This window comes from Myotis nattereri, assembly GCF_964212035.1.
Source record: "Myotis nattereri genome assembly, chromosome: 8".
Taxonomy (NCBI): Eukaryota; Metazoa; Chordata; class Mammalia; order Chiroptera; family Vespertilionidae; genus Myotis; species Myotis nattereri.
The window spans coordinates 7939468-7990218 of NC_138083.1; the positions used below are offsets into that span (position 1 = coordinate 7939468).

General features: G+C 48.0%; 2 protein-coding genes and 1 pseudogene across 3 annotated transcripts; 1 reads left to right on the plus strand and 2 right to left on the minus strand.

The window, feature by feature from the left end:
• Nucleotides 1–8881: 8881 nt before the first annotated feature.
• LOC308523100 (protein FAM209-like) lies at nucleotides 8882–10640 on the minus strand (the record flags this gene model as incomplete). The annotated part of the gene is made up of 2 exons (XM_081096773.1): nucleotides 8882–9292; nucleotides 10392–10640. The coding sequence occupies 2 exons, from the start codon at nucleotides 10638–10640 to the stop codon at nucleotides 9029–9031; spliced, it is 513 nt and encodes a 170-aa protein (XP_080952899.1). The 3' UTR covers nucleotides 8882–9028.
• Nucleotides 10641–12645: 2005 nt separating this feature from the next.
• RTF2 (replication termination factor 2) lies at nucleotides 12646–38929 on the minus strand. Its single transcript, XM_081096774.1, has 9 exons — nucleotides 38781–38929; nucleotides 36911–37005; nucleotides 36140–36233; nucleotides 33546–33685; nucleotides 30132–30210; nucleotides 16298–16411; nucleotides 14324–14378; nucleotides 14149–14244; nucleotides 12646–13078 (listed from the first exon to the last, which is right to left on the minus strand). The coding sequence occupies exons 1-9, from the start codon at nucleotides 38847–38849 to the stop codon at nucleotides 12903–12905; spliced, it is 918 nt and encodes a 305-aa protein (XP_080952900.1). The 5' UTR covers nucleotides 38850–38929; the 3' UTR covers nucleotides 12646–12902.
• LOC308523196 (beta-1,3-galactosyl-O-glycosyl-glycoprotein beta-1,6-N-acetylglucosaminyltransferase 7-like) lies at nucleotides 16913–19245 on the plus strand (annotated as a pseudogene). Its single transcript has 2 exons — nucleotides 16913–16980; nucleotides 18767–19245. The product of its transcript is annotated as a beta-1,3-galactosyl-O-glycosyl-glycoprotein beta-1,6-N-acetylglucosaminyltransferase 7-like (transcript).
• Nucleotides 38930–50751: the final 11822 nt, after the last annotated feature.

Here is a 50751-nt window from a genome sequence, read left to right on the forward strand (position 1 = left end):
TCACAGGCCCCATGCACTGCACCTAACAGGGTAGCAGAGAAGTTTTTCCTCTGCAACAGGAATCAGGCCATAGTTGGTCTTTTGCATCTCGCTTCTTTCACTGAGCATCCTATATAATAAAGCCCTAAGATGCAAATCAACTGAATGGCGGAATGACAGGTCGCTATGACATGCACTGATCACCAGGGGGCAGACCCTCAACGCAGGAGCTGCCCCTGGTGATCAGTGCACTCCCACAGGGGGAGCACGGCTCAGCCAGAAGCCGGGCTCACAGCTGGGGAGCGCAGTGGCAGTGGAGGGAGCCTCTCTGCCTCTGTGGCAGCGTTAAGGATTCCTTGGGGGATGTCAGCCTGCCCACTTAGGCTCCTGGAATGGGCCTAAGCCAGCAGGTGGACATCCCCCGAGGGGTCCCGGACTGCAAGAGGGCACTGGCTAATGTCGTGCACCAGGCCTCTGGTAATAAAGGTTCAATCAGTTTGTAGTATAAGCCAGCCTCCATTCCTTTTTATGGCTTAATAATATTCCAATGTGTGGACACACTGCTTTTATCCATCTATCAGCTGATGGACATTGGGCTTGTTTCCACTTTGTGCTACTATGAACAACAGTACTATGAACATTCATGTGCAAGTTTTGTGTGGACACGTTTCATTTTTCGTGGGTAAACACCTAGGAGTGGAATATGGTGACTGTATGTTCAACATTCTGAGGAAATGCTGGAACCTTTTTCAAAAGCAACTGCATAATTTCACATTCACACTAGCGACGTGTGGGGGTCCCAATGTCCCCACATCCTCACCAACACCTGCTGTTGTCTGTCCTTATGGTTCCAGCCATGCTAGTGAGGGTGAGCAGGTCTTGGGGCTTTGATTTGCATTTCCCTCTTGGCATCTTTCACACACTATTGGCCATCTGTGTATCTACTCTGAAGTGTCTACTTAAGTCCTTTGTCCATCTTTAATTGGGTTACTTGTCTTGTTATTGTTGAGCTGTAAGTTTCTGTATGTTCTTTATATGTTCTTGGTGTGGGCCTCTTTGGGTTCCTCTTGTTTGGGAACTCTGTGTGCTTCTTGGACTTGTAAGTCTATTTCTTTCACCAGGTAGGGGAAGTTTTCGGTCATTGTTTCTTTTTAAATATATTTTTATTGATTTCAGAGAGGAAGGCAAAAGGAGAGAGAGAGAGAACATCAATGATGAGAGAGAACCATTGATTGGCTGCCTCCAGCAGGCCCCACACTGGATGTCAAGCCCACAACCCAGGCATATGCCCTGACCAGGAATTGAACCATGACCTCTGGTTCATAGGTCAATGCTCAATCACTGAGCCACGCCAGTTGGGCCTGTCATTATTTATTCAAATAGGTTTTCTTTTCTTATATTTAAAAAAAAATTTATATTCTTTATTGTTGAAAGTATTACATATGTCCCCCCTTTTCCCCATTGACCTCCTCCAGCCTCCCACCCCCAGGCCTTCAGCACCCTATTGTCTGTGTCCATGAGTTATGTACATATGCATATAAGGTCTTCAGTTGATGTCTCAAACAGGTTTTCAATATCTTGCTCCCTCTCTTCTCCTTCTGGCGCCCCCATAATGAGAATGTTGGTATGCTTAAAATTGCCCCAGAGGCTCCTTACATTATCTTTATATTTTTGGATTCTTTTTTTCATTTTGCTCTTCTGATTGGGTGTTTTTTGCTTGCTCATATTCCAACTCGTTGATTTGATTCTCAGAATCCTCTCCTCTACTGTTGAATCCCAGGCTCAACGTGCTTTCTTCTTTACTTCTCTAGTTCTGTGACTTCCATTGCAACCAGCTTTCAGGCGGTTCTGAGTGAGGGCTGTTGTAGATTTTAGTTGTAATTTTGAGGTGGTTGTGGGAGGTGTTGCGTACTGGTGTTTACCCAGGTCGCCATGTTGGTTCCCACTGTGCCGGGTATTTTTAAGGCTGAGTAATATTCCACTGCATGTGTCGAGCACATTTTGTGTGTCTAGTCACCATCTGTGGGCAGCTGGGTTGCTTCTACTTCCTGGCTGTTGTGAGTCATGCCAGGTATAAGCACATCTCTTTGAGCCCTTGTTCTTAACTCTCTTGGGTCTGTACCCAAATGTGGCATTGTTGGGTCTAGCAGTCATTCTGGCTTTAAGTTTTTGAGGAAGCTCCATACTTCTTCATAGTGGCTGCACCATTTTGCATTCCCACTGAGTCCACCGGGTCCCAGGACTCCGCATCCCTGCCCACACTTGGTATTTTCTGTTTTTGTGATCGTCGTCTCTTGTGGGCGTGAGAGGGTATCACAGCGCGGTGCACGTTTGCATCGACTCCCACCACATGCTCACGGAGTAATGCCTGCTGGGTATGGGCCGAGCGATGAGCAGATAAATGGCCCAATGGAGGAAGAATGAATGAGTCAGTGGGAGATGGTGTTTCTGGAAAAACAAGGTCAGGTGAGGTGGCTGCTGGTCCAAGTGAGATCAAAACGCCAGGAGTGTCTGCCTGGCGTCTGGAACCACACACACACCTGGGAGGGCGCTGATCTGGAAGTTTGCCCCCCCCCACCCCCGCTCCCCCCCCCCCCCCCGCCCCGGGCAGGGCTGCTTCCTGAGTGCCAGGAGTGGGCTCGGGTGGGGAAGCCTCAGTCCCCAGAGCCCTCACCCTGGAGGGGAGCAAGGGAGGGGCTGGCGTGGTGAGCACAGCCTTGAAGGAGTTGAAGGAGGGGGTGCAGGAGGCGTGAGAGGGAGAGGGGCGCGAGGTGATAATGGGGCTGGCTGTGGTGGGGGACACGGCCCTGGCCCTGCCCTCAGGAAGCTGAGTCTCTTATTTGCTGCCTCCCAAATCCCCCTCCCACTCACCCACCTCTGCGCATGGCCAGGCCGCTGTCACCTCCGGGCAGGTCACCTGGGCGCCTGTGACGGCGCGGAGATGCCTGAGGAGTAGCCTGCCTCCGCCCCAGTCCTCCCCCCGCCACGGCCCCTTCTTTCTCATCCGATTTCCTTTTTATAGGTTTTCAAAATGGAGCTACAGCTAATTTAAAAACAATTTTTATTGATTTTTTTAAGAGAGAAAAGAAAGGAGAGAGTGAGAGAGGGAGAGAGGGAGAGAGAGAGAGAGAGAGAGAGAGAGAGAGAGAGGAACATCGATGTGAGAGAGAACATTGACGTTGCCTTCTGCACACACCAGGACCAGGAAACGAACCTACAGCCTGTGCACGCGCCCTGACCAGGAATCAAACCAGTGACCTTTTGGTGAATTAACAACGGAGCCACCAGCCAGGGCACAAGTAATTCTTTATGTCCAGAGCAACACGTGGGACTGCCCTCACCCGGAGGAAGACCGCAGCACTGTGAAAGGGAAGCTCTGAAGCGGGCAGGACCACGGCTCCCATTCAACACAACGTGATTATGTGTCGCAGATTCTATACCTTCAACTGCCACCTTAGTTTCCTCAAGGGCCCCTCAAGCAAAATCTTTTTAAAACTCACTGTTCTTTGTGATGGGCTGTGCCTGCCACCTAGTGGCCATCTCTGGTCACTGCAAGCCACACCTTTTAAGATAGCTGTATCCCGCCATCTCTCCGCACATGGGTTTGAAGATCTGTTTTGGTTTCCTGGTGAGAATGCCAATTGCTGTAGCCCTTTGAAGTGTGGCAACACTAACAAAAGTACATGTGCACGTGCCTTTCCACCTAGGAATCCTACCTCTAGGCCTCTGCCCTGAGAATAACACTGACCACACAAAAATTCTTATGCACAAGGTTATACTCATTACTAGAGGCCAGGTGCACGAATTCGTGCATGGAGAGGGGGCAGAGAGGGACCGCGGGAGGTTGGCCGCCAGCTCTGAGGAGGGAGCCGGCCCTCGGTTTCCCTGGGAAAGGGGCCACATCTGCCTCCACCCACTCTCGGTTCCCCTTCCCAGCCCGGGGCCCAAAGGCCCCAGTGGGGTTGGGAGAGGAGGCCAGTGGTCGCCGGGCTGGGCACAGAAGGAACAGATGCCAGACACCAACGCTGCCCCACCACTGTGTGCTTCCCCGCCTCAACCCCCCCCCCCCCCATCCTTCCCTCGCCACTGTGTCACCACCTTGGTGGGCAGGTGGCCCTGGGGAAGGGAGAGGACTGGAGTGAGACAAACCCTTGTGTCGAAGGCTGACTTTCAATAGATTGCAGCGAGGGAGCTGCTCTGCTGTGTATGAAACTCCAACCCAGAAGCAGATGGCCTACAAATGGTTTAGCAACAGGGGCCGATGGGGGCTGGCCGGCCGGGGGGAGGGACCACAGGCAGTTGGCTATGGTAGCGCACTCATCACCAGGGGGAAGCTTCTGTGTTGAGTGTCTGCCCCCTGGTGGTCAGTGCATGTCATAGTGACTGGTCAACCGGTCGTTCTGTCATTCTGGTCATTCTGGTTGTTCTGGTCATTCTGGTTGTTCTGGTCCTAACGGTCGCTTAGGCTTTTATGTATATAGATGTGCCATTTCAAACTATTGGAAACTTCCTGAATGTCTGCACAGAAGAGAGTCCATTCACCCAGTGGAGTCTCTGTGGCCAGAAGAAAGAAAAAAATTCAGGGAGGATGAAACAGAAGGCTCGAGGGGCAGAGGTGGAGGAGGAAGGGACAGGGGGTCGCGGGACCTGTGGGCCAGGGGGGGCTGCCTGCCACCCAAGGTCAGCGGGAAGGCACAGGCTGAAGCCTAGGACAGTCACTCACATTGTGGTTTCCTGCAAGTTACACACACTCCTCGGTTCACTGTGTCTCCCTCACTGGGCTCTACGTGAATCTCATTGTGAAACGTTGGCCACGAATCCAAAATCTAAAAAAAATTACTGGGAGCGGCAGTTATGTAAGATGTGACCCCTGGGGGAACTGGGGGAAGTGGGGAAACTCGGGGAATCAGGGGAACTGGGGGGAACTGGGGGAACTAGAGCAGTGGTCGGCAAACTCATTAGTCAGCAGAGCCAAATATCAACAGTACAACGATTGAAATGTCTTTTGAGAGCCAAATTTTTTAAACTTAAGCTATATAGGTAGGTACATTGCTATTAACTTAATTAGGGTACTCCTAAGCTGGCCTTTGCTGAAAACGTCCTCAATCTGATTGAGGTACATTCCCTGAGGTCGACCCCTTCCAACTCTCCCATCCACACTCGTCTTGTGTACTTGTTTCAGATAGAGGAGTGTGGATGGGAGAGTTGGAAGGGGTTGACCTCAGCGAACGTACCTCAAAACATTGTACCTCCCCCGCGCTGTGTATCCCGAGGCCCCACTGCGCCGATATCCCCGTCACCCGACCGACCGACACCCCCCACGTCTTCTAACGCCACTTCTTCAAAATAGACTCACCCAGGCTGAAATCCGACTTCTGCGCGTGGGCCACGAAGTTTCAATCGCACTGTACGTGCGCCGCACGTGGTATTCTGTGGAAGAGCCACACTCAAGGGGCCAAAGAGCCGCATGTAGCTTGTGAACCAATTTTCCAAACACTGAACTAGGGGAACTGGGGGAATTGGGGGAACTGGGGGCAACAGGGGGAACTGGGAGGAACTGGGGGAAATTGGGGGAACTGGAGAATTGGGGGAACTGGTGGAACTGGGGGAACTGGGGGAATTGGGGGAAGTGGGGGAGGGTACAAGGAGGTTCTCTCTGTCTTAGCCCCTTACCTGTGGACAATGTGACCAGACCCGTGGATGCCTGACACCATGGACAGTGCCGAACCCTATGCATACTGTCCTTCTCCCACGTATAAGACCTGTGATGAAGTTTAATTTATAAATTAGTCACAGAGGCTACAAAATAGAGCCTCTGCTAAGAAAATAGAGCAATTATCACAATTCCCTGTGATGAGTCCATTGAGATCTCTCTCTCTCTCTCTCTCTCTCTCTCTCTCTCTCTCTCTCTCTCTCTCTCTCTGTATCTACTGTCCTGTGCTCACCCTGCTTCTTGGTGAGATGATAACATGCCCAGGTGGGGAGAGGTGTTTGTGGTTTGAGGCGCTGATTCGTTTGTCCGTCACAGTCTCAGGGCTAGAGGCCCGTTCTGGCGTAGAGCTTAGCAACCTCAGCCTGCGAGGTTTCTCCTCATTAGGCCTGGGGCCTCCTCCAGGCCACTGGTTTGGGTGGGTGCCTGGTTTTTCTAGATGCTGACTGGAGACCACTCTCAGGTCCCAGAGGTGGCCCTCACGTCCTTGCCCTGTGACCCTCCCCCTCAAAAGTGGCATCTGCTTCTTCCCTGCCACCAGGAGGCTGTCTTGGCCCCGAGGGAGCCCCTTGTAATGCAATGTAATCACTGGAGTGGCCATCCCTTCAGTCGCAGCAGCTGCCCACACTCAGGGGAGAGACCGACAAGGCCTGTGGCCCTGGGGCCATCTGAGAAGTTTGCCCCCACCCTCACCCAGGTATGTGTCACCGTCCTCCATGCTGCTTCGGTAGGGTCCCCATGAAGCCCCATCCCCTTCGTCTCTCCAGCTGGGTCTGCCTCGGGTTTCAGTCCTCAGGCCTTGGGGTCTCGCCCTGGGGTGCCCCCCCCCCCCCGCCCCCCGAGAGCAGAGCGTGGCGGAGGTGATGGAGAAGCGGGACTCCATGGCCCTATAGCGCGAGGAAGCATTCTGCCAGCTGCCTGAGTGAGCCCCTCGGGGACACGTCCGCGTGGCCACTGCAGTGCCCGCTGGAACCAGGAGCGTGGGGCGTTCGGAGTTGCGTTTACGCTCTGACAGCAGAAGTGGGGAGCTTTGTGGCGCTCTAGCTCCTGAGCCTCCTCTCACGCATTTTTGTGTGAAAACATCGCGTGACACTGACCGGGCTGAGGGCAGGACTTCCCGGGCGGAGTGTGTCCTGCAGAGCGGAGCATTAGGCTAGAGAGCGTGGGGTCACTCTGTCACTCCTCACCCGAGGGCATTTCCCACTGATGTTTAGAGGGAGCGGAAGGGAGGGGGAGAGACAGAGAGAGAAAGAGACACATCGATTGGTTGCCTCCTGCACGTGCCCCAACCGGGGTTGGGGATCAAGCCAGCAACTGAGGTATGAGCCCCAGTCCAGAATCGAACCCAGGACCCTTCAGTCCGCAGGCCGGTGCTTTTCCTGGTTGCGAACATAATACATGAGGGTAGCATGTGCAAGGGTGTGGCCAGCTTCTCCTGTGAAGGGCTGGTTAGTAAGTATTTTCAGCTTCCGGGTCATGCGATTTCTGTGCAATAATTGAATCCATCACTTCGTGCGAAAGCAGCACGGGCGATATGTGGATGATGGGAGTGGCGTGTGCTTATGACCACTCAAATTTGAATTTCATATCCTGAAATATTACTCATTCTTTAATTTTCCCCCCAACCATTAAAAACTATAAAAAGCACTTTTATCTTCAGGGCCCTAAAAAAGCAACCCGCAGGCTGGCTTTGGCCTGTGAGCCATGCTTTTTTGGTGACCACTGGCTTTTAATTCTTATTATTTTTTATTAAAAAATATTTTTATTGATTTCAGGGAGGAAGGGAGAGGGAGAGACATAGGAACATCAATGATGAGATTTGATCAGCTGCCTCCTGCATGCCCCACACTGGGGATTGAGCCTGCAACCCAGGCATGTGCCCTGACGGGAATCGAACCGTGACCTCCTGGTTTACAGCTTGACGCTTAACCACTGAGCCATGCCAGCCGGGCACCACTGGCTTTTTAGATGGTCTCTATTCTAATCTAAAATCTGTCCCATGTTGAATTCACAGGCTAAAACCAAAGTATTGTGTGCTTACCTGAGTTTCTTCAGAGTGTCCTGTGAAAATAACTCACAGGAGTCTCATTCGCTTGAAAACAGTAAGAACCCAGAAATAATCTCAGCTCCTTCCGTTCTCCCCTATCCTGTAATCGAGGTCAAGTGTTCAGGGACCACTTTCCAAAGACGAGTAACATTGACACGAGGGAGCAGACAGGCAGCTTTCATTAGAGGCCTAACTCCTACGCTCACGTGGGACAGATGCTGAAGACGTTGTTCAAACAGTGGGAATTAACTTTTTAGGGGGTAAAATATGTTTTTATTGATTATTAGAGAGAGAGAGGAAGAGAGACGGGGAGAGAGAGAGAAAAACATTGATGAGAGAGAAACACCTTTAAATGGCTGCCAACCAGGGACCAAACCCACACCCTGGGAACATGCTCTGACCAGGAACGGACCTGGGGACCTTTGGGTGCATGGGAGGACGCCCGACCAAGCCACACCAGCCAGGGCGGGACTTAGCCTTCTGTAGTGGGAAGGAAGGTGGAAGGAGGGGAATTGCCCTGAGTCCTCAGCTGTTCCTCTGGGCCTGCACGGCGCATCTATAAACAGTCCGGGTGGCCTGCAGAAGGGGTCATAAGCCAACTTAACAGCTGTATTAAGCACATGTACTTCCCATTAGCCATAGTAACATGCCAAAACATCCATATTTTAATAGGTACTATAAAGAACATTCATAGCAATTGACAGAGCCCTGGTTAGTATGAATCAATTCTCCATTTTCTTAATTCAATTGGACATATGTAACTGCTAATTGGTAGAAGACAGTCAATGCTTCATGAGCTAAAATGAATAAGACTTTTGGGGGTAAGAAAATCAAATGATTCTAGAAACCATCATCTGCCACACACACACACACACACACACACACACACACACCCCTAATTCAATCATTTTATTACACCCATCATTAGAGTTGTCCTTTATAATGTAATCAATTATAAGATAATCAGTTCCATCATTTGCACAAATAGCTAATATAAAGACAGCAAGTATGGAAATGACATTAACACCCCAAATTTCCTAAACCTTGTTCTCCGGCCCTGGCCCCTTGGCCAAGTGTCTCACCACCACAACCCTGGAGGAAGCAAGAAAGGCCAAAAAACAAAACCTTCATGGCCACGCCCATGGCTACTGGCCTCACATTTATTTTTTCAGGTTTAAGCGCAGAGGGGAAAACATCTCAGATTTGAGATTTTCCTTCAGAACAGTTTTATTAGTTTGCATATGGTGTGTCTACCCTCGACTTTCCTGTCCTCCTTTGACACACAAATCCCGTTATTCGTAGTCGTCTTCGCCCCATATTTCGTAGATGGTAACATTGTTATGTGGGTCTGCAGGCCTCTCAAAGTTCTGCCCCTTGTAGTCACCGGCAGTTGCCAAGGCGACTTTCAGATTCCGCACCTTGGACATGAACTGCACGAGGTCCATCTCGAGCTGGTTTAAGGTGTGCAGTGCGTAGTCTTTGCTGGGGTTAGCACACTGGTTCTTCTTCGGTGCAGCACGAACCAAAGAGCCTCGAGGGCCAGGAGGGGTCTTTTCCTGTCAACAAAGATGTGCGGGGTGAATAACACCGTCAGCTTTGGGGGCTTGGACACAGGTCCAGGAGAGGTGGGCTCACGTAACAGAAGGTCCTAGCGTTGCTCTAGTCCAGAGACTGGCAAACTACTGCCCAAGGGCCAATGGGGCCCACCATCTGTTATCGTAAATAAAGTTTTATTGGAACACAGCCCTGCTCATTCACACACATACTGTCTAGGGCCGTGGTCGGCAAACTGCGGCTCATGAGCCACATGAGGCTCTTTGGCCCCTTGAGTGTGGCTCTTCCTAAGCCTTAGGAGTACCCTAATTAAGTTAATAACAATGTACCTACCTATATAGTTTAAGTTAAAAAAATTCGGCTCTCAAAAGAAATTTCAATCGTTGTACTGTTGATATTTGGCTCTGTTGACTAATGAGTTTGCCGACCACTGCTCTAGGGCTGCTTTCAGACTAAAGTGGCAGAGTTGAGTCACTCACTGCAAAGCTGAAAACATCTAGTGTCTGGGCCTCTACAGAGAGGCTTGCCAGCCCCTCTGGTCGGTTTGGACACAGCCCAGGGAGGTGTGGGGGTCCGTCTGGTAGAGAATACACTGCCATTTTCTGTCTCGTTCCCCATCATGGAGATGATTGGCTGCTGCAGGCAGGGGCTATCACCTTTTCACACCTCTATCCCTTTACAAAGCTCTCTACCTTTATTGGGGATAATGCTATCAACTGCATTCGACTCAGCAACTTGTAAGAAGTCAACCGCTAGGGAAATTAAACCTCGGGCAGCGAATCTGGCTCTGTGAATAATTTCGACCCCAAACACACCAAGTTCTTGAATCTATCCTCATTGAACAAACTCATTGAACAGGCTAAATACCAAGCCAAGGTTTCCTTCAACCAGTAACCAGAAGCTGGTCTCCAATGTACTCCCAGCCGTGGTGGGTCTGGGCTCCATCAGGAAAGGACTGGCCAGCGTCTCCCAGGACCGCGGTGGTTACTTTGCATTAAAATCCCTTCTACTCTACCGTCCTGCCTGGACCACCCCCATGTCTCGGGGTCGGAGATTTCTGAGGGGGCAGCAACCTGGGATAAAGCATGGAGCCGTCCTTACCTTCATCTTCTCACGGTCTCTTCGAAACTTGAGAATTAGATACAGTATAACAATAAAAAAGAACCAGAGCCACTTGCTGACGAGCCAGCCTGGGGCGTGCTCTGGTAGGTTCTGCCTAATTCGGAAGTGCCCTCCGCAAGGCACCTTTCCGGGGGGTGCTTTGACATTCTCCCTCAGAGAAGAAAACATAAAGGCGTAGCCGCAAGATAGGCATACGGGCAGGAACAGGGTCCATTTCAGGGTCCGCATGGTGAGCAGGGGTGGGGGAGGAGGCTGCTCATGGTGGGTCTGCCTGCCCTCGCACCTGGATTCTGAGTGCTGGGGCTGAGCCGGGTTGATGTCACAGAGGCCCCGGCCAGGAGCGGCTCCGGCCATTGTGATGGCAGCAGGGAGGCCAGTGAGGCCAGGGCCCGGAAGGAGGATGTAGGGGGCTGGAGGCATTCCGAGCAGGCCGTCCACAAGAGAGGGTGGATGGTGCTTGCCATGTCCTTGCTAGCCTTTCTGACGCCCTGGTGCTGTGTTGGCCGAGGCCTGCCTGCCTTTGTGTTTCGTTTGTTGCGTTCAGATGCCGTGTCACATGCGGGGCATGTGCCCTGTGGAGCTGAGCCCAGTGAGAAAGACATTAAACCAGAGGCACCCAGGCCAGAGCCTCAGTGGTTGGAGGTCGTCCCGTAACCAAAGGTTGTGGGTTTAATTCCTGGTCAGGGCACATACCTAGGTTGTGGGTTCGAGCCCCGGTCGGGGTGCGTACGGGAGGCAACTGATGGATGTTTCTGTCACACATTGATGTTTCTCTCTCTCTCTCAAATCAATAAAAACATATCCTCAGGTGAGGACTGAAAACAAAAATTAAACATTAGGAACCATTGGCTTACATTGTTTCCAAAAATAATTATTTGCAGGATTTAATGTTGGGGTTGGGGGAGGGTCTTTTTAAAACTTGGATTTCTGGCTCCTTTTGAAAACGTTAGATCTGAAAACACTGGCCCCAGTAGGAATGCCTTCTAGGTGGTCACGCTCTCTCCAGCCCCCGCCAGTCCCCACCGCCTCACTCACTGCTTTCACCTGGGTGCAGGCCTTGGGCGAAAAAGGGTGTAATTTATTAAACGGTGATTGGAGCAGGGAGTGTTGAATAGAGCAGGGTCAGGTGACACCGGAAGGCTTTCCTGAAAAAGGCATTTGGGTCGAGTTTGAAGGCTGATCAGGAGGGAACTGGCCCCTGACAGGGGCCGAGGGCCGAGGTGAGCTCACAGCCTGAAGGCAGCGAGGCCGATGCGCGGAGTATAGCTGGGGCTCTTTGGCCAGTGAATGACAGGAAACAGGAAAGCCGTTAACAGAACACAAGGCTTGTCCCTGTCCCCTGGTCACCTGGCTCACTTATTCCCCAGAAACCAACCTTCTGCTGAGTATGATCAAAGGTCCCCTGGGAACTTCAAGCTGTGCTGAGCTCTGGGCAGCGGCAAAGGTTCTGTGAGACGGTCTGGCACCAGAGGGGTCAGAGAGCAGGGCTGTGCCCTCACTGCTCCCCCAGGGGCAGCGTGCTGTCTGCAGGGGTGGGCCTTCCTGCAGGCGACGCCTGGCAGTGGGGAAGCAGCTGGCCTGGTCTCGATGGCTGCGGCTGGAGGGTGTGCCGTGACCCTCAGGGGCTCATCCTTGCCACCTTGTCTGTCCCTAGTCCCTCCTCACATGGCACCTGTGGGAGAGGCATCCCTGTGCTCTGGGCCACACCTGCGGAGTATTCTGAGGTGCCCCCAGGGGTGTGTGCCCCATGTTATAGCTCTAATATTTGGTGGTTAGGGGGACTGCAGGACGGGACAAACAGCCTTGATTTAGAGATGACCTCAAACCACAGAAACACTGAGGAAGTTCTGTCCCACGTGAGTTTTGTTACTAGGAAATGTTTATGAATAGTATTTAAAGACAGGAATTGACACCACCATGGAGTGAGTCCTGACGCTCAACTTTCTTACAAAACATGAGTGGGAGACAGAACAGAAATACAGACCGAGGAGAGGAAAGGCAGACTTGCTCTACTTTTGTATCAAATGCCAGGTGCCCAACTTGATCTCTTCTATCTTCAAAGAAGTGATAAACTAGGGACGCCCCTCCCCCAGTTCGCGGCCAGGGTCCCAGCCTCTCAGTGCTCCTGCAAACACCTGTGGGCAGAGTGCGGCCGCAGCTCCTTCCTTCTATTTAATTCACTGCTGGCAGCAAAACCTTGGATTTTAGTCAAAATGAGCCAAGCACACACCCATGAGGCATCTGGCATCTTTAATGGTTTCGAGCCTGGGAAGTGCAGCCAGCACGGCTTAGGGGCCAGGACGGAGAACTGAGCCGGGAGAGGGTGGCGCGGCCACTGGGTGTGTCACCTACATGCCTCAGGCAGGAGTGGCCACTGGCACCAAGGTCTGGGGGACACCTTGATGACACGGTGCAGGCCCCCTGCACAGCCAGCGCCCACACGCCGGCCTCCAGGAGCCGGACGGAGCCTGCGCGGGGCGCGGTCGGGGCTCAGAAGCAGTAGGACGTGTGGGTGACCCAGTGGGCCGACTCCTCCTTGGAGCGCTTGGCGGAGCTGTGGGTCGTGAAGAGGGACTTGTAAGCCTCGGACTCCTCGCTGTGGGCGATGGACCTCTTCGCGGCGCCGCAGGGAGGCTTCCCCGCCTTCCCAGAAGAGCTCCCATTAGCTGTTGGGAAAAGGAAAAGCCAGGCGCTTTACGGCTGGAACTAAAGATCATTCCAAACAGCACGTTCTCGAAGGGAGAAAAGTAAGCCTGCTCCTTCCGGGAATTTCCCTCCTCCTCCCTTTATCACAGGGGTCCTCAAACTTTTTAAACAGGGGGCCAGTTCACTGTCCCTCAGACCGTTGGAGGGCCGGACTATAGTTTAAAAAAAAACTATGAACAAATTCCTACGCACACTGCACAGATCTTATTTTGAAAAAAGCAAAACGGGAACAAATACAATATTTGTATTTGCACGTGGCCCGCAGGCCGTAGTTTGAGGACCCCTGCTTTATCATCTCAGTCACCGCCTCCTAGAGACAGACGAAGCTACGGCGTTTAAAATCACACTAACTACTCAACTTCTTGCCTCATGCCCAGGCTCACGAGGGCATGGGATGGCCTGTTTGACGGCCGAATCAGAGGCAGTGGGAGGCTGAGTGAGCTCCCCCCTGGGGCTACTACATGGAGAGCAGGGGTCAAACCCATAACCACTGTGGCTGCTACTCACAACTCGAGGTCAGACATGCTCGTACCTAACCAGTCTGTGTTTTCCTTTTTGTGAAATAAATAGTGTTTTGCTTTTTAGTTAAAGGTAGCAGGTTTCAGGAGAAATGCGTTGAATTCTGGACTATTTGTTGAATGGCTTTCAGAACTTGGCCGAGAGGCGGGTGGGGGAGGGAGGCTCTGAGCGCCGGGTGGGGTGCACACAAACCCAGCCCCCGCCCCACGCTGAACCCCAGCCCTTTACCCAGTCTCTGGCATTCCAGGCCCAGGTCGGGCAGCCTCGTGAGCCTGGCACCAAGCGCACGCTCCACAGGTCAAGGGAACATCAGCACTTGTGCCCAGACCCGTCCGTCCCGACAGGCTCCTGCTCTGGGGTCTGCAAGTGTTTCTAGTCCCCAAGAGAGCTCAGCGCATGACCGAGACAGGACTTGGGATGAACCTCAGTTTTTGAGTTCAGGCCAATAAAGCTGTGACGTGACCCCAGGGCCCAGCTTTCTGAGCAGCCGCTGCGGCTCCCTGGGACCCACCTGTACTTCTGGGAGCCGGGCCGACTTTCTTCTCCCGGGAGTCAAGGCTGGAGGCCTCAGGCTTTCCCGTGTTCATTGCGGACGGCCCTGCGGACTCTGTAAGAGAAGCAAAGTCAGAGAAGCAGACCACCCAGGGCGCGAAGGCCGCCCCGCCGCCTGCTTTGCGCGCACCTACCGTCACTGGCCGCCGGGTGTGAGACAGACTCTGCCGCCTTGGCCTTCTTTGTTTTCTGCAGGGAGAGGAAGTGGGGATGCACCTCATTCCCTCCGGTGCCTCAGCGGCCGCCCGCCACCCGAGAGCCTCACGCCAGGCCGTGCGGTGCACTCAGGGCGGGGCTCACTTGAAGACAACCCCAGGCGCCATTTATTCCAGACCCGGACCCACTGCGCGTGTGCCCAGTCATGTCCTCTGCCTCACTCAAGAACATCTCTATAGAGAGCTGCTTACGTTCACATCCCAGAAATCACATTCGCAACATGTTGACGGTGTTCAGTGGTAAGTCAACGTGAATGGTGACTGCTGTCCACAAAGGAGCAGCTAACTGAACGATCCAGCCCGCGCAAGCACCCAGTGGGCTTCTCCGGGCGCTCACACCGCCTTCCTGTTTGCTCGCTGATCCACGAGGGCTGAGGCCGTGCTGAAGGACACTGGGCCGGTCCTCCCGCCTCGGGATTACTGCCATTAAGATGTCCAGGCACTAGGATTCTGTCGCTCCTAATTTTTAAAATGCAACGAACCACTCTAAAACCGCATGGCTGTGCTAGAACCGACTCAATCACAGGAGAAATAGGACTTCGTTCATTCAGAGAATTTCCTTTAAAAATGCCATTTTCCTAAGTAGCCAAAAGATGGCACTACAGACACACAGCCTAACCATCCAGAAGGTTCCGCTCACTAGACAATGTGGGAAAAGGAACTTTCTCGGGCAGGAGCCCTGAACTTACAATGCACACGTGCACGTGACCTGTAACACTCGTATACGACGTAAAAACCCGAGGACAAGAGCGAGCCCTTCAAAACAGAGAGAGGCAGCTGCTGAGCTCTGAGCCCTCGGCTCACGCAGAGCTCATGTGAAAGGACAGCCGCCTCCTGCTGGAGTGTCTGAGGAAGTGTCCGGTGTCCGGCAGCAGTAACCAGAGCTCCGGTGAGCACCTCTCGGAGAGGGCGGAGAGGGCATGGGCGTCCCGGGAAGCCTGGGACAGACGCGACAACTCACTGAAGTCAAGTGTCCGCCACCACGCGGACATCTCCGGAGCTCGGGTGCCTTCTGTGGCCCCGAGGGCGGGGAAGGCTAGGGGCAGCTCCAGGTGCTCCAGGTGCTGTTGGAGGGGCTGTACCTGGGGGCCGGGGGTGGGCACAGGCTCCTGGGGGCCCAGGTGTCCAGGCGACTCCTGGACACTCAGATCTGGGCAGCGGGCTCTTCGGATATGCTGGGGTAATGGCGATTTTCCTTGATTTCACAAGTTATGAACCCTGGTTCCAGGACCCTCATGGGGCCCCAAATCCAAGGATACTCAAGTGCTTTATGCAGATGGCACTTACATAAAGAGCACTTACGCGTGACCTACATGAGCACAGACGCTACGGCAGGGTGTGCCTACACGTCACTTCATTCCTGTGGATCCAGCACAGCGCTCAGCGTGCGGCAAATTTAAGTTTTGTTTTTTGGAACTTTCTGGGATCACCCCCCACCCCCAAATAATTTTGATTCCTGGTTGGTTGAATCCCCTGATGAAAACCCGCCGATACGGAGGGTTGATGGGTCTCTTCTAAAATCAGTGAGAGCAGCAATTGTGATGGCTCAGCCTGTGGTGCTGTCACCTTCCCGACAAGCTTGTCCCTGACAGGCCCTGCTCCCACCCCACCCCACCCCATCCCACCCAGACAGGCCCTGCTCCCACCCCACCCCACCCCACCCCACCCCACCCCACCCAGACAGGCCCTGCTCCCACCTGTGCAGTCACTGAAGACGCTGAGCGAGGAGGAGAAGCGCTGTGCCCACCCCACAGCGAGGTTGCGGCAGAGCCAGGCTGGACTGTCCAGTGCCCAGGCCCTGCCAGGTTGTAAACAGGCCTCAGACCCTGCCAACCCCAGCAGCCACTGCAAGGCAGGGAGAGGAGCAGCAGGGAAGGGACACAGGACCCTTACCTTCCCCAGCCTCGCTCTCAGCCTCCTCTCCTCCATTCTGCTCCTGAGTGTGTCCACGTCCTCCTTGGTGCCATTGAGCACGATGACGTCATCCTCCTGGAAGGCGGCCCCACACTGGAGAGAGCAAGACAGACAGAGTCCATGACCAGGGGGCAGCCGCCCCTCCGCCCCCTCAGCCCAGCCACAGCCCCTGGGGCCGTGGGGAGATTCCCGCGGTCCCACCTGCACCTTTGGTTTAGCCAGCTCCGACCACTGGCTATTTACTGTGCTCTGTCTCCGAAACCCATCACTCTGGGGTCAGCTCCTGCTCTAGGGCGGGTCTCATGACTGAAGAGACCGTCCTTTGACCCACAAATCCTGAGGTCGGTGCCACAGAGAAGGTATAAGAACGACAGCCCTAGCTGGTTTGCTCAGTGGATAGAGCGTCAGCCTGCGGACTGAAGGGTCCCAGGTTCGATTTCGGTCAGGGCACATGCCCTGGTTGGGGGCTCGATCACCAGTGGGGGGCGTGCAGGTAGCAGCCTATCAGTGATTCTCATCATTGATGTTTCTATCTCTCTCTCCCTCTCCCTTCCTCTCTAAAATCAATAAAGTATATATTTTTAAAAAAGAATGATGACAGGTCCCAATACAGCATCCAGCCAGGACTGCCTGGACGAAAAGGAGCCTTTTCTGGCCATCACGCAGGGAGGCCTGCTGGGGAGGGGCAGCCCGTTCTGCGGGAGGAGGCCCGGGACACCCCATGCTGAGGGAGACAGGGGCAAAGCCTTCCGCTGGGGGGGGTGTCCTCCTTGGAGGGGAATGAAAGGGACCCGCAGGAACAGAGTCAGGGGGGAGCTAAGGCCCGGGGCTGGGCGGGGTGCAGGAAGCCGCCTGAGAACAGCAGAGGCAGGTGCCCCTTGGTTCCAGCAGCCCGCACTCGCCCTCCCTGGCACTCGGCTTCCTGTGGCTTCTTCCCGCTCCGAGCTGCCCCTTTCCTAGCTGATAATGAGGGCAGTGGTGGGTTGTGAAACAACGCCCTCAAAGCACTTCACCCTGAATAGAGTTACAATGTGAACCAATTCTATTCAGAGGACCACCCCTGGACAGCACTTCTGCTACTGAAGATTCTAGCACCTTAAAAAGGAACGGGTGTGAACCCCACCCTAAGGCAACTCTGGTGACTGCTGCTGAGAGAGTCTACAGCACCTCCCTGCCCGTCTCCAGGGGGCTGAGTGTCTAGTCTTCAAACCATTGTTCATGCTTGGGAGCCAGTTAATTTCCGGCGCGCGTGCGGCCCACAGAGGCTGCTGCGTGGAGGGCTGAGGGGTTACGGACGTGTCTACATGCAATGACCGTGCACCAAGCCCCGACGTGCTCTCCCTCACACACACACCACCCTGGAAACCACCTGTGATTTCAGGGACACACGAGAGGCTGGGGCACGGATGAAGACGCGGGTCTGGTGGACAGAGATCCTATCTGCTCTGTAACACGAGAACGGCCACTCTCTCTGCAGCCTTTAAAATAAGTAAATATTCCAAACAGAATTTTTTGTGGGGAGAAAGAGTAGTTCCAACACCCAGAGGACTGTACTTTCTATGAGCTGCCCATTCCCACCTGGAGAATAACACTTAACTTTCTTGGAAATGAATTTGGTGACAGAGTCACACATGTAACACACTTTCACTATGGCCACAAAGCTGACTGCACAAGACAGAGAGAAACACCACCACCACCACCAAGAAGCAGGGCTCAGAAATGTTTGCAAACCGAGTGGTGCTCACGCTATTTAAAAAGGGAAACCCGGCAGGCCCTGCAGGTGGCCTCCATGGGAACCTCCCACCCTGCCAGACACAGCGAGCCCGAGGCTTCAGCCCGAGGCTGGCCCGACTACCCTGAAACGCTCGGGGAGGCAATGACCAAAGAGCTACTACTGCGCACCGATTTCTAAATGTCAGCGTGAACCTGAGCCGGAACTGTGAACACAGCACTAACAGGGCTGAGGGGAGGGCGGCAGGCCAGCACCCGACCCCCACGTGCCTGTCTCTATCAGGGAGCGAAACACACTTAGCCCACACTTCACCCCGCAGGACAGTGCGCTACACATGAGACGTATCTTCTTTCATCACTGAAACGACTGAAAATACCCAATCCCAGGGGCTCTGGGCTTACAAGGGTGGAATGTGTCCGTGAAGTGGGGCTAACACTGTGGTGGGACCCGGATGTTTCACACTGGCCGTCAGCTTAAAAGAAAAACCAACAAACCCAAACCTTCCGACCTCTCTCACACTGAAGCTACAGTACAGCACCAACCTAGCGAAGGGCAGCACAGGGCGAGGAGGAGCTGGCCGTTTGTGCAGCTTCTCAGAGCGGTTCACGTACCTCAAAATGTTTCCTGTGTTCACATTGGTGCAAAGGCCCCAAAGACGCATAAGGCTGCTGTGCAGACCCTGGCGAACTGTTCTGAAATATCTCATTTCACTGGAGAGAGAAAGTGGCACACCCTGGCTTTATAAGACGACAGGCAGACAGTAACTGTATGACGATCTAGTCCATTCCAAATTCCAACGGAAGTATGTCATTAATCTTTGTGACAGGATTTTCCAATCAAAACCAACAAAGAAGTCACACACTACAACGGAAGCAATGGAGTGACAAAAACATCACTCCTGGAGCAGGCCAACCAGCAAACATGAAATCCAAGACAAGCAAAGTCGTCCCGATCCGCCCTGAAGGAAATACTGTGTCTCCAAACAAAGGACTCAAAGAGCCACCCTGTAACACGACAATTTATTCTGGAAGCCTTCCCATGTACTAACGAGGAAGTCTGTGCAGTTTGCACTGACCGATGTCTGTGCAGAGACATGCTTGAGTGGTCCAAAGATATCCGCAGCCCCGAGCGACACTTCTGGGTGACCCTGACCGCCTGGAAGGTGAGGACAGCCCAGCAGTACGCTGTGTGTTAGAGCACGGGCGGCCACAGCTGATTCCTAACTGAGGTTCTCTCTCTCAGCTCCTTTTTGTGGCTGGGCCGACAGACAGCTCTCTATCTGCCAGACCTGCCACTTGGGGAGCACAGGAGGGGATTTCAGGGTCTGAAGTTGGCTAAGTGCCCTGTGCCCAAACGACTTGGCTGCTTTTGTTCCCTCTCCAGGAAGAAGAACTCACATCAAACGGAGCCTTTTGAAAATTCTAAATGCAAATATTTGGAAGGTTCTCCATCCACTTAATAAACTAGTGAATCCCTGCTAGTGCTGGGCATTGTGTTAGGGGCTCCTTAAGAATGAAAAATAGTTATTAAATGTGTTGATGGCAAGTATGACAGTTGAGATAGGCTCTCTGGAAGGCCTAGGGAAGTGCCCCCTGCTCCCCTTGCCCCCCACGCAAGTGGTCTTGTTTTCTCTCTATGGAAAGCTGGCTGGCTCCTATGGGCCCTGGCTTCCACTTGAACAGCTAAGTTCCTCAGTCCAGATGACAGCACAATCAACGGATCCAGTAGAAACCGGTCGGGATTTTCCCATAATTTCTCACATCCACAGAACATCCCATTTTCCAAATCACCTCAGAGGGTTTAGCGCAGCAGTTCTCAACCTGTGGGTCGCAACCCCTTTGGGGGGTCAAAAACACAGGGATCGCCTAAGACCATCGGAAAACACATATATAATTACATATTGTTTTTGTGATTAATCACTATGCTTTAATTATGTTTAATTTGTAACAATGAAAATACATCCTGCATATCAGATATTTACATGATGATTCATAATAGTAGCAAAATTACAGTTATGAAGTAGCAACAAAAATAATGTTATGTTGGGGGTCACCACAACATGAGGAACTGTATGAAAGGGTCATGGCATTAGGAAGGTTGAGAACCACTGCCCTACGTGCACAAGCAGCACAGAAAGTCAGGGCTGTTGGCATCAATAATAAAGTAATGATTTGGAATCATTACAGTGGCACCTGAATAAAATTAGTTGCTGTAAGTCTTAAAACCACCACTCCCAAGGCGTGAACAGTTCAGGAAGTTCTGGCTATAGCACTGTGTCCTCACACTGCTCAACTTTACACCCACGCTCCCAGCTGGGAGGTGCACTGTTCCTCACACTGCTTGCCTTCACACCCACGCTCCCAGCTGGGAGGTGCACTGTTCCTCACACTGCTTGCCTTCACACCCACACTCCCGGCTGGGAGGTGCACTGTGTCCTCACACTGCTTGCCTTCACACCCACGCTCCCAGCTGGGAGGTGCACTGTGCCCTCACACAGCTCCCCTTCACACCCACGCTCCCAGCTGGGAGGTGCACTGTGTCCTCACACTGCTTGCCTTCACACCCACGCTCCCAGCTGGGAGGTGCACTGTGTCCTCACACTGCTCGCCTTCACACCCACGCTCCCAGCTGGGAGGTGCACTGTGCCCTCACACAGCTCCCCTTCACACCCACGCTCCCAGCTGGGAGGTGCACTGTGTCCTCACACTGCTCGCCTTCACACCCACGCTCCCAGCTGGGAGGTGCACTATGCCCTCACACTGCTCGCCTTCACACCCACGCTCCCAGCTGGGAGGTGCATTGCACTGTGTCCTCACACTGCTCGCCTTCACACTCAGGCTCCCAGCTGGGAGGTGCATTGCACTGTGCCCTCACACTGCTCCCCTTCACACCCACACTCCCAGCTGGGAGGTGCACTGTGTCCTCACACTGCTCGCCTTCACACCCACGCTCCCAGCTGGGAGGTGCACTGTGTCCTCACACTGCTCATCTTCACACCCACGCTCCCAGCTGGGAGGTGCACTGTGTCCTCACACTGCTCGCCTTCACACCCACGCTCCCAGCTGGGAGGTGCACTGTGTCCTCACACTGCTCATCTTCACACCCACGCTCCCAGCTGGGAGGTGCACTGTGCCCTCACACTGCTCGCCTTCACACCCACGCTCCCAGCTGGGAGGTGCATTGCACTGTGTCCTCACACTGCTTGCCTTCACACCCACGCTCCCAGCTGGGAGGTGCATTGCACTGTGTCCTCACACTGCTTGCCTTCACACCCAGGCTCCCAGCTGGGAGGTGCACTGTGCCATCACACTGCTCGCCTTCACACCCACGCTCCCAGCTGGGAGGTGCACTGTGCCCTCACACTGCTCGCCTTCACACCCACGCTACAAAATGGACAGAAGGTCCTGGCACAGGAGCTGAGCTCACTCCTCTGCGCACTGGAGGAGATCACAGACCCTCCGCTACCTCCTCGCTGCCACCCCTTTCCCCCAGTTGGCAGGAGGATTGAGAGAGAAGGAAGAGCTGAGCGCAGGTCAGGCACATAAAACAGACTCCTGAGTTCATCTTGAAGGACTCCAAGCAGCACTGGATTCTGTTTACATCAAACACTTTGCAAAACCAATAAAGGACTGAAACGATGACTCACGAAAATCAGCGCAATTCTTATGCACTTACCCACAACCAAGAAAAAACTTACATCTTCACGGAATTTAAAACAGCTGCTATCAGCATTTAGATTTTACCAGGCAAACGAGTGTCATTACATCTCCCTATGCTCATGACTAGCTAAAACCCCACAGTATTCCCTTAGAGGGGCCATCAAACATTTCAGATCACTAACAAAAAGAAGAAAAACTTTCCTTCCATCGTAAATTCAAGATTAAGCGTAAAAGTCCCCATCAAAGCAATCATGGACTTCATAGTTATTTGACCCCCGGGGAAGCAGAGAGGCCTCAAGATGACCTTGGAAGTAGGGTCACTTTTGTGCGTGAATGTAAACTGACACGGGACAAGGCAGCTGAGTTTTGGGGTTTCCTTTTGCAGGCTGCTAAGTCCAGACAGCTGTGTACATGGGCCAGGAGACGTGCTGAGGACCAGTCAATCGCCTGCTCTGCTTGCCCACAAATTCGAGTCCTCGACAGACCCTCTGGGGTGATGTGCTGGCAGAGGTGGCGGAGACAGAAGGTACTGTGGCAGGCGAGGCTGTCGTGGAACCACACCGGCGTCAACAGCACAGTCATTTTCACATGAGCTGAACCACTGGGCTGGGAGCTGTAAGGAGTGTTTGCTTTCTCCTTCATATCACTTGTTTCCTTGACTTGAAATAAGAAAATATTCAACCAAAGAAGAAAGATGGGAAAATGATCCTTTGATACCAGTTACTCCACAAGCAAATCTAGAAAAATGCTCTTTTAAAATATCAACGGCATATTTCACAGGCCTAGAACGAACTCTCCAAAAATTCATCTGGAATAAAAAAAGACCCCGAATAGCTGCAGCGATCCTGAGAAAGAACAAAGTAGGTGGGATTTCAATACCAGATATCAAGCTGTATTACAAAGCCACTGTTCTCAAAACTGCCTGGTACTGGCACAAGAACAGACATATAGATCAATGGAATAGAATAGAGACCCCAGAAATCAGCCCGAACCAATATGCTCAATTAATATTTGACAAAGGAGGTAAGAACATACAATGGAGCCAAGATAGTCTCTTCAATAAATGGTGTTGGGAAAATTGGACGGATACATGCAAGAAAATGAAACTAGACCACCAACTTACACCATACACAAAAATAAACTCAAAATGGATAAAGGACTTAAATGTATGACGGGAAACCATAAAAATACTAGAAGAATCCAAAGGCAACAAAATCTCAGACATATGCCGAAGCAATTCTTCACTGATACAGCTCCTAGGGCAGGGGTGGGCAAACTTTTTGACTCGAGGGCCACAATGGGTTCTTAAACTGGACCGGAGGGCCGGAACAAAAGCATGGATGGAGTGTTTGTGTGAACTAATATAAATTCAAAGTAAACATCATTCCATAAAAGGGTGCAGTCTTTTTTTTTTTTTAGTTTTATTCATTTCAAAAGGGCCGGATCCGGCCCGCGGGCCGTAGTTTGCCCAGCCCTGTCCTAGGGCATTGGAAACTAAAGAGAAAATAAACAAATGGGACTACATCAAAATAAAAAGCTTCTGCACAGCAAAAGAAACCATCAACAAAACAACAAGAAAGCCCAATGCGTGGGAAAACATATTTGCCAATGTTATATCTGATAAGGGCCTAATCTCCAAAATTTATAGGGAACTCATACAACTTAACAAAAGGAAGATAAACAATCCAATCAAAACATGGGCAAAGGACCTAAATAGACACCTTTCAAAAGAGGACATTCAGAAAGCCAAGAGACATATGAAAACATGCTCCAAGTCACTAATCATCCGAGAGATGCAAATCAAAACGACAATGAGGTACCATCTCACACCTGTCAGACTGGCTATCATCAACAAATCAACAAACGACAAGTGCTGGAGAGGATGTGGAGAAAAAGGAACACTCATGCACTGCTGGTGGGAATGCAGACTGGTGCAGCCACTATGGAAGACAGTATGGAGTTTCCTCAAAAAACTAAAAATGGAACTCCCATTTGACCCTGTGATCTCACTTCTAGGAATATATCCCAAGAAACCAGAAACACCAATCAGAAAGGATATATGCACCCCTATGTTCATAGCAGCACAATTCACCATAGCTAAGATCTGGAAACCGCCTAAGTGCCCATCTGTAGATGAATGGATTAGAAAACTGTGGTACATCTACACGATGGAATACTATGCTGCTGTAAAAAAGAAGGTACTCTTACCATTTGCAACGGCATGGATGGAACTGGAGAGCATTATGCTAAGTGAAATAAGCCAGTCAATGAATGAAAAACACCACATGATCTCACTCACTCATGGATAATAAAGACCATTATAAACTTATGAACAAAAATAGATACAGAGGCAGAGCTGCCTCGAACAGACTGTCAAACTATAGCTGGAAGGCCGGGGAGGGTTGAGGGGTGGGGGTGGGGGTGGGGTAAGAGATCAACCGAAGGACTTGTATGCATGCATATAAGCATAACCAATGGACATAAGACAGTGGGGGGTAGGGAAGGCCGGGGGATTGTTAAGGGCGGGAAAAAAAGGAGACATATGTAATACTCTTTGTAATACTTTAAGCAATAAAACAATTAAAAAAAAAGAAAAAGAAAAATGCTCTTGACAAGGCTCTACTATCAACTGCAGGCCACTTTTATAGCTATGAGAAAGAAATCACAAGAAATACATTGCTATGGACTGTATCTTAAAGGCAATGTATTAATGAGTAATTAATTAATTAATGTGTAGATAATTTCTCCAGCCTTCTAGGAACAGAACCTTCCTGCTAACTATTAGTTTCCCTAGAGGTTAAAGTTTAAGGCTGCCTGTGCTGGACATTATGCAATTCCCTGAGGTTTAATGTTCACAGAGACCATGAAGACAGCAGAAAGCTAAAATAAAATAACCTGGAGACCAGAGAGGAAACTAGAATTCACTGACCACTTTTGAAAATATATCCTCTTCCCAAACACTTTCTCTCTTTTCCACCCCACACCCCTCAATCCCCATGAAAATAACTAAAAAAACAAAAACAAAAGAAAAACCCCCAACCAGTATGGGTGTAAATTTTTGTTTTCTTCTGACTTTAAAACACCCACACACCCCACTCACCTATCACAGAGACTAAAGAAATGAAGCCAGAGAGCCAGCAAGTCAAATGCTCCTGGTCATACCTCTATAAACTAGAAAATCCCAGGTGTCTTGCTAAAATACAGATGATTTGGCAAGACTATGGAGGGGCCTGGGAATATGCCTTTCTCAAAAAAGAGTGAATTAAACCTCCCGGGCGACGTCCATATCACAGGACCATGGATCATGCTCTGAGTAACAAGTACATAATTTACTTTGCAAACTGTAATTACTCCAGTGTGTTTCTTCTTGTTACAAGAAGGAAGGAACACAGTGGGGAATATAATTGATATTTTGGCTAGTGATTTGTTTATAGTGAACACAAAAAAACCTAGCAACTACATCTCTTTGGACCGTGTTTGCTGACATCAAGTGTGGGTTTAGAACACGATGGGTTTAGAACACAGAGGTAGCTACTTCAAACCCGTCAGTCTCTCCTAGTTAACTGAACAGCAAATGCAGAGGGAACTGCAGAATGAAAAGTAGAGAAATGCACACTCTGAGTATCACTGAGGTTCCTGACATCTGGCTTATGACACTGGTTCCTCTGAATTTCAGACCTTACCTAAAAAATGAAAATTTCTTTTAGGCTTTGACACTGTGACTATCTCACTCATTCACCTTTTCACAATGCACTACAGTTCCTGAAACGGCGCCATAATTCTTCCTTTTGGCAGAGTTGGCAGGAATGGCTGGTCTTCACCGCCTCTTCCTGGGCATCCAGCCAGACTACATTTCCCAGACTCCCTTGCAGTTAAGTGTGGCCACATGACTGAGTTCCGGCCAATGGAATGCGAACAGAAGTGATGAGCACCAGGGCCAGGACTGGCCCACTAAAACCTCCTAAGCTAAATGCTCCCTTCTGAGTCCCCATCAATCAACCGAGTGGAGAACACTCCAAACACCAGAGGAGGCCCGAGCTACAGGACAGCAGGAGCTGGAGTCCTGACGTTTCCCTCAGAAGAGAGCTGGCCAACCACAATCTTTCACTGTGTTGCCCACTGGTTGTCTCCGCAGTGAGCCAGCCCTGAGACACTTCGTATTCATAAACTTTAGAGACCCTGAACGGCAAGTGTGAGTGTGACTCCCGATGACAAGTGTGCAAAGCTGTCACTTAACTTCCTCATTTAAAACGGTTATTGTTTGGAAGTTGGGTCTAAAGAAAAAGTGTCTGAGAATTTACTATAATTCCTTCATTTTACATATTAGAATGTCAAGCCCAGAGAGGTGCGTGAGCCACAACCGATATACCAGGCTCTCAATACTGGTTTCGTGAACGAATGAGTGACTCCCACCCACGTATGCCAGTGAATGTCCCATGTTCTATGCTTTTGTAAACTCTGGAGTGTTTTTGGTTGAACTGTGCCTCCCCTACCCTCCATCGCCTCCAATGTTGAAGTCAGTCAGAATGTGACCGTTGGAAATCAAGTCACTGTACGTGTCATTAGTCATACTAATCTAGTATGGCTGGTGTCCTCAAAAAAGGGGGGGAGATATGGGTATAGAGAGGGACTCCAAAGAGGAAAGGCCACAAGGGGAGACGCAGGGACAGGCGGCCATCTGAAGTCAGGGAGAGAGGTCTGAGACAGCTCCTTCCCTCCCAGCCTCAGAGGAACCACCCTGCAGACACACAATTTCCTGCCTACACCCTGACTGCAGACCTCCAGTCTCCAAACTGTGACTGGAAGCCACCCAGTTTGCGATGCCTTGTATGGCTGCCCTAGCGAGCTAAAGGGTAGAGTACTACATCTAGTTAAGCAAAGGCAGTATCTATGTAGATTACATAAGAGAAAAGTGCTTATCTTGCTCTTCTGGCAACAGATTTATGTTTAAGATACTTTCCTCCCTGAGACACTCCTGAGTTGAGCCAGCGTCCTGTCTGCCTGCAGAAGGGCCCTCAGGAGACAGATGTAGCTGGAGCTCCCATCCTCACCTGGTCTCTCCTGTGCAACCCTGACACAGTCAGGTCCCCTTTCCTCTGCTTCCTTCCCTTCCCTTGAAGTGCTCAAGGTGCCGACTTTTAAGTTTGCTGGTGTTCGGTGAAATTTCTCAAGCACCAACAGAAGGATTTCAGAGTTCCCTTGTAATATTGCCTTTTCATGACACACTGTCAACTTCTCCGTAAAGCTCTGTTATGTATGTTTGTCAATGTGGTTACATTATGTGTGGGTTCAGCCAATGCAAAGGAAGACTGCCTGATCCAGGAGACGGTCACCATTATGGTAGAAGGAAAAATGTTTGATTGCTTTAGGTCAGAGTCCCAAATTGGCAGCCCATTAGAATTACTCTGAGAACCCTAAAATAAAATAAGTCTACACCCACCTAAGACTTTGGTGTAAGGGTCTGAGATGGGGAATGGGAACTTGACAAACTACAGTGGTGATTCTACAGAGAAAGCCTAGTTTAGGAACTACTGATTTAGGATATTTGGCTTCTGTAATACATTTCAGCTTAATTTTCCACCTCTTCTATTTACATTCTTTCAAGCAGATGTCCTGAGTGTACTCGCAAATGTGTGCAACACTGAAACAACATCACACACACGACTTGGTACACACACATCTGAACACAGCAAACGCAAAGTGCCTCTCCTGCCCATGGAGCACATACCAGCTGAGTTCCCTGAGTTCCCGCTCCTTCACAGCGCTTCCCACAGGCTCCCTTTTCATACCTGCTGTCAAATTTCTTGCCTCAATGGCTCCCTACCGCATTCCTACCTGGACCTGCTCCTGGGTCAGGCACTCAAAGTTTCCACCACCCAGTCTACTCACATCTCTGGCCTGTCACCCTGCCCCCCAATCCTGCCCCACTGTGTGGCTATACCTTGTGCCCCATCTCCTTGGGCTGCCTGGGCTTCTCCCCCAGTGGGGCTGCTCTTCCTTTTCCTCTTCAAAACACCCTCCAACTCTTCCACCCTATCCCCTCCCCCACTATCATTTGCAAGAGCATATCACAAATTTCAGGCATTTCCCTGCCACATTACTGTCAGTATCTTAGCATTTTTTCTTTAAATCTACCCATTGTTTCTACTTAAATTTACTTTAAAAGTTAACTTTATATTCCTGTCATAAGAATTAAAGAAACAGCATTCCTTGCGATAAATATAAAATAAGCATAAAAATGCAGAGACCACAAAACAGTCCCACTGGAGCCTGCCTGCCACAGCTCTGAGCATAGGTCCTCTCTCTGGAGAGCTCGAGGGGCAGAGGCGCTGGAACACACTAGGGCAGAGACTTTCTCCTCTAGCCAGCAGACGCCGGAAGGAGCGACGAAGTGGGGGTTACTTCTGGTGCTGTCTGCGGTCCTGTCCCTGGACCGCCCCACACCGCCCTCCTCCCACCACAGGCAGGTCCTGTCCCGTTCTCTGGGCAAGTCTGACTGAGGAGAAACGGCCCGGCCCTCAAGGCCTAGAACAAACACCTCCTCCTCCATAAAGCCAATCTCATCAGCTCTGTCAAAAGGAAGTTCTCTGGCCCCTGGCCTCCAATGGCATCCTGACCATCAGTTTGGTACCTGGCCTCAAGCAATAAGGCAGAACAGGACTTTTCAGGGACATACGCTCCTGCAGGACTTGTCTCCAAGAGCACAGGGGCTGTCGCCACGTCCGTGTTTCCCTTGGACACTCGTCCATCATTGTTAATATCGGAGATGTTGCAAGTACATTCCGGAATGTACTTTCTCAACTTTTCTTGTAAAAGCTTAATGGGACAGATTCTAAATTATCCGATGGCTTTATTCATAATCACCCCACAATGACTTCTTCCTACCGATGACCTTTTGCTTGTCTTTGCATCCTAAATAAATAGAATCACCAGTGTGTCCTCCTCTACATCTGGCTTCTTTAATAGAGGGACCATTTTAAGAAGAATGGCCATCTGGCCTAACTTAAAGCTGCCTTGTGGCTTCCCACTGCTCCAGCGTGGCTGCCTGGGCCCTATGTGGCGTGACCCCTGCCCGACCCTCCAATCTCACCTACTTCTCCTCTCTGCCCCCATCCTCCACCACACTTTCTGTTCCTTAAACCAGCAAAGGCCTCTGTCACTTCTGAGCTTTTGAACTTTGCTTGGCTGCCTCCTCTGCACCCCTCAGGTCTTCGCTCAAACCTCGAGGTACCTTTGCTGACCCACTAAGGTGGCCTCTCTCCCTATGGGACATCCACCCCGTGTTTCTTTCCTAGCATTTGTCACCATTGATGCTGCCTTGCTCAGTCATTTGAGTGTCTATCTCTCAAACTGGATGGTGGGTTCCATGCAAACAGGGGCTCTCAGTCTTATCCACCATGAGAGCCAGCGAGCAGCGCTGGCCCCACCAGCTGTTCAACAAAAGCTGCTGAAGGAGAGGCGTTCACCGGAGAGAGAAACAGCGCAGGGAGGCCTCACAGGGTTAACACGGGTGAAAATATAGCCCAGAGCCACTGGCATCCATGACACTAAACTAAATGCCAGGCTTCCCAAGGGCCAGCAGAACACCAGAGACAAACGTTCCGGCTACAGCAGCAACAGGCGGAAGCAAAGCCGTCACGTCCGCTGAGCAGGCAAGCACCCAGGTAAAGTGCTTGCTCACTCATCTGAGCACCTACTGAGCACTGGATGTGCCTGGAGAGAACCAGCCCTCAGACACGCCAGGAGGGCAGAGGATTCTGAGGGCAGTGGAAAGACTGTGTGGCACTATGATGACGATGACACGTGTCATTATATATCTCTCCAAACCCACAGAATACACACCAGTGACCCTTAATGTAAACTGTGGACTCTGGGTAATGCCAACGTGCCAGTGGAGGTTCATATTGTAACGAATGTGCCACTCTGGTGGGGATGTTGGTAACAGGGAAGACTATGCACATGTGTATGGGCAGGGCAGGGGGAATATGGGAAATCACTTACTTTCCTCATAATTTTACTGACCATAAAAGTACTCTAAAAAAATAAAGTCCTATTTTAAAAAAAAAGAAGAGGAAAACCTCACAGTCCAGTGGGGAAGCCACCACATAGCTGAGGTCAGTGGGATCACACAGTGCAGGGAACGGCGATCACTCTGGACTAAGGTTCCCAGGAAGGACCCTCCAGGCTGGCAGGGCAGAGGGAACAAGGCACAGCGTGCTCTGAGCTGGCAGCAGCAGGGACATGGCAGCACAGACCCAGCGTCCGCAGTGACAAGCTACGGGAGGCTTGTAAACAGAGAAACACTAACTGGATCCACGCTTCAGAAAGAAGTGGAGGACATGAAATCACACATGGAGGGCAGGACCCCACACCATCTGTTTCCTCAGCCACTGAGAAGAGCCGACACATGTCACCCACTCACCGTGTGACAGACTTCTGCTCGTATCTCCTTCAAGGCTCGTTCAGAAAACACGCAGCCACAGCAGCGCAGGAAGCAAAACCTGGAGGAAAAATGTGATATGGGGAATGACTTACATGAAAATTTAAAAATTATTACCCACACTATCAATGAACATGTGTTCAGTTTACTCAAAGGCCAAGAACTACAAAGAAAAATGGTTCCATTTGATTAGATTTATATATATAAATTAAAACCACATAGTCCGCAGTCCCATCCCCACACCCTTGCTATAAGCCTTTAGAATAAAGTCTCTCCTATAAATAAAAATAAATAAATACATTTTTAAAAGTACTACAAAAAGCAGAATAAAAAGACAAAAAACAGAAAAGTAACTCAGAAAAAAATATTTTAAATACATATGTGATTCAGAGTTTATGAATATTAAAAGAGGTACTGAAAAACAGTAACAGCCTGGCTGGTGTGGCTCAGTGATTAAGCGTCAACCTATGAACCAGGAGGTCACAGTTCGATTCCCAGTCAGGGCACATGCTTGGGTTGTGGGCTCGATCCCCAGTAGGGGGCCTGCAGGAGGCAGCCAATCAATGATTCTCTCTCATCACTGATGTTTCTCTCTCTCTCTCTCTCTCCCTCTCCCTTCTTCTCTGAAATCAACAAAAAAAATTATTAAAAAAGCAATAATAAACAATAAAATAAAAAAATGGACAAAGGCCAGTAACATGTGGCTCACAGAAGAAATATAAATGTCCAACACACACAGCAGACGCTTAAACTCAGCAGTTAAAGAAATGCTCTTCAGAACAGTGACAGAACGCTTTCCCTCTCAGGCCGAAATGGATTCTGGGGGACGGTAATGTGTGGCAAGTGTGAGGAAACAGCATTGGTGGGCCGGGTGTACAATGCGGCCCGCACACAGGAGGACGGTCTGACAGTGCGGGTAAAGCGTCGAGCTCCAGAACCTCCTTGTGCTTACGGAGCTGGTAGTACAGACGGCACCGCCCGGGACAGGGAAGCCGAGGAGCCACCTGAACGGTCACGGGTAGGGGATGGCGGACAAGCGATGAGCACTCAGGCAGCTCCTACAAAGAATAAGGTGACTCTGCAAGGCCATGAAAACATGTTCAAATCCAAGAAGTAGGAAAAAACGTTACAAACTGTGTAATCTGACTCCATGACTGTTTGTTTCTGTCGCAGAGGTGGAGGGAAGCATGGCATGTTGGCGCTGGGAGGGTCTGCAGGGCCATTAAACAGTAAACAGCTAATAAAGCTGCTCTGGGGGCGGGGATTGGGGGAAATGAGCAAAAGCACTTTCACATTTTACTTCACATATTCCTCTAAAATCACCACAGAAGGTTCTCCAGTTTCCTAGGGGTTATAGCAGCTGCAGACTGCCCTAACAAAACCCGATTCATAACACTGTACTAAGTTCACTAAATGTTGTTTAGGACCAAAAAAAATCCTATTTCATGGATGCTTACTAATTATTAGTAATTGAGGAAGTTACTTGTTAAACAAAGGCTCAACTTTTTATTATACAACTAATAAATTTATATTTTTCTATATATTTAAATCTTTACTATACGAACTTTACTAAACAGACAGACAAATCGACTTTCTTGTGCAAAAGCCCTATTAATAGGAGGGCAGAGCCGAACAGGGGAAGCCCAATTACCTGGGAAGAGAGAGAAGAAGAGCAAAGGAAGGGAAAAACTGGGAGAAGCTACAACCAGAGCAACAGCTCCCGGTAATCCCTGGTCGAGACCCTGGAGCTGTGTTTGCTTCTGCGAAGTTCCTCTTTTGGGGTGAACCATGGCTTTCTTAAAAAGAAGTGGGAAGCTAGAAACAAAAGGTTACACACTCTATGCTTCTATATTTATACTAGAGGCCCGATGCACGAAATTCGTGCAAGAGTAGGCCCTCACAGCACCAGCTTCATCTGGAAGGTCATCTGAATGGTCATTCCGCTGTTCGGCCATTCAGCTGATTTGCATATTATGCTCTTATTATTATAGATGGAATATCCAAAACAGGTAAAACTATTGAGACAGAAGCAGGTGGGTGGTTGCCAGGAGCTGAAAGGAGGGGGATTAGGTACATGAGTCTGGTTCCCGAATAGTTCCTACTTGACCCAAATGGTGAACGTTAGCTTTTATTTTATTATTTTCCAGCTTTATTTAGGTGTAATTGAGGACTAGGAATTGTGTGTATTTAAGGTGTACAACCTGATGATCTGATGCACGTCTATACTGTAAAATGATCAGCACAGCAGGCTGAGTAACAACCACTACATGCTGAAGTTTGAGAGCGAGGCTGAAAAGATTTACATTCAGACTACTTGAAGAAGAACAGAATCCTCGGCTATTCTGCCTCAGCAGAGGTGATGCTCTCTGGCATAGATGGCCACACACAGCACATACGCCTGTTAGACGAATGTATACAAATGTGCCAGAAAGCCCCAGACAGAATGTGGTTGTTTACAGGTCAGTAAAAGTTTCACTTACTTGAGATGCTTTCTCCCCCTTTCCCGAATAAAAGTAGTAAAAATCACTACTTTTCAACATGTAATGTGTTACATGGAAGATTCTGTCTAGACGACCAGCTATTGAAAATATTTCTAAATGGTGGGAAAAGAGTTTAGAGCTTTGGCTTAGAGACTCCCTATACAAAGACACCTACAAACTCATTCAACATTCATATTTTTTAAGGGAGAAATACACAAGGCACTTACATTTTCAATATAAATCTCAACCTTAAGATTTCTGGTACTCTAGCTAGAGTATTTTGGGCTACAAATTCAAATCAAATAATTATCAGCTGGGCCTTCAGCTGACCGACCAACCACATATTCTGTAACACTGTACCCACTGAGTAATTTTTAGCAATGACGAGGAAATGGGAAGTTTGATAGGAAACATCTGCCCTTTGCTTTCTTTCCCATAGGAAGAGATCAGATAGCCCAACCCAAGTCTCATAAGCATCACGAGCCCTAGCTGGTTTGGCTCAGTGGGTAGAGCGTCAGCCTGCGGACTGAAGAGTCCCAGGTTTGATTCCTGTTAAGGGCACATGCCTGGGTTGCGGGGGGGGGGGGGGGGGGGGGTCACTCCCCAGCAGGGGGCGTGAAGGAGGCAGCAGAGCAATGATTCTCTCTCATCACTGATGTTTCTATCTCTCTCTTCCTCTCTGAAATCAATAAAAATATATTTTTTAAAAAAAGCATCACGAGAGAAATGTTTAAAATCCCTCTTTACTGCAGGTTCTCCTGCTCTCGAGAACAAAGTGAGTGCACTTGGACGCCACATCAGTGGACTTGGCTGACAGGGCATAAACCATCCAAACCGAAGAGCACCTTACAGAGTCTGTGTGATCACGAGGCCGAGGCACGAGCCCCACAGCACCAGGTCACTTCAGCAGACTGACCTGTGTCGGCCATTCATCTCCAAGCCCACGACCGGGCAGATGAAACGTGCGCGCTGGAGGTCATCATGCTTGTCGCCTTTTGTGTTTCCTTTGTCCCCTTCCCAGGCGGGATTGTCGGAAAGCCTTAGTTCTGTCACATTCTGTGAAAAACCATACATATTTTAAGAATTCATTTGATAAGTGGATCACCCTTCCCTTAATACCACCTAAGTCAGTGGTTCTCAACCTTCTGGCCCTTTAAACACAGTTCCTCATATTGTGACCCAACCATAAAATTATTTTTGTTGCTACTTCATAACTGTAATGTTGCTACTGTTATGAATCGTAATGTAAATATCTGATATACAGGATGGTCTTAGGCGACCCCTGTGAAAGGGTCGTTCGACCGCCAAAGGGGTCGCGACCCAAAGATTTGAGAACCGCTGAAACAGAGAAATTGTTATTCTAGTCCCTTCCCATTCAAACCTCTTTTCCCTACTTTCCTGTGGCCATCAATTAACATGGCTATAAAATTAAATCATAAATTGTGACAGAAAACATGATTTTTAAAATTTACTAGCAAATAAGTTAGTTAATTTCTATTTCACAAACATTTACTATTTACGGAAAAGTAACTTCTGACATGCAAAATTACTCCACGAAGAGAAAGCTTTATAGTAATTTCATCCAGAAAGGACTCTTTCCCTGCGCGTCAATCCTCACTGAGGCTATTCTGTATCACTAACTACCATGTTTACTCCATAGCTGGGGAGACAGTAAAATCTGAGGCCATGGTCTAATGCAGCCGTGGGCAAACTACGGCCCGCGGGCTGGATCCAGCCCGTTTGAAATGAATAAAACTAAAAAAAAAAAAGACCGTACCCTTTTATGTAATGATGTTTACTCTGAATTTATATTAGTTCACACAAACACTCCATCCATGCTTTTGTTCCGGCCTCTGGTCCAGTTTAAGAACCCATTGTGGCCCTCGAGTCAAAAAGTTTGCCCACCCCTGGTCTAATGAACCCATGGCAAATATTAGCCAGAGAATACCCTCATATTCCAAGACCTAGCCTTTCAGGTTTTCAAAAAATTCAACTTTACAAGGAGTGACTTAGCCAAACTTTAGCACTTGAGGCATTTTCCACATTTAACCGCACCACTGATTTCAACACTCTGGAGAGCAGTGAGCACCTCAGCAGGAAAGCCACCATGCCGTCGGCGTCCTGGTTTACAGCAAAGATGTGTCCCATCAAGTTCTCTGCTCTGGGCATTTGTGGACTATTGGCTGACAGTAATGACAACCTTGTACGTGTGCACTGCTTTCTTTGAATCACTTTGTCTTTACAGTTCAGACTTTTGGAAGAGGTTTTTTTGGAGAATTAAAATGAAAAGTTCAAGCACATACATTGAATACTGGTTTAGTATAGAACTGTATAAATAAGTTTCAATGAGAATCACATTTTTGAGAAATTATGTTATCATGGGTCTTTTAGAAGTGAATACTCTTCCCAAGGCAAAAGATGACAAAAATCAGCATGGTTATTTCTATATCACTATGATTAGATACATTTCAAAATTACTGATTTGCCTGAAATAAACATATCCTGTATCCTGTAATCATTCCAAGAATTCAAACAAAAAGCCTATTATAATAATAAAACACTTAAAAAGAAAGAGACTAAAAGAAAATACCCAAAGTCTTAGATGAGGAGTCAGGGACTCTGGTCCTGGTTTAGCCTCAGTAACTGGCCATGTGCCTCAGGAGGTATTTATAGTGAGGGTGAGCCAAAGTGTTTGACAGCTTGATGGTTCTCAAATGCTTCGCTACTTTTCTAAATTTTCTCCCACTGACCAAATTTGAAAATCTTGTCCTTTCAACAAACTTCCTTTAAGTTGTAGGGTTACTACAAACCTTGTTTTTCCACTTTCATGAAAGAATTTTAACTGCCAATCAGAACTTCTAGTCAGCAAGAGATAACCACAATGATTTAACAGTGGTCTACCTATAAAATTCTCTAATTCTATAAAAGTGTCTTTCAAATAAAAAATTCAAGTAGTTGAGTTTTAACTACAAAAATAAGGCATCCCAATGTTTATACAGCACACTGAGAGGTTTTTTAAAAAATATTTTTATCTTTTCGTTAATCCTCACCCGAAGATATTTTTCTATTAATTTTTAGGAAGAGTCAAAGAGAGAGGGAAAGACAGAGAGAAACACAATGATTGGCTGCCTCCTGCACGCACCCCAACCAGGGCCCAGGCTGGGGAGGAGCCTTCCACCAAGGTACGTGCTCTTGACTGGAACTGAGCCCGGGACCCTTTGGTCCGTAGGCTGATGCTCTAGCCACTGGGCCAATCTGGCTGGGGCACATCGAGAGTTTTCAAAGCTCTCTCATGCATATTAAATCACAACAGATTTATAATGCAGAAAGTACAGGCGTGGGACCTTCCGGCTTAAGCTTTAAGTGACCACCCAAAATCACACCTTTGTTAGCTGGCTGGGTGGGACTGAAATCCCAAATACTTGAGTTCGGTCTATAATGTACATGAATTCTGTAAGATAAATCTTAACCACAGAGACCCTTGGAGCACTTCAAAATCACCTGTGTTACCTTAATGCTTTTAATGTGAGACGCTGCCTTCGCAAGGGCTTTTTCAGAAGATTTGTCCAGTAGAAACTCAATGACAGCATCTTTGTTATAAAGTCTGCAACAATAAAGATTAGTCAAAGCATTCTGGCAACAATTAACCTTCACACAAAGGACGAAGACTATATTGAGTACAATCCAAAGGCATTTTACATTTTATAACAGAAATGCCCGCCTTATTCAAAAGGTAAGTTTAATCCTCTCTCAACTATTTCCAGAGCATACAAAGAAAGAAACTAGTTTAAAATCAAGTGCTCAAACTGGCAGTCTGAGGGCTGAATGTGACCTTAACAAGGATTTCAAAAATTGGGAAATTTAATATAAAAGTACATATTTTCAACTTTTCCTGGATGAAAATATAAAATCAGAAGTTCTAGAGCCACCTGGCTCACATTCTTGAACTGCAACTGGCTGGAACTGAGTAGCAGCTATCCCTGTAGATGGGACATGAACTCTCCAGTTTTCCCCAGTTCCCATCATTCCCTAATGACTCACATGGCTCCTTCGTGTGTTTATGTTTATAACTCAGCTATTAATCTCCGAGTTTTCAATCCATGGATTAAATAAACCAAATTGAACAAGTTTGTACAGAATTATGTTCACAGGGAATGATAGCCTAGGTTTTTCAAATTTGCTTGTGGTAATTAACATTTGATGAATCAAGAACTGCATTTACACATTAAAATTCTTTTAAAAATCATTTAATAAAAACTCATCTCAATTAAGAAACCATACCTGCCAAGTTCACAGGCAACTATTGGTCGCCTTAGTATTTCTTGACTTAGAGCACAATAGTTCCATAGAGCCACCAGTTCAGCATCTTTGTCAACCTACAAAGAGAAAAAAAAATCTTTTTAATTAATTTTCACCTCTGAAAGACATGATCCACAGATCTCCACATAAAGGCTTATACAGTAATATCACACTATGATGATTTTTGGTTTTCATAAAGATAATGACACAAAAGTTGGGATGTAAAAAGTCATAGTAATCAATACAATGTGAAATAAAGTCCCCTGTAAACACGACACCTATGACAAAACAGTTTACCTCGCATTATTATATTGCCTATGTAGGCTACATATAAATATTAATATTTGCATCTTAACAGTAAGTTAGGGAAGCCATCCAGAAAAAGCAAACAGTCCAGTTTCATTTCTAACAATAGGAAAGGCTCCAAAGTTAGCAGAATATAAGGATGGAAAACTGAGAAGACAGGCATTATTATTTATAAATTTAGCACAAAGACTATTTAATTCTGCATAAAATCACCAATTTAACAGAAGTGTTTTTTGCAGACTGTTCACCAGGGGGCATATCAAATCCTTAACCACAGTATGAAAATGCAGAAGTAAGACCATAACCTTCTAATGATAGTTTTACCTATATAATATCCCATGTCCCACTCTTTCCCCCTCCTAAAATGCCAAACCTGAATAATGTAACAAGATGGCACATTTGGGAGAAAAGAGAAATAGAAAAATAAAAACATTCCCTTAAAGCTGAGTTTTTGAAGCAACAACTGTGTCTGCTGTGCTAAGTGGTATAACTTAACCTTTTAATCCTCATAAAAACCCTATGATTCAGTACTTTTACCTTTGTTCCTGAGGAAAGTGAGGCACCAAAAGGTCACAGAGCAAATAGATGAAGGAGCTAGGATAAGAGTGGGCTGGCTCCAGAGACCATGCTTTTAATCATCGCTGTCTATTATTTCAAACCAAACCAAACCAAACCCACATTCCCGCAACTGTTACTCTATCCATACCCCGGATTCAAAGCTACACGTTGGCAATTTAAATAGCTTTTATCAAAATTCGCACTGTAGTGGAGCACAAGTCAAACACTGCCTGAGCCTTCTACTATCAAAAATCAATGACTAGGCTGAACTTTGAAATCCTGACCAAATGAATGGGATTCTTGGTTCCATTACCCACGGGATGTGAAATCTTGGTCATGTTACTGACTCAATTTCCCGGTCAGTAGCATGGAAATGACATATGATGTGATCAATTACCTGTGAGCATTAGGAATTCTTTATATTGTTTTTAGTGTGCTAGGAACTGTGCTACTTACAGAGCGGGAGAAGGGACAGACTGCCACCGGAAGCTCACTGTCCCCGAGACCGACGTCAACCAGCCATGAACGCGGTGTACAGGGGGCGGTATGGTTTTAAGAAGACCTGCCTCACGGGGATAAGGGGTCGTTCTGGGAGGACTGCCCTGAGAAATGAGTTAGTGTATACAAAGCCCGATAAACAGTACCCATTCGCGTCACTGTTACGAAGGCAGACAGGCTTCAAACCCTGGCGCTGTCCCTAGCGTCGCAACTTTCTCCTTTTCACTCTCAAGTTCCATGTCTGCACGATGAGGATGATAGCAGTACGGACCGATGTGAGAATTGCAAAAGACACCCCATATTAAGGGTATTTCCGGGTGAGTGGCAATAGCAAGCACGCAATAAAGGTCCCTTATTAATCCTGTTTTAATTTTAAATTCTCCACAAGGGATGAGCGCAGCTGCGTCTGAACCCGCTGGCCCCACCCCACCTCTCCTCGCTCCCCGGGGGCCCCGCCAACCCCAGTCCCCACCGGGCCCCAGTCACTGACCTTCTCAACCTTCTTGGGCCCCTTCACCAGTTCGTGCCTCTTGGGGATTGTTCCCCCGTCGCAACCCATCGCAAGCCGGGTGTCAGAATCAACAACAGTCCCGGACAGAGCCAACTTCCGGAGTCTTTGGCGATTGCTTAAGTCACTTCCGGCGCGCCGCTATGACGCAACACGCCTGTTTTGACGGGGCGGGGTGGGGCCGTTGCCAAGTCTCGGTTGCCATGGAGAGCATCGCTAGGCGCTGGGCGTGGCCCCGCAGCATGGGCTGCTTAAGGCTGGCTGGGCAAAGTAGGATGCTCTGTGTTTCCCCCACGCCCGCCGCGGCCCGCCCCTTCCTCTTTCTGGTGGGCGCTGGATTTCTGCTGCACCCTCGTGATCGCTCGCCCTTGCCCCGGGGGCGCGGCAAACTCAGGAGCACCCTGCTCTTGGCTCCTGTCCCTCTCTAGCCTGTGTGCCTCTGTGAGCGCCTTACGGGAAATGGCTGCTTTTATTAATGCAGTTAGTGATGCATATGAATGTAATCTATTATTCAGTTTACATGTATCTGTTTAGAAAAAGAAGGCATCTTTGTTGAGCACCAACTGTGACCTAAGCACTCACAGCAAATCCTGTGAAATTATGTTATAGGTGATTCTGGGGAGTAAGATCCTTTATCTAAATCCTGGAACTTTCTGATAGTCTCATGCATATTGTATATATATGTGTGTGTATATATACATATATACATATATACATATACATATACATACACACTTTGCGTACAGTTTGGACACGTATGTTTTTCATTCACAGCCTCCTGAAGTCTGAAAAATACTTATTAAAAAGCAGGTAGAGTTAACAGACAGATAAGATTATGAAAGGTACACTGATGTTTAATGCCCTTTCCTGAGACCGACATCAACCACCCATGAACACCATATAGTATTTCCAAGGGACAGGCTGCACTGTATCTATAAGGAGAACTCAAATCCCTTGCAAAACCCCTGCTAACATTCATGATTGTCGGCTCTCATGCTCTGGATTGTCTGCTCTCACGCTCTGGACTGTCTCTATTTGTCCCATTAGTTATAAATATTAGGAGAAAGCCTACCCACGGCAAGGAGGGTGGAAGTTACAATTGGATGTTACCAGGTTAGCCAAGGTGAAGCATAAAAAAGCTGAAACTATTTCCCACTTTGGAACAGAAAATATGTGCATACGAAAATTTCCAGGGCTCTAAGATGGTGTTCTGTTACTGCAACTAATGGGAGTGAAAATAAACTAAACCCTTTAATCAGTTACTCTCTCATTGGCTTTCGGTTTGTTTTTATGCCAATCGCAAGAATTGTCAAGTCCACGAGGGTAGGAACTTTGTTATATTCCCTGTTGCATCCTCAGCACCTAGAAGAAACTTTGGCAGGCTCAATAGTCATTTCCTCCATGAATCAAAAGAAAGTACAGAATCATTCAGAAAGGAGCCACACACTCAGGCTGCCCCTGAAACGGATTAAGTACTGTTCAAATCCGTCTACAGGTGAGGGAACAGAAGCCTGGAAAGATCAAATGACTCATTCAAGGTCACACAGCTAGTAAGTGAGAGCTGGGAATGGGTTCCAAGATTTTTTGTTGCCCTCATTAGGACAGAAAATCAGACACAGAAGAGAATAAACCCAAGGATCTTTAGACAAACTCTCAAACCAGTGATCTTTTGGGGCAACTAAACCCCTCACCGAGTTCATTTGGAGAAGAAAAATAAAAAAAGCTGCTCTTTCTAGGACCATGCCTTGGCTATTGGGAGGCACCCTTTCCTTCTGTGTTCACAACCATCTCAGGAGGTAGGGGCTAAAATGCCTTCCTTTTTCCTAGTGACACACCCAAGACTCGGGTGTAGAAGGTGTCCGAGGGCCAGGGACACACAGCCGTGAGTAGGAGTCACAGGTGAGGGGCTTTCTCGAATGAGCCGCGTTCCTTGACCTCTGCCCCAGAAGTGCTGGGGACACTCATCAGGGCTGCCTGCGTGGGCACCGAGGCGGGGCAGCTAAATGTTTCTTCTCTTCCTCCCTGGTTTCCCCTTTTAGAATACTGGTCTCTAGGCAACTCTGTGCCATAGACGATACACAGCGAACACGTCTCCATGATTTATTACCATCGATAGCAACTGCTTGGTGTGGAGAGCAGCTGCACGCCAGGCACTGTGCTTTGTGCTTCACTTGACTGGAGCCATCCTGCCCACCCAGCCACGCTGTGAAGCCGGTGCCGTCACCTGCCCTTCTCTCTGCTGCCTTTGTTGAGTGAACTAATAATGGCTATTACTTTACAAGGATCCTGGGTGACAGCGTTGCCCCAGTGCAGCTGTGGATTTGAAGGATGGGAAGAGGAAGGAAACCATGAAATTAAAGAGAAAAGCATCATCCTTGAGCAAACCAGTATTTCTTAACATTTTGGGGGTCACTGGACCTGTTGGAGACTGTGATGAAAACTTCAGACTTATTCGCCCCCAAATACCCATGAGTACCTAGGAAACTTTGCTACAGTTTATACATGTATGTGTTTCAATCCCAGGCTCCCGAGGCCCAGGCTAAGAACCCAGTGCTTAACATGCTTCTACTCTGCCCGGGTAGCTCAGTTGGTCAATGTTGGCCCCATACACCAAGGTTACAGGTTCATCCCCAGTCAAGGCACAGACAAAATCAATCAATGAATGCATAAGTAAGTGAATCAACAAATCAATGTTCCTTGCTCTCGCTCTTGATCTTTCAAATCAATTTTTTAAAAAGAGAAAGAAGTGCTTCTAGGGCCGGTTAACAATAGTTTCCTGACTATTTCAGACTTCTGAACTGTGGCGGGTTTCATTTCCTGTTGGCTCTGCCCATGTGCTCTTCCATGGCTGCAGTTTACAATTCTGTCTGGAAAAAGCTAACATGCAGAGTAACTCATTTTAAGAGTTAGCATAAGAAAACAACAACTAGGGGTTAGGATTCTTTAAGAATTTCACAACCATCCTCTTAGGAGGATGTCCCAAAGAGGTTTAAAGGAAAACGAAATGGAAAATTAAAGTGATTACCAAGATAATTCAAGACAAAATTCACTCTTTTAAAAAAATATTTTTTATTGATATCAGAGAGGAAAGGAGAGGGAGAGAGAGAGAGAAACATGATGAGAGAGAATCATTGATGGGCTGCCTCCATGCCCCACACTGAGGAGAGAGCTGGCAACCCAGGTATTGAACCGTGACTTCCTAATTCATAGGTCAACGCTCAACCACTGAGCCATGCCGGCTGGGCCAAAATTCGCTCTTAATGTGCAATGTTAGGGAAATACTACAAGGATTCCAGAAATGGACAGGTTTACGTGAACTGGCCCTGGCCACCCCTCCGGCCACTTTCTGTCCCTGGCCCCATCCAGCCACCTTGATGGTCCTCCTTTTGCGCCTTCTCAGGTGCCCTTCCACTTCCGGGCCCTTGCTTGCTGTTCCCTCCCAAGAACACTCTTCCCTGGATTGAAATAAAAAAAGAGGCTGAGCAAATGTCTACACAAACAGGCAGCCTTTGCAAATAGGCAGCTTTTGGAGACCTGGGAAGGACGCACATTTAAAAAAAATGTTTTTAAAAAGTTACCACAAAAAACAAAAAAGTTACCACAAACCAGAACACTGCCCACCCCCCACCCCCCCACCCCGTGCCCCGTGCTTGTCACATGGAAGATCTCTTAACGAGGCCCCTCACCACTTCCATCCTCCTGATGAAATGTAACTTAATTGAGGTCAGGCTGCTACCGCCACCACCACCAGCACAGCACCTACCATTTCCTCCTCCCTTGAGAGGAAACAGTACAGAATTCTGGGCAGTAAAGAAAGACAAAAATTCAGCAAAACGATGCTAACAGCTAAAAAATGTGATCTCATTCTACTTTAAATTTTTCAGAAGTAATTATCCTATTGGATTAATCAGTGTGAACTCATCCCATAACTGCTGGCTTTCAAAAAAGGGAAGGAAACACATTTAGCTAAGAGCAGCAGTTTTCATGATTTATTTTCTTGTTTTTTTTTTTAAACTTAAATTCTTTATTGTTTAAAGTATTACATATGTCTCCCTTTCCCCCCATTGACTTCTCCCCAGCTGCTCTCCCTGCCCCCCAGCACATGCCCTCAACACCCTACTGTCTGTGTCCATTGGTCATGTTCATATGCATACATGCAAGTCCTTTGGTTGATCTCTTACCTGCCCCCACCCCCCACCTCCCCTCCCGCCTTCCCTCTTAGGTTGCATGGTCTATTCAATGTTTCTATGACTCTGGCTCTATTTTTGTTCATCAGTTTATGTTGTTCATTATATTCCACAAATGAGTGAAAAAATCATGTGGTACTTAACTTTCTCTGACTGGTTTATTTCGCTTAGCATAATGCTCTCCAGTTCCATCCATGCTGTTGCAAATGGTAAGAGTTCCTTCTTTTTTACAGCAGCATAGTATTGCATTGTGTAGATGTACCACGGTTTTTTAATCCACTCATCTGCTGATGGGCACTTAGGCTGTTTCCAAATCTTAGCTATGGTAAATTGTGCTGCTATGAACATAGGGGTGCATATATCCTTTCCAATTGGTGTTCCTGGTTTCTTGGGATATATTCCCAGAAGTGGGATTACTGGGTCAAATGGGAATTCCATTTTTAACTTTTTGAGGAAACTCCATATTGTTCTCCACAGTGGCTGCACCAGTCTGCATTCCCACCAGCAGTGCACAAGTGTTCCTTTTTCTCCACATCCTCGCCAGAACTTGTCATTTGTTGATTTGTTGATGATAGCCATTCTGACAGGTGTGAGGTGGTACCTCATTTGCATCTCTCAGATGATTAGCGACTTTGAGCATGTTTTCATATGTCTCTTGGCCTTCTGTGTGTCTGTTTGGGTCCTTTGCCCATTTTTTGATTGGTTGTTTATCTTCCTTTTGTTAAATTATATGAGTTTCCTGTAAATTATGGAGATAAAACCCTTATCAGAGATAACATTGGTAAATATGTTCTCCCATGCAATGGGCTCTCGTTCTGTTGATTGTGCCGTGCCAGCACAGCCGAGGGTTTGGTGAGCCTGAGGGGTGGTGGCAAAGGATGTAGAAAAGACAGACAGAGAGAATAAGCGGGGTCTAGGTGGATCTTCCTGTGCCGGGCTGAGGCCACAGAGAGAGATCCAGATGGCAAGCTGAGCCTTTATTTCATAGCCAGAGGTAAACAAGGTAGTGGTCACCATAGTTACAATGTTCTTATGAGTTTCACTTGTTTTGGCAACACTTGCTGCACCCCCCTCAGCCCATTAGCTACCCAGATAAGATCTAAGGAACCATAAAGTCAAGTTTAATTATGCTAAGAGGGCTGTGCCTTCTAAGCTGGGACTTGTTTGTGGCTTGGCCAACAGGTCAGTCCGAGGCTTAACCCTATAGCCGCTCCCTACAGTTGATGGTTTCTTTTGCTGTGCAGAACTTTGTATTTTGATGTAGTCCCATTTGTTTATTTTCTCTTTAGTTTCCATTGTCTTAGGAGCTGTATCAGTAAAGCTATTGCTCAACATACGTCTGATATTTTGCTGCCTGTGGATTCTTCTAAAATTTTTATAGTTTCTCGTCTTATGTTTAAGTCCTTTATCCATTTTGAGTTTATTTTTGTATATGGTGTAAGTTGGTGGTCTAGTTTCATTTTTTTTTTTTTGCAAGTATCTGTCCAATTTTCCCAACACCATTTATTGAAGAGACTGTTTTGACTCCATTGTATGCTCTTGCCTCCTTTGTCAAATATTAATTGAGTTTAATAGCTTGGGTCAATTTCTGGGTTCTCTGTTCTGTTCCATTGGTCTATATCAGTGATGGCAAACCTATGACACATGTATCAGAGGTGACACACGAACTCATTTTTTTTGGTTGATTTTTCTTTGTTAAATGGCATTTAAATATATAAAATAAATATCAAAAATATAAATCTTTGTTTTACTATGGTTGCAAATATCAAAAAATTTCTATATGTGATACGGCACCAGAGTTAAGTTAGGGTTTTTCAAAATGCTGACACACCGGGCTCAAAAGGTTCGCTATCACTGGTCTATATGTCTGTTCTTGTGCCAGTACCACGCTGCTTTGATTACGATGGCTTTGTAATATAGCTTGATATCTGGTATTGTGATCCCTCCAACTTTGTTTTTCTTTCTCAGGATTACTGTGGCTATTTGGGGTCTTCTTTTTATTCCATATGAATTTTTGGAGAATTTGTTCTAGGTCTGTGAAATATGCCATTGGTATTTTAATGGGGATTGCGTTGATCTATAGATTGCTTTGGGTAGTATGGACATTTTAATGATGTCAATTCTACCAATCCATGAACACAGTATATTCTTCCATTTGTTTATGTCTTCCTCTATCTCTTTTTTCAACATCCTGTAGTTTTCTGAGCACAGGTCTTTTACTTCAGTTAAGTTTATTCCTAGGTATCTTAATTTTTTTGTTGCAAAAAATTATTTTTTTAGTTTCTTTTTCTGCGAATTCATTATCCTATATAATAAAAGCTTAATATGCTAAGTGTCCGGTTGTCCATTCAACCAATCAAGTGTAATATGCTAATGATATGTTAAGGCTGCTCAACTGCTTTCTATGATGTGCATGCACTGATCACCAGCGGGCAGACGCTCTGACTGGTAGGTTAGCTTGCTGCTGGGGTCCAGCAGATCAGGACTGAGTGAGATGGGTTGGACACATCCTGGAGCCCTCCCGCTGTCCCTCCCCAGCTGGCCAACCTCCTGTGTCCCTCCCTGGCCCTGATCGTGCACCGGTGGGGTCCCTCAGCCTGGCTTGTGCCCTCTCACAATCCTGGACCCCTCAAGGGATGTCAGAGAGCCAGTTTCAGCCCAATCCTGCAGGCAAGACCGAGGGACCCCACTGGTGCACGAATTTGTGCACCAGGCCTCTAGTTGGTGTATAAGAAAGCCATAGATTTCTGGGTGTTATTTTTGTATCCTGCTACATTGCTGAATTCATTTATTAAGTCTAGTAGTTTTTTGATGGAGTCTTTAGGGTTTTCTATGTACAGTATCATGTCATCTGCAAATAATGTCAGTTTTACTTCTCCTTTTCCAATTTGGGCGTCTTTTATTTCTTCTTCTTGTCTGATCACTATGGCTAGCACTTCCAATACTATGTGAAACAGGAGTGGTGAAAGTGGGCATCCCTGTCTTGTCCCTGTTCTTAGGGGAAATGGTTTTAGTTTTTGCCCATTGAGTATGATGTTGGCTGTACGTTTGTCATATAAGGCTCTTATTATGTTGAAAGTTTTTATCAGGAAAGGGTGTTGGATTTTGTCAAATGCTTTTTCTGCATCAATTGATATGATTATGTGATTTTTGTCTCTCAGTTAGTTTATGTGATGTATCACATTTATTGATTTGCAGATATTGTACCAGCCTTGCATCCCCAGAATAAATCCCACTTGGTCATGGTGTATGATCTTTCTAATGTAATGCTGAATCTGATTTTCTAGAATTTTGTTGAGGATTTTGGCATCTATGTTCATCAAGGATATTGGCCTGTAAGTCACTTTCTTTGTAGTATCTTTATCTGGTTTTGGGATTAGGGTAATGCTGGCTTCATAGAAGGAGCTTTGAAGTGTGTCTTCCTCTTGAATATTTTGGAATAGTCTGAGAAGGATTGGTTCTTTGAATATTTGGTAAAATTCCCCTGTGAAGCTACCCAGTCCAGGGCTTTTGTTTGTTGGAAGTTTTTTTTTTTAATTAAATCTTTATTGTTCAGATTATTACAGTTGTTCCCCCCCCCCCATAGCTCCCCTCCACCTGTTTCCCACTCCACCCTCCGCCCTCACCGCCCCCCCACTGTCCTCATCCATAGGTGCACGATTTTTGTTCAGTCTCTTCCCGCATCCCCCACACCCCTTTCGCCACCAAGAATAGTCAGTCCACTCCCTTTCTATGCCTCTGATTCTATTATAATCACCAGTTCATTCTGTTCATCAGATTATTTATTCACTTGATTTTTGGATTTACTTCTTGATAGATGTGTATTTGTTGTTCATAGTTTGTATCTTTACCTTTTTCTTCTTCTTCCTCTTCTTAAAGGATACCTTTCAGCATTTCATATAATACTGGTTTAGTGGTGATGAACTCCTTTAGCTTTTTCTTATCTGTGAAGTTCTTTATCTGACCTTCAATTCTGAATGATAGCTTTGCTGGATAAAGTAATCTTGGTTGTAGGTTCTTGGTATTCATCACTTTGAATATTTCTTGCCACTCCCTTCTGGCCTGCAAAGTTTCTGTTGAGAAATCAGCTGACAGTCGTATGGGCACTCCCTTGTAGGTAACTGACTGTCTTTCTCTTGTTGCTTTTAAGATTCTCTTTTTGTCTTTTGCTCTTGGCATTTTAATTATGATGTGTCTTGGTGTGGTCCTCTTTGGGTTCCTTTTGTTTGGGGTTTTCTGCACATCCTGGACTTATAAGTCTATTTCTTTCACCAGGTAGGGGAAGTTTTCTGTCATTATTTCTTCAAATAGGTTTTCAATATCTTGCTCTCTCTCTCTTCTTCTGGCACCCCTATAATTCGGATGTTGGTACGCTTGAAGCTGTCCCAGAGGTTCCTTACACTATCTTCGTATTTTTGGATTCTTTTTTCATTTTGCTTTTCTGGTTGGGTGTTTTTTGCTTCTTCGTATTTCAAATCTTTGACTTGATTCTTGGGATCCTCTAGTCTGCTATTGGGAGTCTGTATAATATTCTTTATTTCAGTCAGTGTATGCTTAATTTCTAGTTGGTCCTTTATCACAACCTCGAGGGTCTCATTAGATTTCTTGAGGGTCTCATTAAGTTTATCAGCGGTTTCTAGAAAATTCTTGAAAAACCTTAAAAGTGTGGTTTTGAACTCTATATCCAGTAGTTTGCTTTCCTCCATTTCTGTCATTTGTGACCTGTTTCTTTGTCTCTGCATTTTTTTGTGCTTTGCTGTGTCGATAGAGTGGTTTTGTATGCTAGGTGTCCTAGAGGGCCCAGTGGCTCAGCCTCCCCAATTACCTGAGGTGGACACTCTTGGTGCACCCCCTTGTGGGCTTTGTGCACAGTCTTGTTGTAGTTAAGCCTTTATTGTTGTAGGTAAAACTGGGAGGGATTGACCTCCAGGCCAATTGGCTGTGAGAATCAGCTGTGTCTGCAGTGGGAGAACTTCTATGCTGGAGACACCCCTCCAGGGCAAGACTTGCTTCAATGGGGCTTTGGTGCTCACTGAGTCTGCCCCCTGAGTGTGTCCTTTATGGATCCAAGGAGCTGAAATCTGGATGGTCCCACTCTGACCACTGGGCACACTGGCTCCTGGATCTCTAAGGAGGTGCGAATCTAGCCTCTGCCTGAGGCTATCCAGCAGGAGCCAGCTGTGACACAATGGAAGTTGCCCTGGGGCCTTGGGCCAGCTGCAGTTTGTTAGGTAATTATCAGATTGCAAAGGGCCAGGCCTTTCATATGCAAAAGCCTCTGTGGCTTGGGCGGGGTGGGGTTCCAGGGGATCAACAGGGCAGAAGGAGCAGTTATGGCTGCTCTTAGTCCTGCCCTCAGAGGCCCTGCTTCTCAGTGTCCCAGCAATCGCCTCAAGCACCCCCCAGAGAAAGCTGTCCTCGAGTTCCAACCAATGCCAGACAGTCCAGTTTCTCCCATATGAGTCTGGGTCCCCAGAGACTCACCCGGAACTGGAGCTCAGGGCTTGAGACTCCCTCCCGATTGAAAAATACAACCGGGTCCTCAGCCACTAGCCCTCTCCGCATGTGCCTCTGTACCTCTGTATTTTACTTCCGCACCGCACCTCCTCTGAGTCTTGGTATGCTTTTCTCTTTCCTTCTAGTTGTAGAATTTCCACTCAGCCAGCCTTCCTGTGGTTTTGGATGATGTCCGTTCCATCTTTTAGTTGTATTTTTGAAGTGGTTGTGAGAGGCAGCAACCTCCGGTGTTTACCTATGCCGCCATCTTGGTTTCCTCGAGCTGTGTTTTCTGTTGGAAGTTTTTGATTACTATTTCAACTTCATTAGTAGTTATTGGCCTATTCAGGTTTTTTTTTTTAAAATATATTTTATTGATTTTCCACAGAGAGGAAGGGAGAGAGATAGAGAGTTAGAAACATCGATGAGAGAGAAACATCGATCAGCTGCCTCCTGCACATCCCCTACTGGGGATGTGCCCTCAACCCAGGTACATGCCCTTGACTGGAATCGAACCTGGGACCTTTCAGTCCGCAGGCCGATGCTCTATCCACTGAGCCAAACTTGTTTCAGAGATTCAGGTTTTTTTTTTTAATCCTTCCTGATTGAGTTTTGGAAGCTTGTATTTTTCTAGGAATATGCCCATTTTGTCTAGGTTGTCCATCCCCAGGATTGACAAGAATGGCCCAGTGTGTCTAAACTCATTGCACAAACAATGTGACTCGTGCTGAACACCTGCTTTCATTCTGAGGGCTTGGAACTTTGGTACATGCCTCACAGAAGCTGCTGACATGATCAGCCCCAATACAAACCCTGGGTGCCGGTTTCTCATGAGCTTCCCGGCCAGTGGCACTTCACCTGTGTTGTCACAACTCGTTACCTGGGGAAAGAAAGACTGTCCCCTGTGGCCACTGGGAGAGGACTCCTGGCAGCTTCAGCTTGGTTTCCTCTGCACTCACCCCCTGCCTTTTCCCTTCCCACATCCTTTCACTGTGATAGATCATAGCCAGGAGTCTGACTACACGCTGAGTCCTGCAAATCCTCCTCATGAATCTTTGAACCTGGGAGTGGTCTTGGGGACCCCCGACATAGTCTCTGACCCCAGAATCTCATGTCTTCTGTCTGCATCCACGACACTGGAGTGGGCTAATATTCATTTGAAGGCTGTGGGGCAGAGGGTGGGGGGAGGGCGGAATCTCAGACATTGCACAGTTCTTGGCAGAGACACCTCTTTGCCTTTCTGTCAGGACACGTGTGTGCGTGTGCGTGCGTGTGTGTGTGTGTGTGGTTTGTAGGGGAGAATTCCAGGTCTAGGACCACTTGGGCATTACATGCTACAAACCAAGAACATGGGCAACCACCTTGCAATCATAAGCGTTAACTCAGAGAAAACAGGACTAACAAAGTGGGCCTTGTGGATACTGTTCACCCAAAACAAGACGGTCTTGGTTTAAAAAAATATTTGTATTGATTTAAAAACATGTAATTGATTTTCTTTTTAGAGAAAAAGGAAGGGAGAGGGAGAGAGAAAGATAAACATCTATGTGAGAGATCGGCTGCTTCCTGACGCACGCCAGGGGTCGAGCCTGCAACCCGGGCAAGTGCCCTGACCAGGAATGGAACCAGCAACATTTTGGTGCACAAGACGACCAACTGAGCCATACTGGCTAGGGCTAAAACCAGCCGGTCTTGAAGGCAGTCGGCACGTGGGTGATTTTAAGATACTTCAGTCAATAAATTTCCTTTACTGCTTAAGAGGGATTGAATATGGGTTTTGATCACTTGCAGCAGGAATCCTAACTGATACGGGTCACAGCTGCTCAGAGAAGGTGGATCTCCTCGTTCTGGTGTACCAAGCCTCACCCAGTGGGCTCTTTCTTCAGGAACCCCGAGACTAAGAGCAAAAATAACCAGCTCCCTGCAGCCAACAATTTAAAAGCACCTACTGAACGCAGAGCAGCAGGCAGGAACTGAACCTGGTTCCACTTCAGGTGACTACCAGCCTGGAGATACTGCTTTGTGGCTGAGATGCGTATAGAAACATGGACCTTCACTTGACGTGAAGTAGGGATGGTGTAACCATAGCAACATGAGCTAAAGACCCAGCTGCTAGGAGAAGAGGAGGTGGTTTGATGCAAGGGAGCTCCAAGCCACGTTCAGATCTGTGCCTGGAGATGGGTGTCCTGTCTGTCCCCACACACTTCCTGCCTGGACCACAATGAGGGACGGCTCTGCTTTTCCCGCGCTAGCCTTGTGCACCAGAACTTGGC

Bases quoted from the DNA above. Each gene is read 5' to 3' on its own strand.
- RTF2 (XM_081096774.1), bottom strand. From the start codon at position 38,849: ATGGGTTGCGACGGGGGAACAATCCCCAAGAGGCACGAACTGGTGAAG. The intron at 33,686-36,139 runs GTAACACAGGTG...GGTTTTTCACAG, and splicing joins CTCACATTAAAAGCATTAAG to AATGTGACAGAACTAAGGCT. The intron at 30,211-33,545 runs GTCAGTCTGCTG...TTTTTCCTCCAG, and splicing joins GAGATGAATGGCCGACACAG to GTTTTGCTTCCTGCGCTGCT.